The sequence below is a fragment of the Hyperoodon ampullatus genome, assembly GCF_949752795.1.
Source record: "Hyperoodon ampullatus genome assembly, chromosome: 14".
In the NCBI taxonomy this organism is placed as follows: Eukaryota; Metazoa; Chordata; class Mammalia; order Artiodactyla; family Ziphiidae; genus Hyperoodon; species Hyperoodon ampullatus.
In genome coordinates this window covers 35,305,585-35,377,673 of record NC_136927.1, presented here as the reverse complement: position 1 = coordinate 35,377,673, position 72,089 = coordinate 35,305,585, and positions in this window count along the sequence as shown.

Here is a 72,089-nt window from a genome sequence, read left to right as displayed (position 1 = left end):
CATCTCTACTTTTTGATGCATGTAAAGTGACCCATACTTGATTTCCAGTAAAATCAATTCTCACAAAATATTGGTCTGTACAGTACACTCTAATAATGATTTTGGGGGGAAAAACAGGGGAGAAATGCATGGAGGAGGGGCAATGATGTGCAGGACCAGGCTCATACAGGCTCACAAGAGTCAGCTATTAAATTTTCAAGATTTTTGCAATCTGGTTGTTAAACACAGCCATTATTAAAAATTAAATTATATAAACTTATAATTAAATAAACCATGTTATTGATAAAGGTAATAAATATCCAAAACTCATTACTTACTAATCATTTCACTACATTCTATTATTATCTATACCATAGATATAGATATAGAGGTTGTCTACTATAGTCATGTGGCAGAAATATTATAAAATGAGCTGCTATTGCATCTCTTCCCAAGTCTATGTTCAATGATTTCATACTGGTAGAATGAAATTGGCCATGGTGAGAGTTTTTATACCACATAAATTGGCAAATGCTATAAATCAAAGCTTGATTAACTGTTTTGTTGATTGCCTAGACTTAAAAAGTCATGGAGACTATGTTAATAATATCAGTTAAATTTAAGCGTGTCATACCTGTGACTCGCATAAAAGGCTGAAGAAATTTTTGTCAATATTTGAAAACTATTACCCATTTTAGCAAAGGAGTCATTCATGTCATTGACAAATGAGTGAAGTTCTGACAGGTCTGTCTCCCTTGTTTCACTTCCATCTTATTCACCAACATAAATGAAAATATCAACCAACGTTCATGTCAGAATTACACTTGTAATCAAGTATTTATTTTTAGCCCGATTTTGTCAAATCATGGTTGAATTGTGAGCATAGATCAGCTACAGATACAAGAATTCTGCAAAATTCATGAAAGCATTCTGTGAGAATCGAGTGGCTAGATGGTAAAGAATAGCCTATATTTTGTCCTCATTTGTAAATTGTGTGCTACACATCCTTCATGTCAGTAAAGGTTTGGATAAACTTATGTATGTTTCCCGGAGAACTAGTTGTTAAACATTTACCAGCCCAGCCCTCAGAAGGATTTATATCATGATAATATAAACACACTGAATAGTAAACATATATGTGTGTGTATATATACATATACTTTCTCACCTCAAAAATGGGTAATTTTTCTTCTTCCTCCCTCTCAGGTTCTTTACCTTCTGCAAAGCTATTTAATCATCTCTTTCATTGGGGTATTGGATGTTTGCAGGTTACCATCCAAACATCCATGTCCCTTTCCCCATCAACAGCCTATTACACTTTCAATGTGGAATGCACCCCTCCTCCCCTCTCAGTTTCACTGTTTGAGTAGAATGAACCCTTCCCTACCTACAGGAATTAGCTCTGAGAGGCTTAGGCCAATCAGCATGTGCCAGCTTCCTGGCTACAGTGATTGGTTTAGAGTTGAACACATGACCCAATGTAGTCCAATGAGGGAGAAGGAAACCCAGGACTTAAGGAGGAGATAAAGAGATATCTGCCAGAACTTGAGGATGAAGCCAAAGACAATGGAAAGCAAAGAGGAAAGACAAAATCTGGGTCCTTGGTAAAATCATTTGAAGATGAAGCCTGATCTGAAACCAGATCTTCCTGATTTTTAGGTACAAGAAGTAATAAACGCCCTCTGTTTTTAATGCCAATTTGAGTTGAGTTTTCTGTTACTTGAAACCAAAAATATCCTTCACTTTTATATTTGTTTTGGCTCCTTACTTCAGGGGCCTCACTTTCTACCCCAAGGCTAATAAAGCCTTTGAGTAAACATAGGAATTTCTTCCCTAAGAAATTCTATTCAAGCTAATAAGATTTTTAAAAAATAATTTAAGTACATAAAAGTAGTATTTATAATAACTTATTGTCAAGCAAAGCGAACATTCTAGAAAGTTGCACCATATTTATTCCATGGCTTCTGAGTACTTGCTAGCAGAATTGTATACTAAGGGATGTGCTCACTTCAATTTGAGAAGCCTGGCACTAAAGCATTAAGACACCACTTGTGTCTCAGATAGTCAACCCTTGGGTGATTATTCATGTGTTTTATGCCAGTCACAGAGTAGGATACTGAGAGAGCTGGATGTAAAATGGAGTAATCTGAGGGAGATGAAGGATGATGATGATGGTGACTATAATGATAATTAGAGCAAAAACTTGCATTGTGCTTGCTATGTGCCAAGTTCTCTGCTCAGTTCTTTCCATGAGTTAATCCTCACTGCCATCCTAGAAGGTAGGCGTTGCCCTCCCTAATTTATAGGTAAAGACGTGAAAACGGTTGCCCAAGGTCATACACCTTGGCTCCTGAGTCTGCACTCTGTCCACTAGGTTGTACTGCTTCCCCACTGTGTGCTTGGGAGAAAATGGAAATGTATCTAGATCCAACTCACAGGAATAGGTGAGCCCTGGTGGGGATCTGCCTTTGAGGCTTTGAGCGTGGTTGTGGAGTCCCAGCATCCACAAAAGATGCTTAACCAATGCCAGCACAGAGACCAAATGCAATTTATGCTTGAAGGGAGCAGCAGGTAGCCAAGAGCACAATTTCCATGGAGCAGATAAGGCCATCAACAGTCAAGGAACAGAGGTCAGAAAGATGTAGAACATGTCAGCAAGGAGAGGGAGTAGGATGAAGACATCGGTTCAGAATGGAGACCATAAACAATAAAAGGGCACCAAAGGATGATTTTTCTGTATCAAAGTAGGAAAGGTTCAAAGGTTGAAGGCCAGGCACTTGGCCAGAGGGGTCCTGGAGTAGATAATATCACAATAAGAATATGTCACGAGCCATGCCAAAACTCAGTTGCATACAATAACAAGTATTTATTTCTGGTTCACAGATTTGTGGACCAGCTGGCGATACCAGTTATAAACGAGTAAAGATGCAATATTAGTGGTGATAGATAGATGATCTAGGCTACACTCTACTCCAAGCTGGAAGCTGGGTTCAGGTCAATTCCACGTGTCTCTCATTCTCTTTGGACCAGCAGGTGAGCCAGGGCAGGTGTATGTCATGGCAATGACAAAAACACAAGACAGCAAGTCTAATCATACAAACACATTTCAATCTCTGCTGGCATCTTGTCTGATATCACCCCACTGGCCAAGGCAACTCACATGACCAAGTACAAAGGCAGAGGGTAGGGGAACAGTGCCCACCATGAAACCATGGCAAGGAGGTGGGTGTCTAATACTATTCCAAAGGAGGCCATAATTAAGACCAATAACTAAATCTACTACAAGCCCCAAAGATAAACTTTGCCTTATAGTGATATAAAGATCTGCCCCCAAGGTGTGAGACAGTGTCCTTGGCACTGAAGAAGGAAAATGGGGAAGGTCCCATAGAGTGACCATGTATATGAGAGACTAAAGGAGATAAATGGGGGGAGGGGTTGCTTTTCCCAGGCTTTGATGAACAGACAGATTAGCCATGGTTGTTTGTAAGGTAGCCCAGTGGAAAGACCCACTCAAGACTTATCGATCAAAACTGTGCTCAGGCCAGTTATAAACTTACTAGTTTAAGGTACAATGTTAGTGGTGATAGATAGATGGTTAGGTGTCTTTTGTTTCTGAGGATTCTTGGGTCACCTTACTATGGACCAAGCATAGCCAGCACAACAGATGGCTAAGTTTGTGCTCAGGTTTCTCCCTGTCGTGCTGGCTACGTTAGGTCTGTTTCTTAGAGGAAGCATGCAGTGATACAGAGTGATTGTGTTTCCTTGCCAATTTCACCTCTTCCTTCTTGATCAAGCCTCTTTCAGTCTTTTCTTCCCATCAGAGAATGCAGCCATGGCCAAAGGCAGGCTCCCCATTAGAAACCACCACCCAGTCAATCTACATTCGTGACTTCCTGAGCTAAATGAGCTTTACGACTTTTATTTGGCTCTTTGAATCTGAGACCACATCCAGTATTCCTTGGGGGTCAGGGCAACCTAGCTAGATTTACTGGATATTAGAGTCAGAAAGGGTAAGGAGTCTACGCCTACATAAACATCAACATCTGCTCTTTATTTTGCACTGGCAGCCTCAAAAAGCCACAAAAGAAACAATTTTAGATCAGTGGTTTTCAATGCTAACTGCATGTTAAAGTCACGTCACCATGGGAGCTGTGATATCATAGATGCCTGGGTCCCTTCCCAGACCAATTAAGTCAGGATCTCAGGGTAGGGAGAGTGCCCGGACATTGTTTTGGGGTTTGTTCATTTTTAAGCTCTCCAGATGTTTCTAATGTGTAGTCAGGTCTGAAAAATCACTATTTTAGAGTCTCCAGTTTAATCAGCACAGAGCTGTATTGGTCTGGCAATTTCTATTATAAAATTCACTGTGAAAATATAAAATATGCTCATATTCATTCGGTGTTCAGTTTTGAAAAACCTAACTTTCTGAAGATCAGAACATCATTTTTCTTTGTTCTGAAAATTCTGCCCTAATCTTCAGCCAAAAGCAAGGTGGAGGCATGTCTTTTTAACCATAACAGGAATAATAATCAGGAATTATGGTGTTGGTGAGAGTGTTTTATAAAGTGTCAGGACGCCTTGGCCAACCGTGCTCAGACATAGAATGTTATAAGTTTTTCTTTCTTTTCTCCTCAGGAATTTATGTGCATCTATTGATATACATGGAGGCTTTTGTTTTACAATCAGGGAAGAACTGGGAGTTGGTATTTTGTTGGGTCAAAAAGGGAGAAAGAAGACAACCGTGGAGGGGCCTGCATGATATCTCCCTTCCCCTGGCCTCTGGGACTGCTCTTTTCTTATATATGCTTGAAACTGCCTTGTCCTTAGACGTTGTGGACTCTGAGTATTTTCAGAGTTCTTTTAGGGGCAGATGGCAAAGCGTAAGGTAAAGCTGGAGGAAGCCCTCTGAACTGAGCCCTCTAGAGCATCCTCAGTCAGAAATGGTCATTCCCATTTTACAGTTGAGACAACGGAGGCACAGAAAAAGTAAGAAATTTGCTCGGCATCACTCAAGAGAGATGAGCAGAGATCTGAACTCAGATCTTCTACACCCCAAGTTCTTTGCATCAGCAAAGAATTCTCTAAGAGAGAAAACCACAGTATTTGGGGGACCTAGACACAGAACTATACATATATTATCTTTAGTTAATAGCTCCCTGACGGCAGTTGCCCTGGACACTTATGGTGACTTCTTGTTGAGAAATCTCTTCAAGTAATTTCTAAGACATCAGCAAGTCCTATGACTTCATTTTCCACCAATAACCCAGTGATGTGGAAAGAACATGAAACTATTGGCTTCACTTTTGCAACAAGGAATGGAAAGATTTCCTTGCCCAAATGCTTCTGTCTTTTAGTTTCTCCACCAGGGAGTGGAAATGGAAACACAGGAAGCAGAGGCCTGGGGCATCAGTGACTCTTCTCCACCAGGGATGCTGTTCCTTAGGGTCTAGAGGCTGCCTTGGGAACCACCTCTATGGTAAAGAATAGAGATTGCAAACCTTTTCCGACCAGGAAGCTCCTGAATGGTTTGGAATTTGCCCTGAATGGCCAGGTTGGAGAATTTATTTTCAAAGCTGACCTCAACTTGGAAATCTCGCAGCTGAGACACAGGGAAGAGTCTGGTCGTCTGTGTCTGCGTTCTGTGCTGATTTCTTTCTCATGCTCTGAGCTGGCTTGGTCACAGTTTGACTTTTTATTTTTCCTCTGCGTTTCCCAAATGCAGACTTGGCACACTCTCCTCTATTAAAAACCTCATTTTGCTGTAAGCGGGGTTAGTTAGACGTTCTTAGATTCTGCTGCAACACTCTGGTCAGTGAACTTGACCAAGTGCCAGAGAAGCTGGTGGGCATGCTGGTGGTGCAGAAACGTGGCTTTCTGCTACAAACACATTTAGTGTATAACCCTAAATTTCTTATTATTTTTCTGAAGCACGAGAGCAGCATGGGAGATGATACAGACATTCCAGAAAGGAAAGGTGAGGGTGGGGGGAGAACCAGCCTTCCTGTGATGAAGCAAATCATTCCACATTGCTGATTTACCTGGGAGATTATTCTGCATTATCTATTATTGGAATGGAGTGTCAAAAATACTCCTTTTCCTCAAACATGTGAGAGGTTGCGGAAACTCATTTCCATTGAAAATACCTGGCCATGATTTCTCAACTAAGGAAATAACCATCTCTAAAGTTATCTGTGGAAGTCAGAGAGCCAATAATGTTTGGCTACTGTGACGTTTATTTGGCTTAATGGGTTCCTTCCTGAGAATTTAATGTCTTTCCACATGTGGCGGCTACAGTGGAATTGAAACTGACTGACTTCTACCCGCGGGTCCTTTCTTCTCTTTAGATTATGTGAAAAATGAGCCCATTTGCAATTCTCTTGTTATGTTCACTCACCTAACATTGAACAAATGTCTGCTGAGTACCCCATTTTCTCTTTCAGCCACAGAACTGCTTTCTCGTCTTCCCGAGTACCTAGAAGTTTGTCCCGGGCTGCCCAGGTCCACCCTGCTGTACAACCTCCAGGAATTGGCTCTGGGTCCTCCCCGCACTGTCTCTCCATCTGTGCAGGCTCCTTCTTACAACACATATGAGAACAAAAATCATACAGTCGGGATTTTTAAAAAACTGAATTTAATGAATATTTGACTCTGCCTAGGGCCCTGTTTGCAATGGAAAGACCTGTCAGTCATCTTTCCTGACTTCCCAGGTGGATGATCTCAAGAGGGAGATGTACTCATATGCAGGGTGATATTCAAAGTCCTTGATAACAGGTATGTAGGAGCGCCCACAAATCAGAAGGGCAATGGCTTCAGCACTGGAGCAGACCCCTGAAAACCCCGAGTGAGCTGGGCAACAGCCCTCTATTAGCTGGATTGTGAGAAGTTCTAGTTGAGTGGCTGGGATGGTGCAGGAGGAGGCTGGAGCACCAGAGATTGGGGTCAGCATGTTATCTGTTTCTACCAATCAGAATGGAGGTATGCTGATGTTTAATCGACTTAGGTAAGTGTGCCAGGGCACACCAGCAAAACACCAGCCCTGCTTGGACAGAAATAGAGGGTGTATGTGGGTCTGCACATCAGAAACCTTCTGGGGCATTTATTAAAAATTCAGAATCTGGGTCCCTAATTCTGGTTCTGATTCAGTGATTCTAGGGTGGGTCTGGGAATATGTATTTTTAACAAAAGTCTTAGTGACCATGATGGGACCAGCTGATAGAGCTGGATCTGGAAATGGCTGTTAACATGCTGGACAAGAGGGCAGGGCCTGGGGTCTGGTGGGTCTGGGTAAAACTCTCTGAGTCCCAGTTTACTCGGCTGTAAAATGATGCTAACGATGGTGGTCATGAGGATTAAATGAGAAAGTGTTTCTGAAATGCTTAGTCCAGACCTGGCCCAGAGAAAGCACCCCATGACCCTACCCAATTCCCATCCAAAGCAAAGTGGAAGGAAAGCTCTCAACTGAACCTTCTAAGGTGTCTGTGGGGATGGAGACTCCTGGAACTGCCCTCACTCGACTAAGGCAGTATTTCTTAGTATGAGAATCTACATTTTTAACACATACCTCCACATCATTCTTATGTTCACTACACTAAAAACAAACATTGCTCTAGTTGGAGAAAGAATAAACAGTAGTTTCAGATCACAAGAGCGGGTGGCTACCTGCTCTGCCTGCATACGAGGGGGATCTGAACACGGCCAGCATGAATGAATGATTTAGGCCCTGGAGGACTGGGGCTCCAGCATCCAGGCTGCCTGTCACTACACTCCCTGTATCCACTTCCCTCTGGGATGTTTAAGCTCCCCCTCCCACATATCGTGAAGACAAAATGAGCTAATGGGGATGCAAGTATCTGTGCCTAAGAAAGCATTTTAATTAATGACACAAATCCATAGTCCCTTTGGTCGAGTGGGAAGCAACAATTTATCTTCTCCTTTAAATTTAACTAGCATTTTCTTTTATTTCTCACTATTTGCCCAATTATAAAAATACTAGGACAAATGTGGGAAATTGGAAAATAGAGAAAAGCATAAAGTGGTTAAAAGAATTTACTTATCGGGGCACAATGACTACATTGCTAAAAGGGTTTACCTGCTAAATCAAAGAATATGGGTGTTTCCCTACACAGTGCCTTGAGCAGAATGGAAGGACAGAAACAATCTAGCGGAGGGGTCAAGGGCATGAGTTCTGGCGTGAGTTCCAATGCCTGCAGTGTGACTTTGGCCTACTTGCTTAACTTTTCCTTGCCTCAGTTTCCTCATCTGTAACGTGGGGATAATGCTATTTCCTGCTACATGAGGCTCTCACAAGAATTAAATAAAATAAAACATGTAACATTCTTAGCCTACTCAAAAAACACTGGGCTATTATTTGAATAATACATTTTGATCAAGTGAGGAAAATCAGGTCAGATAATGACTATATATGATTGTCCATAGGTGTCATCCGTTCTGATTAGTCCATTTACAAATATTTTGGCCATCACCTCTGGACAATCGTAACACACATCATTGAATACTTACTATAGCCAGGCACTATTCTAAATGCATTACCACATTTAACCCTCAAAATAGCCCTCTGAGATTGGAGTATAAAGGATTTGGTGATTTATTCTATTTTATGTCATTTTATTTTATTACTTTATTTCATTTTATTTTTCCTTTCTTACCTGAAAATGTCACCTGCCATAGAAACTGATCCAGGCTCAAATCACACCACCCCCATCCAGATGAGCACGCCTAGAGGTATATAGCACACCTAGAGCACACCTGATGTTGCTTTGAAGGAGTGACGTCTGTGATGCCAGCTTCTGATTGTCTGCTGCATGGCTAATTTTAAATATTTGTTCAATATGCAAATGATACCTCCCAGAGACAGCCTGGGGAGAACTGCAGATGTCTTTCCTTCAAAACGACACAGCCCCGCTGCTGTTCCCAATCAGTTACTGACGCTGTTACTTCAATCTGGGGCTCTGATTTACCCAACTTGATAGCAAACGCCCTGACTTCAAGCAAGGCTACTGCTAACACATACCTTTGTGAGAATGAGAAAATGGGGCTCCCTCTGGACAGATGAGTTAAAAGAACACACCACCAACAACCTCCACCCTCCCATCCCCCCCACCCTGGAAGAAAATTAGAAAAGCTATTTCTACCTCATTGGTTGACCTAGGAAAAAGTACCTCTCTGAGGGTACCCAACATCAAGGGGCACACAGCTTGGAGAGTGGAGAACTAGCTACATTTTGGTCCCTATCTACCTCTTGGCCACACACCTTTGTGCAGTGCACAACTGGCAAAATCTTATATGGTGGCCTTGACCCAGAGTCCGAAAGACATTTGTACTTCTGAGTTTCCCCATGTTGTGGAATAAAAATGTTATCTCAACAGCTGGAACCAGAGATCCTTGGGTGAGAACCATGTTTGATTAGGAAAATACTTGATGGGCTGCTTTTGTATGGAAAGATCCTCCATGTGAAAGGAGACAGATAAGAGAGAGGAAAGGTGGGAGAGGCAAAAGGGACTGAGTAACAGGGTGGGAAGATGGAGCCTGTTGAGAAATGTATCAGTGATAAGTTCCCAGTGGCGAGGTCAGAGAACGTTATCTAGGAGCAGGGATGTCTAATACTCCAGCTTGGATTTGGGGGAATCGCCACATGAACCTCCTCTGTTGCCCTAAAGCTTCACCAACAATCTGATGAATATAACCTTGCCTCAGGGATTGGTGGAAGTGAAAAAACTGAGGTTTTACTCTTGGTGGACAGAGCTTGGAAGACAGTGAGGTGCCCCCTAAACAGATCTAATTCAATGAAAGGAGAAACACAGGACAGTGACCAGAGAAGATAGAGCTTATCCAAATCAGGCCTCTGAGAATCCTAGAGAGACAGGAAGGGGCAGTGGCCTTCCCACCATATGTGGAGTGAAGACGAAGCCAGTGTCATTGGAATTTCAAAGGACAAAGTAACGCCAGTGGACATCAAGCTCACACGTGTCAGCAATGATCATAGAGTTTTGGCTCTCCGTCATCCCTCTCTTTCTCTCTGAATTATGATGAATAATTACAGTTCATGGCTACTGAGTGTCTAACAGTTACCAGGAGCTGAATATACATGATCTCAAACTTCAAAACAAACTTAGCCAAGTATCTAGTAGTTAGGTCTGCATTTTAGAGTTCAAGGAGCTTGAGAATCAGATCCAGGCGAGGATCGGGAAGGGAAGGGAAACGCTTTCCTCCAGTGAGAATGGAGGTCTTGCTGAGTCAGGATCCCTTCCTAGTGCCCACACTGCCTTAAGTCTAGGAGCACGTAGTCTGGTGCTCCTTTTGAAGAGAGGAATCGGAATCACTTTCATTTATGAGCAGAGCATGTGATATGTGCCTAATTGCCCTGCAGCATGGCAACAGTGATGCTTATCCTTAGATAGGTGTGGGATCAGCTTGGTTAGGAGTTGATATCAACACAAAGTTCCATCCACGTGTGCTCAGAGTTCATGGTTTTTTAATCATGTTGCTGTGTGGTTACAATTAAGATAAAAGCTAGAGGGAAACAGGCTGTGCAGTAACGCCAACTAATGGAAGAAGGAAAGTACTGTTTTCTATGTGCCCAGCATCCTGTGGCAGAGGAGCTGGCTCTTCATTTGGACAACCAAAAATATGGCACCATTTTCAAATACCCCACTCTCCAGAAGATGGTGTCCCCCCTCCCTGAGGACCACTTGCCCACATACAAGCATTACTGAGGCATGAGGGCCTTCAGGGAGAGGGCCAAAGGGAATCTGAGAATATCCTAATGAGATTCCAGAGAGCAGACCAAGGAGATGCTGGGAACATGGGTCATAATGACATTCCAGAGAGAGAGAAAGTTGAGGGAGGTTCTGAGAATGTGACATTCCTAAGAAAGAGAGGTTAGAGAGGTTTTCTCTAGGTACCTCCACAGGGGCTGGCCCACTTAACCACTTCCTCATCTTCATCCTACACAGGTAGAGATTATTTCACTTCCTATCATCCATGGGATTGGAACCCAACAGAGCTGAAAATTTAACATACTATCACTACTAATAATAGCAAATGCTTAAATAGCTCTGGCTTTGTGCCAATCGCTGTTCTGAATACTTAATTTATATTAGCATTTTTACAAAATTAAACTTTTTATTTTTAGATAATTGTAGATTCACATGCAGTTGTAAGAAATAATAGAGAAATCCCATGTGCCCTTTACCCAGCTTCCCCCAGTGGCAATGCATTGCAAAACTATCGCACGATACCACAACCAGGAAATTGATATTCATACAGTCAATATACAGAACATTTCCATCACCAAAAGGATTCTTCATATCGCCCTTTTATAGTCATGCCCACTTCCCTCCTGCCCTATCCCCTCTTTAGCTCCTGGGCATCACTAACCTGTTTCCCATTTCTATAATTTTGCCATTTCAAGAATGTTATATAAAGGGAATCATACAGGATGTAACCTTTTGAGACTGAATTTTTTTCTGTCAGCATATTTCTCTGGAGATTCATTCTGATTGTTGCATGAATCAATTTTTTGTTCCTTTTCATTGCTGAGTAATATTCCATGATATGGATGTATCACTGTTTAGCCATTTGTCCCTGAAGGACATCTGGGTTGTTCCAGTTTATGTGATTAGGAATAAAAGTGCTGTAAACACTTATGTGTAAATATATGTTTTCATTTCTCTGGGATCAATGGCCAGGAGCAGAATTGCTGGGTCATAATGTAGTTACATGTTTAGTTTTTTTGGAAACTGCCACTGTTTTCCACAGTGACTGTACCATTTTATATTCTCACCAGCCCTAGATTGAAGTTGGCATGTATGACAGAATCAATATGCCATCCTTGGGCTGAAGCAACCAGTTTTCCAGAAACCCCTCATTAGAATGTTCCTAGAATGGAGAATTAGTTAGTACACATTTTAGAATGGATGTGTTTGTCAAGTTAGCAAGGCAGAGAAAATTTGGAAAGAATAGATCACAGGAGAGGTGAGTTTTGATGGGGATACAGGGCAAGGAGGAAAGCTTGTGTGGTTGTCCAGGACTGTCACAGCACAATTACCAAAAGAGCTCTGGGTCTCTTGATGGGAAAAACTAAGGTGTGAAGTAAAAAAGAATAGAGAGCAGCCAAAATCAACCTTCAGGAACTCTGAAAACCCAGATCAAACTCAGGGGTCAGTTCCCCATAGTCCACTCAATCCTACTGTTTGCAGAATTCTTGCAGTCGATAGTGCAGTAAATATGAGACTTCATTACCCAAATATGCCACTGTTAATCAGTTAGTGACCCAGTCTCTCTAATGCACAGGACTTTCCCATACCTGCCTCGCTCTTCCACCCCTCACTTCAGCCACACCTTGCTCCTCTCTCTTGAACACCATCATTCTCACGGATGCAGCAGGACCTGGTCTCTGCAGCGTGGCATCTTTTCCCCCATCAGTCACCTTCCCCATTCACTCAGAAAATCCTTTGCCCTTGTATTTCCAAATTGTTTTCCCATCTCATCCCCTAAAACTTTAGTTTAGCATTTCTGTTATGACAAAGAGTAAGGGTGGTAAAAAACAGAGATCAGGATGAAATTATGAAGGGATGGATAAAGTATGGCTCAACAAGGAGAAAAAAAATGAAGGGAAAAAATGCCATAAAACTTTTCACTCTGGGGATATTAAGATTACAATTAATTTTTACTCAGGGCTCATAAATGTGCCAAACATTGTGTTAAATACTATATCACATGCAATTCTCAGAACATCCCAATAAAGCATGTTCTCTTTCTATTTGCTTTGAAAGTGAGCAAAGTAGATTTGAGAGATTAGATTACATGCTCAAGGTCATAGTACCGACAGTAGTGGAACCAGGATTCAAACTCAGGCAGTCTTATTCCAGAACCGATCTGCGGTCCATGATAGATCAACTAAGAAAAACGCATTTATGCCAGCTCAGAAATTGAGGTGAGCCTTCTGAAGCCAGAGAGTATATTGTAAGAGAAAAAGGCAAGACAGGGCTGTTCCAACATGACTTGCTTATGTGAAGATCTGACCTAGATTCTAGGATTGGATCTGGCCTTCTTGAACTTGTTAGATGCTCTTGGGTGCCAGTACTTGGTCTGGACAACCTAACCTCACCAGGCATGGTTCCTGATATCCAACTGAAAGAAGAGCAATTATTATGACTGCAAAAAGTGACAATATTTCTACAAAAGCCTACACAGAAGAAGATCATGTTGAACTTCCATTTCTGATCAAATGGAAGGCCAGTATTCCCACTGAAAAAAACTAAAAATGCTGATAGTGAAGAATTGTCAAATCAAAATCTAAGGGAAGGCAGAAATTCAGAATGGTAAGCACAGTATTGAACCATCTTTGTGCTGAAAGCATTTCCCTAAACTGATCAACTTAGGCTTCAGTTTTTACATCCTCATGGGGCACAAGGGACTAAATACCAAGCCTAGGACCTTCCCAAAGTGAGAAGTTAAATGCAAGACTCCACAAAAATATGGAACCCAAAGAGCTATAATATCAGTGTAAAGATGAACCAGAAGTAAAACCACTGTACATATATGGCCCCAATCCCTGCAGTCTGCAAGAAAAATTCTTCAGGATTTAGTACAGCAGGGGGAAAAAAAATACCTTCTAAAAAAGCTATAATCACAGTTACAGCCCAAACTGAACCACCCACAGGTCTAAAAGCCTCCAAGCCATGAACTGGTTTAACACAATCGCATACTGTGGCCCCAGGTGTCCAGCAGAGGAAAATGAAAATGCTCTCTGGAGGAATGCAACTTTTTCCCAGTCCTCAAGGGATTGCCAGAAATAAATCTCCAAGAAAAATGAGCAGAACATAGTAATAAATGTCTAAGCATGTAGGAAGTAAGACATAATGAGTAGAAAGTAAGAGAAAGAAACAGCTGTGGGATTCTCAGAAGACAGTAGCAGTGGAAGCTTAGTTTTTCAATCTCTTTCAATCCCCATACGAAAACAGAGCAACTAGATAGCAAAGCTATAAACACATTTCAAAACAAATCTAGGGGAAAAGATACCGCCCACAAACTCCAAAAGACAGGAGGGTGGGGACAGATCACTAACAGATATCAAGACTTGCCTGGTGCTGAAGTCTATAGGGGAGGATGAGGAGAGAAGCAATAGATGCAGAATCTGAAGAACTTGAGAAAAAGAGAATCCCATAGTAGTCAACTAGAAAGAACAAAAGAAATGATGCTTTAAAGAAACAGAAGGTGAAAAGGAAGAAAAATTCAAAAGTCAATAAGAAATGAAGAACACAAACCAATATCTGTACAGCCATGCTCATAGCAGCATAATTCACAATAGTCAAAAGGTAGAAACCATTCAAAATTCCATCTACAGATGAATGGATAAATAAAATGTGGTCTATCCATACAATGGAATACTATTCAACCTTAAAAGGGAAGCATTCTGACACATGCTATAAGGTGAATGAAACCTGAAGACAGTGAAATAAGCCAGTGAAAAAAGGACAAATACTGTATGATTCTACTCATACGAGGTGCTTAGAGTAGTTAAATTCATAGGGACAGAAAGTAGAATGGTGGTTGCCAGGGGATGGGGGAAGTAGGAAAGAGAAGTTATTCTTTAATAAATACAGAGTTTCAGTTTTGCACAATGAAAAACGTTCTAGAGATGGAAGGAGGTGATGGTGGCATAACAATGTGAATGTACTTAATGACACTGAACTATACAGTTAAAAATGGTTAAAATGTTAACATTTATGTTATATATATTTTATCACAATTAAAAATAAATAAAAATAAATTTCAAAAGAAGAAATGAAGAAAGAATTGAAGTACTGAAAATAGGCAAAGAAGATTGAACACATGGAGAATAGGAATTTCTGAAGATGAAAACCAAACAAGGGAACAGAAGAAATACTAAAAACTAAATGTTTTCAGGAAGAAAACATTCCTGAAATTAAAAAATAATAATTTTAAATTACATTGCGAAAGAGCACCACATACATGAGAACTTTGATCCAAAATGATCACTATCAAGACATATTCTAATCTGATCTGGGATTTAAAAAATCCTTTTGGCATCTAGCAAAAAGAGCATGTGACTTTTAAGGGAAAGAAGATTAGATTATTATTAGGCATTGAAAGCCATGCTTTATGTCATAAGAAAATTGAGTAATATATTTAATATACTCAAGATACAGAGCACCAAGGATTTTATATGCACCACAACTGATTTTTTAAGTACAAAGGGCATAGACAAACTTATCAAAGCACGAGAACTCAAGAAATATTGTTCCCACAAGCCTTTTCTGAGTAATCTAGCATGGAATGAGTTTTAGACAACCGAAAATAACGAAGGAGCTGGTGACATAATGACTGCTCATGAGCATTAAACGAACAGCAGTTGAGACAGAGAAAACCAAGACAAATGAGGACCCATAGGAGGAGTGTATTATGAAATGCCTATATGCTCTAGCCATGTATATATAGTACAATTATTAAGAATGGGGGGGGTCTTTATAAGTTTGTCAAAATTTATAGAGCTGTGCACCTAAAACAGGTAACCTTTGCTGTATGTAGGTTTTATCTCAATAAACTTGAAAAAAAGGAAGGGGATGAGAAGAACATATACCAAAATTTCTTAATGTTTTCAACAATCATAATTCTTAATGGTATGAGTAGTATTATTCCAAGAGTGTTGTGTGTTTAAAATTGTATAAAACAGGTGAGAAATTATGGTATATTCTAATTCTATCACCCCTTGTGCTCTTGAAAACCAGTATTCTTGGGATGGAAGACAAGACACATTGATGTAATTTGAAGAAGTTAAATGAAAGAAGTCTTCACTTAAAGCTGGAAATATCAGTATGAATGCATGAGATATTATATTATATTATATTATATTATATTATATTATATTATATTCTCTGAAAGCTCCTAAAAACAATAGCCAACTCAGTAACAATGAGCACCCTTAGTGCCTAGCACTACTGCATGTTTTCAAATAGAAAGCCAATAACCCTTATGGAGCCATGGTCTACAGATTACAGAAGTTGTCCAAGCACTCTTAAGTCCCAAGCACACAAACGCAACTTTCCTTACCTTGCTTGTCTTAGAAAGTGGGATAGAAAGGAGTGATCATTATCATGAAAAGTCCCACTTCATGCAGGAATATGCTGCCTTGGATTGAGACTAGTTCCACTTGGGTAGCCTCTTGGTCTATCAGCACCAGAAATTAGAAATGTAGAGAACATCAGTGGGCACCCAAGAGCTGCTTGGTTCAGAGTACACAGCTGCTTACTAGCTGTAACACTGGTGAAGAACAGGATGCAGGGAGATGGCCCTATCTGCATCTCTAAAACATTCTCATCAATGGGAAAAGCATCAATAGTTGCTTTGGCCCTTAGCACCAGCTAACGCACAGGCACTTCCTGATTCTGAGCTAACACCAGAAACGCTAAATCAGAATCCTTTCTAAGATTTATTCATCTTGGATCCCCAGAACCACCTTTTGCTATTCTTTCCTGAGTTAGTTCCAGAAAGAGATCATTGGTCTTGCATCTCTCTATGCTTATGATGACTTTAATTAATGGCCCCATTACTCTTCTCTTTCACTGAATCTTGTCCAGGTCCACTCCAGTCCTTTCCAGTAGAGCTTCATAAGTAAAATAATCAGGGGCAAGTATGTTAGCATCTTCCTCCCAGAAAACCCCTGGTTTCCATATGCAAAGTAGCCTTCTTCTCTTTGCAAAAAGGAATGTATAGGTAGCTTCTCTAAGTCAAACCAAAGGCCTCATCATAATAGTTCTCAAATCTGAGTCTCTTTGGAATATATCTGCATATTAAAGAGAGTCCATAAACATCTGCTCTATATTGACCTTCTATCCCCACCAGAACGAAGAGCAGCTGGCACCTTCTTTAGCTAAACAAGGAAAAAATCTGGTTTGGCTATTCCACTCCACAAGGACATAGCATAAACCTATTGTCAGAATCAGAGAGAAGCTTCCACTAATAAGGCTTATGGATAAAAACCGAAAATGTGTTTGCAAATGTCTCACTAGATATTATAGGACGTCCTTTCTTCCTATAACTCCTGTCCCTCCCTGCACACATCCTTTCTAAATCCTGATCCCCATAATCACCAACATCTATGGGACCAGACATACACAACCTCAACTCTAAAGAAAAAAGATGACTTTTCCTGCCACTTTTTCATACACAAATTTTAGGTTAGGTTTCTGATTGGTCCAACTAGGATCCAATCACTATGACCAGGAGGAATAGAAATATTTATTGTCCAAACTTGTATTATCATATGTCTTATCGGCAAGATGCTATGCTTCATTCTTTAAATACTTGTATTATACAAAATATAGGGTTGTAGTGAGGGAGGAATAAATTCTCTAAAGACTGTGATTAGGGAGGGTATTTTTTCCACAAGGAGATCATTGGTTTTGAGCAGTCACGAATTACAGAAAGTCCTCCAATACAATCCCAAGTCCAAGAGAGGCTGGGCTACTCAGCACCACCCTTCCTATATATCTTCATAAAATGCACCACCAAGACTGGATATATTCTATAAGCAGCATCTGTGGGACTGGTGCCTCAATTTGATACTCTGGCTAGACACTCTGGCTAATTTTGAAAGCATACAGAGTCAAAAATACTATTATCTCAGGTTCCAGTCTCCATTGATTTTTCACAATCAATGATTGGAACAGGGTCAGTGCTTGGCAACCAGGAAGGCTTCAATTTATCAAAGGACTTATCACTCCAGACAGCTGCTGCTTTTGCTGATTTGGAATTTGCAATAGATGATGACAGAACAATGAACAATGGCTTTGCTACTGTCATCCTTCACTATTGCCCTTTGAACATCACTCCAGAAAAAAACAAACAAAAAAAGTTCAAGTTCTCCTTCCTGGTTGTTTCTGCCCCTGAAGTACTGATAGGATGACTAGGTTTAGTAACAGTTGTTTCCTTTAGTGGAGGAATGAACGTGTTTCAATAATTGTACAGTGTGGACTTACTGGACCAGGAGGAAGGAGACTTGACTTGGCCGCTCAGCACACATTCATCCTTTTTCTATTTAGAATAACCAGATCTTCCTCCGGGAACATTCCCCTGACTCTTAGCCCATGTGCTTTGGGTGGAGTTGAATCCACTTCCTGTTCTAGGGATGGGCATGTGGCTCAGACCAGACCCATCAGAGCACATATTACTGTGGTTATAGTGATTAGTTCAGAGATGGTCACATGATTCAAGTTGAGCCAATGAGATATAAAAGATACTTTTGATGGTAAAGATCACAGGCCCAGGCTCTTTATAGCCAGACTTGAGTTTGGAGTTGGGGGTGCTGGTAGCCATTTTGCTACCCCATGGCATCTGACATGAGGCCAATATGGAAGGAAGCATTCTGACGGAGACTTCATTATGATGACATGATCTGAACACCTGGCTCGGGCCTCACCCGAACCTAATTCTGATCCTCAACTTGTCATTTATAGAAATCAAAGCCAGTTTCAGTTGGGTTTCCTATCACCTTAAACAAACAAAAAGAAGAGCTCTATACTTAGAGTCTACTCCTAACTCTGCCACAAACTAGTAGTGTGACCTTGGGCAAGCCTCTTTATCCCTCTGAATCTAGATTTCCTCAGCTATAAAATGTGGTTATTAGTTGAAGGAGATATTTTTGCTTTGGCATTCTAGGGCATTTTACTGAATTATTGTTTTTGTTTGTCTGTTTGTTTGTTTTTACATTTTGGTGGTGCCACGGGGCATGTAGGATCTTAGTTCCTCAACCAGGGGTCGAACCCGCACCCCCTGTAGTGGAAGCTTGAAGTCTTAACCACTGGACTGCCAGGGAAGTCCCTGAATTATTGTTTTAAACATGGATTTTTGTAGGAGACAGGCAGAACCTTCTCAATTCAGACCCTTAGGACAATTAGATGGATTAGAGCAGATGCGTCGGGAATGCTTTCTAGAAAGGGAAATGAGTATCTGAAGTGTTCAGGAGGAACTGGTTCTCCACACTATTTCAATAATTAAAGACCTAATTGGGGGACTTCCCTGGTGGGGCAGTGGTTAAGAATCCGCCTGCCAATGCAGGGGGCCACGTGTTCAATCCCTGGTCCGGGAAGATCCCACATGCTACGGAGCAACTAAACCCGTGTGCCACAGCTACTGAGCCTGCGTGCCACAACTACTGAAGCCCATGTGCCTAGAGCCCGTGCTCTGCAACAAGAGAAGCCGCCACAATGAGAAGCCCGCGCACCACAACGAAGAGTAGCTCCCGCTCACCGCAACTAGAGAAAGCGTAGCAATGAAAACCAAATGCAGCCAAAAATAAATTAATTAATTTAAAAAAATAAAAAAATAAAATAAAATGTGCACATTCTATTTTAAAAAAAAGAGCTAGGGCCTCCCTGGTGGCGCAGTGGTTGAGAGTCCGCCTGCCGATGCAGGGGATACGGGTTCGTGCCCCGGTCTGGGAGGATCCCATATGCCGCGGAGCGGCTGGGCCCGTGAGCCATGGCTGCTGAGCCTGCGCATCCGGAGCCTGTGCTCCGCAACGGGAGAGGCCACAACAGTGAGAGGCCCGCATACCACAAAAAAAAAAAAAAAAAAAAAAAAAAAAAAAAAAAAAAAAAAAAAAAAGAGCTAATTGGTAGCAGTGTATGTATGTGTGTATTAGGAGTCAATGTGTTTTACATACCTTTCAACCATTTGAATTTCTTCTTCCAACTACCAAGTTTGACTTTTGTAATACAAAATAATAATAATAATAATATTATGAGAAGAAGGGTTAAAAGTAATTGTGGCCCTGGAACATAATCTGAAACTAGTAGGTTTTATTATTTTTTTAATGACTGACATGATTTTGATTTCTTATCACTATAACTAGATGAGGCCAGACTTTGAGATTTTTTATTTTACACGAGTGAAATTTTCAAAATGATTTAGCAGCTAACCGAAGGTTGATATATCATAAAATAAGAGTATTTTAGTATAGCAAGAATAAAAAATAGTGGGACATAATCTTTAAACAAGGAAAATCTTTTCTTAGAAAAGATAGTTGGAACAATTCATTATTTATAGCTTTCTCCAACACTTTATTGCTAATATTTTTTATGGTTTATTTAAGTTTTCTTAAGCAACATATAGTTAGATTTCCCTTTGAAAAATCCTAATAGTGTCTGCCTTTCAATAGGAGGAATTGTTATTTATCTTTACTGCAATCACTGTATGTTTGGTTTTATTTCTGCCATCTTAATTTATGTCATCTACTTTTCCTCTTGTCTTGAGTTTTCCCTTTCCACATTCTACTTAATTGAGCAAATACTCTTTCTTATTTTTATTTGTCCAGTGAAATAGAGGTCTGCCTTCTTTTTAAAAAAACTTGTATTTTAATTTACATATATTTTTACAAAAACAAATACATTTCAAATCCTATTTTCTTAGCAATGTCAAAAAGTAACCAGTAGGGCTTCCCTGGTGGCGCAGTGGTTGAGAGTCCGCCTGCCAATGCAGGGGACACGGTTTCGTGCCCCAGTCCGGGAAGATCCCACATGCCGCGGAGCGGCTGGGCCCGAGAGCCATGGCCACTGAGCCTGTGCGTCCGGAGCCTGTGCTCCGCAACGGGAGAGGCCACAACAGTGAGAGGCCACAACATTGAAAGGCCCGCGTAACGCAAAAAAAAAAAAAAAAAAAGTAACCAGTAGTCTAAAGCCTCCTCTCTGAAAAGACAATCCTTGAAGTATCCCTTCATTTCTTCCACCCTCCATTTGCCACCTCTTAGGTCTTATTACGTAGAATTTTGGTCTAAGATGAATAGTTTGATGTAGATATGCACGGATTTTACATACTTACCTTTGTGGCATGTCTCTTTTATTTTACTAACTGCTATCTCACAGTTGCTTTGAAATTTTACACCTGTATTTTCAGCAATTATTTGGATTTTGTCCTCATTATTTCCTTTTCTTAGTTCCATTATACCTTTACTGTGTTTCTAGAAACATCCTTTGATGAATACTAGGGCTCTTGGATCCATCCTTCATGTGTCAAGTTTTCTGTTGTAATTTTGTCATTACTTCATGTGTTGGGAGACTATTTTGGTTACATATTCCAAATCCCTAAGCCAATCCTTTTATTTAATTTTTAATTCTGCCATTCAGACCTTCTATTTAGCTTTTAATGTTACCAATCATATTCTATTTTCCAAGATTTAGTTTGCATTATTAAAGTACTCTTATGAACAACCCCAGGTGGTCGTATGGATGGTACATCCTCTCAGATCTGAGGGTACTAATCAGCATTCTTTGAAGTCATCTTCTGTTTCCTATATTAACTTTGGTCAAGATTTAGGATCTTAGTATGTTCGGTTTTATGTCTCTGTTTGATGTCATTTAGTTCCCTCAAATGTTGGGTGATGCAGCTGTTTATAGTTATGGAGGAGAATGTGCCGTCCCATATGGCAACAATTTCAATAGCCAATGTGGTAGCCACTAACAACATGTGGCTATTTCAATTTCAGTTTAGACGAATTAAAATGAAATGAAATGCAAATGCAGTTCCTTGGTGCCATTAACCACATTTCAGGTGCTCAGTAGCTTAATGTGGCTAGTGGCTGTGGGAGTGGGCAGCACAGATTCATAAAGTATTCCTTTATTTTCTTTTTCTTTTTTCAGTTATTTAGTTTTTAGTTTTAATTGTGGTAAATAACACATAACACAAAATTGACCATCTTAACCACTTTTAAGTGTGCAATTCAGTAGTGTTAAGTATATTCATGCTGTTGTGCCATGGATCTCCAGAACTTTTTCATGTTGCCAAACTGAAACTCTATACCCATTAAACAGCTTCTCATACCCCATCCCCCACCCAGTTCCTGGCAACCACCATTCTTCTTTCTGTTTCTGAGATTCATAAAGTATTTCTTTTTTTTAGAATACTAAAAACATTTTTTATTGAAGTATAGTTGCTGTACAGTATTATATAAGTTACAGGTATACGACATAGTGATTCACAATTTGTAAAGGCTCTACTCCATTTATAGTTAATATAAAATATTGGGTATATTCCCCATGTTGTACAATATATCCTTGTAGCTTATTTTATTTTATTTATTTTAAAAATTTTTATTGGAGTAGAGTTGATTTACAACGTTGTGTTAGTTTCAGGTGTACCGCAAAGTGAATCAGTTATACATATACCTATATCCACTCTTTTTTAGATTCTTTTCCCCTGTAGGCCATTACAGAGTATTGAGTAGAGTTCCCTGTGCTCAACAGTAGGTCCTTATTAGTGAGCTATTTTATAGAGTAGTGTGTATATGTCCATCCCAAGCTCCCAATTCATCTCTCGCACATAAAGTATTTCTATCAGCACAGACTTCCACTGTACAGTGCTGCTTTAGCCTGACCAGTGTTGGCAGCTAAAATAGCTTTCCTCCAAACATGTGACAGTCACTGTCTCCTGCATTAAGTGGAGAAAAGTTACATCCAGTGGGCTTCTCTTCATGATGTGAGGTAGGGAAGCATGCTTCTAGTTGCGGGTGCTCCGTCTCACTTGTGCTCAGCAACGGTTACTCAGGGCAGTGACCCACGTCTCTCTCTAGCCACCTAAGCTCCAGTTGTCACTTTACATAGAAAATTGACTCCACAGTGTGATAGCCAGCCTCTCTTCTGAATGAAGAATTGTGGAACTGTTCTGCTGTTCTCTAATATATTACCCATAGACCACTGTTTCTCCCACACTGCTCTCTCTCTGATCTTGATTTCTTCTCCAGAGTTTTGTTGGGAAAACTCAGTTTTACAATTGTCTCCTCTTCTATCTACTTGGGGTTATAGTTTCCTGAAGGCTGTTAAGGAATGGCCATTAATCTGATGCCATATATTTTATCTCTTCCACACATTTCTCAGCATTTTTGGCCTGCTGATTGCAATGTTCCCCATTTTCCAGCACTGCCATTGATTTATTCTTGCTCTTATATTTCTTCTGTCAAGATGTGCTCAATCAGCCATCTTGAACTGAAAGTAGTAGACTGATTTCTTATGCCTTTTGTGTCTACAGAATGAGTTTTGTAAGTAATCATAGGATGTCAGGGCTAGAGAGAAAATCCGAGAGCCAGTCCAATCCATCATTTTATTGATGAACAGAGTGAGACTAACATAAGGGAACTCACTCGCCCGAGCCTCCACAGCACAGTGGTGGCAGAGCTGGGACAAAGAAGGAAGTCACTCACCCTCTACACTGGCCACTGGCCATTGTCTTCTGCCCCAAGAACTCTGAGAAATTATAAGAGAAAGTCAGTGTCTCCACCCACCTGTATCTTAGGCTCAGCACAGTATTTGCCTTATTAATCACCTCTTTTCTAGGCTCCTCTTTTTTTTTTTTTTTTTTGCGGTACACGGGCCTCTCACTGCTGTGGCCTCTCCCATTGTGGAGCACAGGCTCCGGACGCACAGGCCCAGCGGCCATGGCTCACGGGCCCAGCCGCTCCGCGGCATGTGGGATCTTCCCGGACCGGGGCACGAACCCGTGTCCCCTGCATCGGCAGGCGGACTCTCAACCACTGCGCCACCAGGGAAGCCCTCTAGGCTCCTCTTAATACAAAATAATGGAGGACTTTCTAGAAGAAATTTTCAACAAAACTGAATGAATTTAAGAGGATCTTCCTCTTAACCTATAAATTCATTTACTCAGAGCTGTCCTTTCCCCAAGCACAGTGAAAAAAATCAAGGTTATACTTCAAACCCATAAGAAGGGGCTTGGAAAATGCAAACAGATCTTGCTTAGAAATGATGATATTGCCAAGGTGGGAGGGGGGAATATATGAGAAATAAGCTTCTCCCTCCCCCAAAAAAGTTCTGGGGGGGCAGCTTATGGTCCATCTTAGTGAAATGTTTCACCTCGAGCATCTGCCTAATTGCACTGATCTACAATCTGCTTCCAGTGAAGCAAAGTAATTAATTGTTTGGAAATGGTTTTTGAGATTTTGGAAAACTGACCTAAGGTTAATGGTTCATAAACCTCATTTGTGCTTCTATTAGAGAATTTAAAATGTGAGCTGATCTGTTTCAGGACTGGAGAGGAGGAGAGGGCCTCAGAGACCTGCATGAGACCCGTAGCAGTGGCTGCAGCTGCGGACTTATTCCTCTTCTAACACATTTAAGGAAGAGAGAAAGCAGTGCACATTCCCCGACATTGTCCTTTAGAGGGTTTGATTTATTGATGATGTTGTGTTATACTTGGAGAGAAATAGTACACTTGTCTGTCCTGAAAGCTTCATCTCCTACCCTCATACATCTTAGAATGGGGTTCTGAGCCAGAGTTTCCAGTCCTAGCTGGGTTCCTGTTCCTGTGTACTTCCAGACAAAATACCTTAATCCCTGTACTTGGCCTCATAGACTGTGATTTTTCTAGGAACACCAAGAAAGCCTATCAATATCTCTTCTGCTATGAGTGATTCATTCCTGTGGCTCACAGAGGCTTAGTTTGGGGATCATAAACTTGGGTGCATCCAGACACCAGACAGGTAACATAAATAAGTCAGGAAGAAGGGTAGAGACTGGGGGAATGAGCGGAGGCACATCCCTTTTAAGGAGGGCAGCTGCTTTTCAGTTCCAACTGGGAGTTGCCACGCAGAAATGTGTGCACAGGCATTGCAGGGGAATCAAAAATCCACACGACAAATGAAGTCTGACTTCTACTTGGTGCTGATAACTAATTAAAAAACAGGGACACTTCTTGGTGCAAACCACACACACCTGTGAGTGATGTGCTCTCTGGTTTGGTTCTCCCAGAAATCACTATCAAAATGTAAAGATGAAAGGATTAAAGGAATGACCACCTCAGGCTACCAAACGGTCCGTGGGTCTGCAAAATCTAAACACATGCAGCCAGTCTGAAGATCCAGCCCTCCCATTACACCCCATCATGGTTACAAGGGTTTTCTTTGTAACATGCACACTCCTGTTTATTTGAATTCTGGATCAGGCTAGAATGGTAGTCACTTCAAGAAAGGGGGCGTCTACAAGAAGGTGAGTATTCCTAGGGTATTCCCTAGGGTACAGGCCCTAAGGGAGTCAAAAAGATTGAACTTCAGAAGTATACACACTCCAATCAATTGTAATATAACCACAGCAATTATAATAAATAGCTTTGATCCACAGATTGCCTACTGCATGTCAGGGTAAGTGATTTACAGACACCATCTTATCTCATTTACACAAAAAACCCAATAGGTAGTACAATGATTCCCTTTCTATAGATGAGAAAGCAGACTCAGAGAGGTTGTCATTTTCCCTGGATCTCACAGGTGGTAACACTCAAATATGTTAGAAAATGAGCTCCCAAGGTCTGTGTGTTATTCTTTGCCTCCCTTGAGGATACCAAATAGGAAGTCCAACATAATGTTGAAGAGATTTCCCCTCTCAATTTCCAATGATTCCCAGAGTAGGTTTAAAAGTATGAGAACAGATGGTTGTTGGGTGGTGGTATATCAATTTCCTTAAAGCCTACAAATGTATATCTGAAATACACAAAAACAAATTGGGGTGATCAGAAAAATCAGCATGCTCTAAAAAGGAAAGAAATGACTCTCTAGCTTCCAAGATACATATTGTTATGGGTACTCTGAGACCATATGGGTAATATCAATTTGTTAAGCTTGGTAGGATAAGGAAGGCAGAACCACAAAGGCTTTGAGAAAGCAATGGGTGGGCACTGAGAGCAAGGGCATGGCCAGAGGCAATAGATCGCCTGTGTTGGTTGTTGAGATTTTTAAAAACAGCTTTACTGAGATATAATTCACATACCATACAATTCACATTTAAAGTGTATAATTCAGTGGTTTTTAGTATTTTCACAGGCATGTGCGGCCATCAGCACAGTCAATTTTAGAACATTTTCATCACCTCAAAAAGCAGCCCGGTACTCTCCAGTTATCACCCTCCTACTCCCCCATCTCCCCCAGCCCCAAGCAACCACTAATCTACGTCTATATGAATTTCTCTGTTCTGAACTTTCATATGAATAGAATCATATAATATGTGGTCTCTTGTGAGCTGCTTCTTTCATTTAGCATAATGTTTTCACTGTTGTTGAGATTTGAACGGCTTTTAAAATGACGTTCTCTCCCTCAGTGGGTTACTTTGGCAGATTTCTTCTTCCAATCAAGTCTTTGAGACTTCTTCTGGCATTGTGAACCACACTGGGAGCGCTCCTGTCTGGAGTCCTTACCAGAAACAGTTGAATGTTATATGCTTTCCCTTCCCTGGGATCTCCGGGCAAAGCTCTGGACTGGACTACTCCTGGAATTTCCAGGAGCATGAGCCAGAAGTCCTCTGCTGATTCATTATACAGAATCAACAGCACGAGTCAAATACTAAAGTCTTTGCCTCTTTCCCTCACTCCTACCTTTGCAAGAACTTAGCGTTTCCAGTTCTGGATGGATTTGGGGAAAGGGTTAGATTTATAAACAGTTACCTCAGATATTACCCAAGAGGTCTCTATGGTTAGAGTGAGGTCTACATGTAGAAACTAGTGTACTGGATCTTTCTCCAAACAACATCAAAGACACTACTGCTTGACGTACCTTCACAGTGTTTTGTCTTATTTTCTGCACTATCTTGAAGAGATAAAATACAGGAACAGAGCAATTTTTTGTTCAAAGCAATGGTGAGACTGGTTATTCTCAAACGATGTCTATTAAGGACCTACAAGCGAACTGGAAGCACTAGGCATTGTAAGGTGTGTAGAGATTTCAGTCTAGTTGAGGGGAGATGGAATATGTATTGTAAGTGCAAGGAACATTATATGTGAACAGAACATATTCTTTAGAATCAAACCAATCTGGTTCAAATCTTAATCTCACCACTTACAAATTGTGTGACATTGGACAAGCAAGTAAGATTCTCTAAGCCTCAGTCTCCTTATCAATAAAATAGAAATAATGTTATCTACTCCATAAGATGTTTTGAGATTAAAGTATGCAAGGATTAAACAATAACCACAACAACTACTGCTAGTACTATGACCACCATCACTACCATTTATTGAGCATTTATATGTCAAGACACTGTTAGGCACTTAAATTGTTGCAAACTTTACTTAGGGGTTACTTTTCTAACCCCTTCAACAACCTGGCAAGGTATGCAAGATATTATAATCTTTATTTCATAGATTAAAAAAAACTGGCTCAGACAAGTTTACTGATTTGCCCCAAATCACACAGTTAGTGAGGGGTGGAACTGAGTGTCAAAACCAGATTTGTTGGTCACAAAGATGGCATCACACCCATTATTGTGGCTACTGTGGTTAACAGAACAGTGAAAGAATCAAGGACATGAAAAGAGACATTTTTCATCCAGAAGTTAGAAACTCATCTTTTAAAAGTCACGCAAACACTGTAAAATTTAAAATAGGCAATTTCACATTTTGATGACTGTGTTTCAAACTAGGCAATTTCAAGTACATGGTTTAAATACCAGTGTAAGGATGAGAGACTATGTCTAGACATCTGGTATACCATCCCCAGTACATCCACCTGTGGTTCACCCCTCCCCACCACAAGATGAGCTGAATTTTTAGAAGGAGATGCTATTCAATTTCACTTGAAAGGGGCTCCCAGAACATAACCTCCCATTCCTGGGACAATCTTTTGACATCCCAGGCAGAGAAACTCTGTTTATTGCCAGCAACAAACTCGGATTTGCCCAGTTTCTTGTCCTTGGGTTCTTGCAAAGTCACTGTAATTTGAATGTTTATAAATCAAATCCCATTTCACATGCGATTGAGGAACTTGCACTTTAAAAGAATTCTGTCTTGAATCCTCAAGAACATGGAAGGCTGCCTTTAGAACTGAATAGCTAATTTTGAAATAATCCATTTTTTAAATTCAGAATTTGGTTCACAGCTTTCTGAAAACAACCTTTAAACTTTGAAACCAATTTGAAATTCAAGTTTGTGGCTGTGTCTCGGGGGCAATCCTTATCACCTTAGCTGATAAGCATTTAAATATATTCATTAACAAAAATAATTGTTGTCACAGTTAACTACATTAGCACCTTTTAATTGAATTAGAAATTAGATGGGGGTCATGAATATTTCACTAAGGCTCACTGCTAGCCTTCCCAATTTCCATCTTTTTTTAAAAAAAAACAAACCCTCACATAGCCATAAACAGGTGGATTTGTAATGTTCATGTTCCTGGCCTTTCTCATACTTTTGCCACAGAAGTCATCCCATAGTCAAAAATAAATCAAAAAAGAATTTGTAACTTTCTTGCTGCTCTTCTGTGCTTCCAGGCACAATGCAAGGAGTTTTCTGTCCTTAGGAAACGTTAAATGAACATTTACTCAACACAAACCAGAAGCCATCAATCCCACTGCCTGCTGAAGACATAAAGCACTTAGAGCACAGTAGGGGCTTTTGAGGTAGAGTCCAAAGTTCCCAACTATGGCACAACTGAAATTTGGAGTCAGAAAATTCTGTGTCGTAGGCAACTGTCCTGTCATTGTAGGATGTTTAGCGGCAGACTCAGTGCACCCCCTACACACACACACACACACACACACACACACACACACCAGTTGTAACCATCAAAACTGTCTCCAGATAATATTTGGATATTCAGATAATATCCTGCCCCGGGGGCAGATTTTCCCCAGTTGGGAACCATTGATAGAACAATATGGGTTCAATTACCAGCCCTCCCTCTTATGTTTGACCTTTCTCTGGCCTGCAGTTTTGTATATGTGAAATATAAGCAATCATACTTATTTCACTGGGTTGCTAGGAGACTACACAATATCAAGTGAATAGAAGGCATAGCTGGATGAGTGTTCATTAAATTATTAGCTGAAGTAGTGGTAGTAATCATAGTAGTAGCAGCAACAGCATTAGCAGAACTTGCATCAAGACCTGAGGGATCAGGAAGCTTGCACAAGCCTCTTAGATAGCCTCATCCACCAGAGGGCAGACAGCAGAAGCAAGAAGAACTATAATTCTGCAGCCTGTGGAACAAAAACCACAATCACAGAAAGTTAGACAAAATGAAAAGGCAGAGGATTATGTCACAGATGAAGGAACAAGATAAAACCCCAGAAAAACAACTAAATGAAGTGGAGATAGGCAACCTTCCAGAAAAAGAATTCAGAATAATGATAGTGAAGATGATCCAGGATCTCAGAAAAAGAATGGAGGCAAAGATTAAGAAGATGCAAGAAATGTTTAACAAAGACCTAGAAGAACTAAAGAGCAAACAAACAGAAATGGACAATACAATAACTGAAAGTAAAAATACACTAGAAGGAATCAATAGCAGAATAAATGAGGCAGAAGAATGGATAAGTGACCTGGAAGACAGAATGGTAGAAATCACTGCTATGGAACAGAATAAAGAAAAAAGAATGAAAAGAAATGAGGACAGCCTAAGAGAACTCTGGGACAACATTAAATGCACCAACATTCACATTATAGGGATCCCAGAAGGAGGAGAGAGAAAGGACCTGAGAAAATATTTGAAGAGATAATAGCTGAAAACTTCCCTAACATGGGAAAGAAAACAGTCAACCAAGTCCAGGAAGTGCAGAGAGTCCAGGCAGGATAAACCCAAGGAGGAACATGCCGAGACACATAATAATCAAATTGACAAAAATTAAAGACAAAGAAAAAATATTAAAAGCAACAAGGGAAAAATGACAAATAACATACAAAGGAACTCCCATAAGGTTATCAGCTGATTTCTCAGCAGAAACTCTGCAGGCCAGAAGGGAGTGGCACGATATATTTAAAGTGATGAAAGGGAAGAACCTACAACCAAGATTACTCTACCCAGCAAGGCTCTCATTCAAATTTGATGGAGAAATCAAAAGCCTTATAGACAAGCAAAAGCTAAGAGAATTCAGCACCACCAGACCAGCTTTGCAACAAATGCTAAAGGAACTCCTCTAGGCGGGAAAGAGATTAGCAACTTAAAAAAAAAAAAAAAGGCCTGAGGGATGGGGAAGTAAGGACCAGCTACTCCCTTTCTACTTATTCTCTACCCATGGAATTGACATATTACTGGGTTGGGCCAGAGTTGCCCTCCTTGCCTGAAGGAAGACGCCAGGTGGTACCTTTGAAGGCAGCAGTGGTCCCTCTTCTTTAAATCCCTAAGCTACTCAGACCCACCCTACATACCACTCGGCCAGTGGGTGGTCAAAGCAAGCCCCAGATCTTTCCACAATAGACATTTGAGCAGAGCATGGTGAAGGTTGAAAAACGTAGGGTTTGAAGTCAGGCAGACCTGAATTCCAAACTTGACTTCTGATTCCAGGAGGTCTCAGGCAATGTTCTTAATCTCTGTGACCCTCAGATTACTTAGCTTTAAAAGAGAGTCATGAGAATTATCCCACAGACTGGTTTTGAGAATTAAATGCAATGGTGCCTGCAGAAGGCCCTTAGTGCCATATCTGGCACACAGTAGGTACTCAATAATCATCAGTGATTATAATTTTTATGATGAAGAATATTATGCTATTCTACAGCAGGGTTTCTCAGCCTTGGCATAATTGACATTTGGGGCTAGATAATTTTTTGTTGCGGAGGCCTGCTCTGTGCTTTGTAAAATGTTAGTGGCATCTCTGGCCCATTAGGTGCTAGTAGCACCCGTCACAGTTTTAACAACCCAAACTGTCTCCAGGCATTGCCAAGTGTCCCCTGGGGAAAAAGGTGCCCCCAGTTGAGTGCTACTGTTCTACAGGAAATAGATCCCCTCCCCCCAGTGTGCTTGGTCACTCCGCCCTGAGTTAACAGCACCTCTTCTGGGAAGATGCCCAGCTTTCCTCCTGTTGAATTAGCCACTGCCTTCATTGTCTCATAACTGTTTGCTCATCTGTCTGGTCTGCTAGGCTGGGAGACCCTTAAAGGCTGACTTCATTTGTATCTGTATCTGTAGTTGGCACAGAGTGGAGGGTAGCAGAGCAGGATAGGGAAGAAAGTAAACTACTACTTATTGAGCACCTACTATATATCAAGCACAAATCTAAATTGCTTGCATGTATGATTTCCTTCCCCCTTCTAATAGGTTTGTACAGTGTGTTTCATTGTATGCATTTTGCTGATGAAGAAACTGAGGCTTAGAAACAAGGAGCTCATTTAAAGATACACAGCAAGTATGTGAATGTATTTGGGGTTTGAATCCGGTCTGAATGGCCCCGAAATTTCTCCCCTTCTTCACCAAGCTTCTCTCAAGAGCAGGAAATGAGGTGCCTTCTTCCCAAGCTGTGCTGTACCCTAGTGCCTCCCCCTAATCCTCAAGCTGGAGAGAAAGGCATTCTTTCTACTCTCTTGCCCACAGATGAGATCACAAAATTGGGGTGGTGTGCCAAAGGTCAGGAATTGAGTAGAAGTGGCTGACCCGCTTGAAGAAACAATCCATTCTGGACCTAAAGATGAGGCACCGAACATTTTTCACTCTTACTGAAAAGGTCAGATTGGAGGCAGCAGGACCCAGAGTGAGACCTTTCGGCAATTTCAGTAAGTTCAGCCTGCAGCTTGGGGGCAAAGCCGAGGCTAACGCCCACGTCACCCTAGCCTCTCACTCCACCTCCAGCTCGAGACACCAGCTGGCACCAGGCTTACCTCATCAACACCAGCCTGCATGGGGCACAGGTCCTGGGCTCAGGAAGGAGGCACCCCTTTGCCCCAGACTTCACCACTCCCAGGGCAGCTGCTTCTCTGGGTCGGAGAGCCGCATTATCTCAGACATTCCGAGAAACACTGCAAATATGCTAAGGAGGGCATACAAAGTGGGCAGCAGGCTCCAAAAGGTTAATATCTTCCTTTTCAGATGCTTCCTGCAGTTGCTATGGTATCTCCTACAGAAGGCTTTGCTAGTTCCACATGAAGGGCCTGAAATTAATAAACTCCTTTGAACTCAAAGGAAACAAACCATGTTGGGCTGCAAATACTGCAGCCTGTTTATTCCTCAGGTGGACAAGAGGCCTGGGTGTGCAGGTGTATGTGTGCAGGGCGTCCGGAGCTGCAATCACACATGCCATTGTGGGTGTGCTTTTGTTTTGTCTGTGCACAGGTATGAGGGAGGATCAGGAAAGGATCAGACTGTCTGCATATCCATAAAGGCAAAGATATATCTAAAAACCATTCAGCAAGATACTGAGGTCAAGGGCTGTGTCCATTCATCTCTGCAATCCCACTAGCACTTAGTCCAGTCCCTCGTCGATGGTCAGTGACTGCTTATTGAACACTTTCATCTGTTCATTTAACACATACTTTTGAGTGTCTGCTGTGAGCCAGGCGCTGTGTTATGTGCAAAGGTTATTACCGCACAGGTAAACAGGGTGGAGAGTCCCTTTCTCTGGGGAGCTACAGTCAGAGAGGAGATGAATGGACTGATGGGTGAAGAAGATCCCAATTGGAAGATCATTTAACTACCTTTTCCTTTGGTTGATGTGTGTGTATGTATATATGTGCACGTGTTTATTAATAGTCAAAAGAATCCTTTGAAAAATCAGTGTCAGAGAGGGGAAGGGTCCCAGGATAGACGATAAGGAACATGGGCTCTGGAGTCAGAAACTGGGCATTTGGGTCCTGCCTCTGTTGCTTACTAGCTACGTGTCCATAGTCAACCAGAGCATCAGTTTCCCCAGACTATTCATTCTTTGAATAATATATTTGCACACCTACCAGGTGTACTTCCTAGGCTCTGGGGACAAAGCATGGAGCAGAGCAGACAGAAATCCCTGCCCTTATGGAATAATTGTAATAAAGCACAGTGAGTGTCACCAAAGAGGCGGGTACACATACAACAGGAGTGATGGCAAGAAGCCCCAAGGAGGGGCTTCCCTGGTGGCGCAGTGGTTGAGAGCCCGCCTGCCGATGCAGGGGTCACGGGTTTGTGCCCCGGTCCGGGAAGATCCCACATGCCGCGGAGCGGCTGGGCCCGTGAACCATGGACGCTGAGCCTGTGCGTCCAGAGCCTGTGCTCCGCAACGGGAGAGGCCACAACCGTGAGAGGCCCGCGTACTGCAAAAAAAAAAAAAAAAAAGCCCCAAGGTGACCCAGGGAACTAGGGAAGGCAGTGACCATGAGTCCAGGACATGAAGAAAGAGGGTCCCAGGCAGAAAAAAATAATGTGCACAGAGTACTCAAGGAGAGAGTGGGTGTGGCACGCACAAAGAGGTGGAAGAAATTGAATATGGCGGCAGCATTGAGTGTGAAGGGGAGCAAAGGCTGTGAGTGTTCATGTGTGTCCTTGTATGTGTATGTCTGTATGAGTGTGTCTATGTGTGTCCAGGCATATGAGTGTGGGTGAGTGTGTCTGAATGAATGTGTACATGTGTGTGCATGTGTGTCCATGTTTGCATATGTGTATGAGTCTGTATGTGTACAGGGGTATGAGTGTGAATGTGTGCATCTGAACATGTGTGTGCTTGTGTGTGCATGTGTGTCCAGGCATGTGAGCGTGGGTGAGTATGCAATTCTCACAAAGAAGCTTGCAGATACCATGGCTAGAAAGCTGCAGAGCATGGAAAAAGACTTCCCATGGGAACTCTGTAACCACACAGCAAAATCGATAACCTAACCGAATTGCGTTTACAGATAATGTGTGATGTAAGAAAGGTTGTAATTAAAGTGTGGTCTCTAAAGAGGTGCCTCTAAGACTCGCAGACCTTGGTGCTCTGCTCAGGCAGAGTCAGGGCAGGTGGGGGGCAAACCGGGGCCACTTGACAAAGCAGTCCCCCCATTCCCTGTCCTCCCCTGCTTGGGGCCCCTCTCCCCTGCCTTTTTGGAAATTCACAAAAGAAGAAGATATGTAGGAAAGGCTATTAATCAATAAATGAATGTTCCTTAAAACCATTCAAGCATACTGGCAGTCAAAGACACACAGATGAAAACAAAATACTTTTTGCATAAAAGATTAAAAAATACATTTAAAAATCATACTTAGTTATGGCGAAGGTACAGTATGCCAGGCACATTGGTGATGGAAGTGTACATAGGTCCATCTTTTCTAAAGGGCAATTGAACCATATGTATCTGAAACTTTAAACTTAGACATACCTTTAGATTTAGCATTTCCATTTCCAGGAACTTAGCCAAAGAAAATTATCTCTCAAATGGACAGGTTAAATGTAAAAAAATTGCTCATCATAGCATCGTTTATAATATGAAATGCTTGTTATGATGGTGTGATCTTTGCTGAGTTCTGATAATTGGCCTCTAAAAGCTGAGAATGAAAAAGTAGTAAGCATCCCGTATTTTACGTACAGTGACCACCAACTGTTGGGTGGGTGAGAGGCAATGGTGAGCTGGTAAATGTTTAACAACCAGCTCTGGGCGGGGGTGGGGGTTGGGGACGGTTTCTCAGATACTGCCCATTTCCATGGTGTAAATATTCCCACCAGGGCTGATTTCCAGCTACCAGTGTGCCCTTGCCCTCCCTGACATAGACTTTGGAAATGGGTGGGCTTCAGCACACCCTGGGCTAGAGGGACTGCTTCAGCAGTCCAGCAACATCCTTCCTGCCCATGCCCCAGGGAAAATATAAAAGGACAGGGAGGGAGAGCCAGGTCGCCTTTTGGAGAGTCTCCCTACCTCTTCCCACTCCCCCGGAGGCTCTACTTCTCATCAGCAAATGAAGCAGGCACGAGGCAAAGCATTCATTAGGTTTGGAGCTATTTGAGGAGGGTCCCTCCCTGCTTGCGGACCAAATCTATTGTATCTTGAACTGAACACGAAGGCACTGGGATGCCATAGTCGTGCAGACTGACCAGCATGCAGAGGAGATAAGAACCACCTTGTTCTCTCAAGTCCCAGCATCCCAGGGTGGAAGGGGTGAGGGAGGGGCTTTACATAGCATACGAGATTGAGATTGTGGAATGACCAAGACATAATCGTAAAAGTCAAGGCAAGACTTTTAATACTGGAATGTGTCTGTCTGATCTAGGTCAGGGATCTCCTGGAGGAAGCCCACCAGGTAACAGGAAAGGGGAAACTTGAAGGGCAGAGTTAGTCGCAGCTACTGGAAAAATAAAATTCCTCCCTGTTTTTCCATCAATGACGGGACTTGTGAATCAAATGGGTCACTTTTTTGAAATAACCTAAGTATCCATCATATAGGAATTAAACACAATTTGGTACATCATTTAATGGAACAGCACATAGTTATCCAAAGGTCTTTGTAACAATTTGTGTGTGTGTGCGGGTGTGTGCACACATAGGCTGTCAATAATGTAGTTCAAATAACATACAATGATCACCAGTATGTGCTTATTCAGGGTTTTTTAAAGTCTATGTTCTCATTTTAACTAGATAGTTAATAACTGTAAGTCTAAGAAAACCTCTTTCCCACTGGTCTACTCTGATGTGCCCAGCACTGGAGAAACCCCAGGATATTCTTCCTACCATAGTGACCAGCATGGAAATATGACCACAATAAATTAGTAAGTGGGAATAAAAAGTGATTCACAAATCATTATGTACATTATAATCACACTTTTGTAAAATGATCTAAAAAGTCTATAACCATATGTATAGAAAAACGTCTGGAAATGCACACATTAAAATATTGAGTGGTTGTGCTGGATAGTGTATACAGAGATGCATTTAATCACCCCTCAGCCTTGCTACTATTTCGCTAATGTTTGTTAAGTTCTGAACATGAATCAGAGACACTCTGCTAGGTACTCATACTTATCAGTTTTATCTAGTAATCTGCTGGATATGTATATCTTTCCCTACAATTAGCATTATTATTGTATCCAGGGCAGGGAAATAGGGAGCTATTCCTCTGTTGAAAAATGAAGTACTTAGCACATAATATTTAGAACCTAGTGGGTGCTTGGTTATGGTGGCCATTATTTTATCAGTATGGAATCTTGGGTCTTATCTACCACTCTTGAGCAATCATCATGACAACAACAATAATGATAGCAAGTTTTTATATAGTATTGATTACTATATACAGTAATACACATACACTATATATATCTTATACTATAACAGTGTGGGCATTGTCCTGATACTCATCTTTCTTGATCCTTATGACAACTATGAAGTAGCTATTATTCCCATTTTACATGTCAGCAAACTAAGGCAGAAGTACAGTCCCTGAAACACTGGCCTCTTCCCTTTACATCCCCAACCCAGCCTTGGTTGTAGGGCAATTTTGTTCACCCTCTCTGTCCCAGAACCTGCTCTGATGGGAACAGTGGAAGCATGTGCACAGGCCCGCACACACACAAGCACACACACACACACACACCCAGAATTGGATGGGGCTGGGGCTGGCCGGGGTTACTGAGGGTGCCTCAGACGGTCAGAGGAAAAGGCAGTGTAATGAAGACAAATGAGAGATATAAGTCTGGAGCCAATGAACTGGAAGAGAGGGAGAGCACATATTAACTAAAAAGTCATGAGTCCCTCCAGCCTGGAAAGGGATTTAGAGGTTACTGGAAAAAAAAAAATCTTCAAGTCGCCAGCACCTTGTGCTCCTGGAGTCAACTTGGGAACCCAGGGTCCCTGTATCTATCCCTATGCTCTCCTCCTCCAAGGACAGAAGCCAGGAGTGGTGGGTATGGTCCTTCCATCCTGTTGGGGCCAGGCCAGGGGCAGGAGGGCCCTTTCTGAGCTGTGGGCAAATGCTGTTACCGTGTCCAAAGCGAGATCTTAAGTTTGAATGGACAGGAGTGTGTACCTGGCCACAGTCAAGCAAGAGATGAGGCGGGGTAGGGGAAGAAGATTAGTTTTAGAATCTCAGAGTAAGGAGTCTAATGGTGGCTGGAGAATCTAGGGAGGAAGGTGAGGGGATATGAATTGAGGATTGTCAGGGTGAACTGGATGCATCTAAAAAAGCTCATATTGGAAGAACTCAGCTAAACACAACAGATGACAGCCAGAGGGAAGTCTGCTGAGGCAGCAGTGCAAGTTTCCATGCCTCAATCCCAAGACTCACAATGCTTTTAAGTCTCAAGTTGAGATAACCTGAGGTCTAGGGGGAAGAGGACTCTGGTGCCAAACACAGCAGCCCTGGGCTGTATCCTTTCCACTGAACACCTGTGTTAGCTTGAGCAAGCTGCCTCGCCACTCTGAGCCTCATCCCCTTCACCTCTCAAAGGTGGAGTGGATATGTGGCTGAGAGGAGACGGTGTGTCCACTTGAGCTGAGCCTTCTGTCACCTTCACTGGACGTCAGACACGTGTGGGGAGGGTTGGATGGAAGATTGATTACTCAAGGGCAGGAATGGTGTAGAAAAGCCTCCCAAGAGACAAGGCAAAAAGGGGCAGCTGCAGCCAACAATCCAGGGAGAAAGCCCTCCATGTTTGGGGGAGTAGAGACCTGAGCACAGGGTGATGGGTGTGGCTGAAACCATACCAGGAGGCATTCCTGCGCCCAAAGAACAGAGTGAGATCATATCAACAACAACAGTGAATTCAGTCTTCACACTTGGGAGGTTGGAATTATTATCCCCATTTTACAGGTGAGGAAACTGAGGCACAGGGAGGTTATGTAACTTATGTCAGGTTACCTAACCAGTAGCCAGCAGAGCTGGGACTCAAACCAAGGTCACCTGGCTCCACCACACATGCTCATAACCATTATGCATACGTCTCCACTGTTAGACAGAAATAAAACCTGTCTCTAAGAAGTGCTCCAGGATACACTAACATTTGGGGCCAAACAACATTGGCTTGGGCCACTTCTGAGTACCAAAATTAGGCCGAGAGGAGAGAATAATTCTCTCACAGACCACAAGCTAGCCTTGGTTTGATGCTAGACCACATATTTGCATCTAAAGTCTTAGGATGGCAACCACGTGAGCTAGAGGGATCCTCTGGTACCTAAATGGGAGGCTGAGACACCAGGGGAGGAGAACCCTACAGCAGGAGTGACTAGTGCCCACAGATCAGCACAGGGGTGCATGGGAGCTGTAGGACAGAATGCATTCTGGAACACTCATGAGAGGCCACTGCGGGGTCAGAGTCGCCTGGGGAGAAATTTGTATGAGGCCACGCCTTCCAATGTAAGCGAGTGGGGCTGGAGGATGCTGGGGTCTTCAGATTGCCCAGACTGGTGAGCTTGCAGGAAACTGTAAACATTTCCTTCTTTTTAGTGACTTGTTCCAGAGAGGTGAGATATAATTTTCTTGGAGAGGGAACAAGGCTGGGCAAGTCCATTTTACTCAGATTTCAAGAATGTTTCTATTAGGGAAAGGAAGAGTTGGGATGCTTTGATCAGGCAAGACATTTCAAGGTGACCTTGTGGAAGGAGCCGGCATCATGAAATGTTTTTGATCGCGTGGAACAAGACTGGCTGTTTATGTCAGGGTTCAAAGCCCTGGACACCAGCTGAAATAAGAAAATTCAATTTCTGGCATAAGATTGTGCTTTTTCTGCCTTCTAGAAGAATATACACATCCACCCCTCCCATCCCCTTAATGAAAGCAGAGTGTTCCTCAGTGGTGATCCTGACATCAACAGGGCTGTAAAGGCAGGTTTGTGTGGCACAGGTGACGTTGCCTGCAGGTATTTGGAAACAGGATTGCTGTTTCGGCCCAAGTTCTTGCATGGAAACTCATGTGGCCCAGGGTTATTTCAATATCCTGTTCTCTTTTGTTCTCCCAGAAAATGGACACAGAAAACTCCTCCATGTTTATCTAAAACAGCACTTTCCAGCAGAACTTTCTGCATGGATGGAAGTGTCCTATATCTGTGCTGTCCAATATGGCAGCCACTAGCCACATGTGGCCACTGAGCATTTGAAATGCGGCAAGTGTGATGGAGAAACTCAGTTTTAAATTTTCTTTCATTTTAATGAATTTAAATAGCCACACGTGGTTAGTGGTCACCTCATTGGACAGCACAGCACTGAAAGATTCAGTGGAAAAAGCATGACCCTTGGGCCTACCCAGAGTGGGCTTGAATTCTGCCTCAACCATTTATTAGCTGTGTGACCTTGGACAGGTATCTTAACCTCTCTGACCCCCAGTCTCCTCACTTGAAAAATGGGGATGATGATAATCTACATTGCAGGATTGTTGTGGAAATGAGTTACATATATAGGCTACATGTCAGGCCACACGTATTTAATAAATCATAGCTGCAGTTATCAAGCAATAAGCACGATTCACAACTGGCTTGGAATTTCTCAGCTGTGAACCTGGGCTCTTGCTGAGAGTGATGGGACAAAGTGAAGTTGAGGAGTGAGGGGTCTTAGCTGTATTTTTCTGTGGAATAGGCACTAGAGAGTAGGAAGTGACGAGGATCCTGGAGGGGGCCAATCAGCGGGACAAGTTCAGATTCAGGGACCCCACCCTTCTGTAGTGCAGCAAGCAGGTCCAGGGTGCTGGTGGGCGAGTGGGAGTGGGGTGGGCTGCCTTCCCCAGCCCAGCCCTGCCCACCACTGATTAGGTCCACAGTGAGAAGAGGCTCTGCTCCTAGAGATTGTCAGTGCCCCGGGAAAGGGCAAGGAGGAGGAGGAGCTGGCTGAGACGCTGAGAGGTGGGGAAGGGAGAGGAGAGGCTGTGAGAGAAACACAAACAACGGGAGACACCCAGAGGGGGCAGGGAGACAGGTATGAGACGGAAATGGATAGAAGCGGGCACATCAAAGAGGCAGAGAGGCAGAAAGGATGACATATACACAGACAAATGCTAGAGAGCCAGAGAGGGGCAGAGAGAGGCACAGAGAGGGAGACAGAGACTCAGAGACAGAGAGGCAAAAAGAATAGGCTCCAAGCGAGACAGTGGAGAGCGAGACTGAGAGATGGCGGAAAGCACGAGTAACACGCGATCCCTGAGGGAGAGCTGGAAAGACAGGCCGGTAAAGATGAAGCAAAACAAAGGAAGAGAGAAATGAGAAGAGTGAAGAAAGGGGAAGTGGAAGAGGAGAAACTAGGAAAGACATAGCCAGACAGGCACAGAAGACGCCCATGGACCACAGCTCAGAGAAGAGTGGACAGCAGGACAGAAACACAGTGCAAAAGAGAAAACCAAGAAGAAGGGAGCCTAGGTTATGCTGGAGTGCCAGGGAGGGGGACAAGACAGGGTGGGCACCCGGGCGGGGGCCACAGGGCAGGGAAAGAAGTCCAGATGGGCTTCCCAGCAGAAGGGCAGATTACAAGTAAACTCCCCAAGCTAGTGATGTTTTCTGTCCAGCAGCTTCCTTTGTTCTGGTCTCCTCACTCTCCACGGGAGGCTGGGGACAGCAAAGGTTTCCAGAGCCCCTGCTCGCCTGTTCCCCCTCCCTCTGTCTTTCTCCTGAGTCGTTAATCTTGGAGGACAGGTTGGTCTTTTATTAGCTATCTCCAAGGGTCAGCTTAGAAGTATCTGTGGAGATACTGGTTCAGAATGTCATTTGTCATCAGGGGCCTGACAGGCAGCCACATTGATTCAGCCCCCTCCTGGCTCCCGTTAACTTAGGAGGAAAAGCTGCTCTTAACCTTTTCCTTAAAGGAAGCATTAATTCCTCTCTCCTTCTCTTTGTTTACACATCAGGGCAGGGCTGCAGGGAGAACAGGAGGCAACAGGCAAGGATCGGGGAGCGGGGACGTGCCACTCCTAGGAAGGCCGGAGGTGTGTTCCTGCTCCCTGCAATGCCTTTCCCATCCCCAGACTAGTGGTTCTCAACCATGGCTGCACGCTGGACTCTCCTGGGAGGTTTTAAAAAATGCAAAGGCCCAGGCTCACCCACAGAGGTGCTGCTTGACTTGCCCTGGGGTAGGGCTCAGGCATGTCCTTAGGTGATGCTAACGAGTGGCCAGGACTGAGAACCACTGAGCTAGATGGTCCCTTGCCTGTCTTCCTGTAAGCCTTCAAGCCTTAGACCAGGGACACCACCTCTGAGAAGTCTTCTCCCCCGAACAACTCTCTAAATACCCACATTTGCTTTCTACAAAGCATTGTTGCCATCTGACGTAGTACTTAAGAGCCTAGACTCTCAAGCCAGAGCATGTGGGTTCATATCTCTGAGCCACCCTCAATAGCTAGGAGACCTCTGCACCTCCATTTCCTCTTCTGTAAAATGGGCATTATGACACTTACTCCCAAGAATTCTGGCGAGGACTAAATGAGTTCATCAATGAGGGCTGTGTAGGAGAGGCTGGCACACAGTGAACGCTGGATTGATGTTCACTACTATTATACGTAATAATAGTTTGTTTTTGTTGATCTCCTACTTGAGTGTAAGCTCCATTACAGACCCAGCTACAATTTTACAGATCCTCGTCATCATCCCCATTTTACAGATGTGGAGACTGAGGCACAGAGAGAGTAAGGGACTTATCCAAGGGACTAGGTTTATCTGGGACGGTTTAATCTGGTGATCTGGAGCTAGCGAGGGTATGGAGTCTGTGCAGGAAGCTAGCTAGTCAGGGGCGAGGCAGTAGGTCCATTTGATGCTGTGCAGTAGTTCCAGAAGATGCCAAGGAGAGCAGGGGCAGGAAGGAGGTGGGGCTTCTGGGAAAGGTGTGAGGTTCAGAGTGGTGCGGGTGGCATGTGAGGGAGTGGGGAGAGGTGAGGAGGAAGGGTAAGCAGGGCCAGGACCCAAGGGCTCTGGAAGAAATGTAAAAGGCTGAGTCTTTATTCAGAATTTTATTTTCTGTCCACGTGGAGATGAGAAGTGATTAGAACGCAGATCCCCTGACATCCAGTCCTTGGTCCTGATGCCCAGGCTGCAGACCTTTAGAACCAGGTCGTTCAATGACTAAACCTCTTTAAAAGGTGCCCGAAGTAGGTTACCTTTCACCCATCTCTCTCCAGAGTGACAGGGTAACTGGCCCTATACTGACTCCAATATACATATTGTGAGGAGGTTGGGTGATATTCAAGTGGGCAAGGGGGTCATTTTCTAGCCATAATGACATTAAAGTCATGTGATGTTGCTGAAAACATTCTGAAGAAGAATTCTTTGGAAATTTTCCTATTTTCAAATCTTTGGGTCCTGCTATTTGAAACCACAGGCAATTGTGACCTTGTGTCTGGAGCTGGTTAGGTGAGAAGGGTCTGAGCTCAAACCCCTCTGATCTGGGTTAGAAACCCAACTCCCGCCACTCCAGCTGCATGACCTTGAGCAAGTTCCCAGTCTGTGTCTGCCTTTGCTTTCTCAAGTGTAAATGGAGGTAACAGAACCTTCTCAGAGGGCCAGTGAGGACTGACTGAAATAAGCATGAAAAGCATCAAGCACCTTGCGTGCCTCCGTGAAATAAATACTTGTATTGTTGTTAACACTGACAATCACCTCCTGGGTAGTGTTGGTGAGGAGAAGAAAGAGAACGAAGAGAAGCAATTCCTCTTGGGATGAAGAAGGAAGGAGGGAGGGAGAAAGGAAGGAAGGAAGGGAGGGAGGGAGGGAGGAAGGGAGGGAGGAAGGGAGAAAGGGAGGGAGGGAAAGATGATCAAAAATCCTGGTTTCCCCCAGACTAAGGAGTCTCCTAATATATGTGACTTTCAGTGGTAAAACAGGAAAATTCCAGGCAAATCGGGATGAGTTATTCATCCTAAAGGAAGGTCTAAAGGAGTATAATTTAATTCTTAAGAAAAACCAGTCAAAAAGAAAACAACGAAATAGATTCAAGCTACAGCAGAACTGAGGTTAGATCTCATGCAGGACTTCCTGGTTGCTGAAAACAAAAGACAAGGTTGGTCCTGCCCTTTAGCAACCCAGGAGGAAGCTCCAAGCCCTGGAGGGAGCCAGGAGAAATGCGAGAGCATCCCTCTCTGGATGAACTGTCTGTGTTGGCTGCTGGTTGCTCCCTGTGATAGATTCAGCTCAGTCTCTACTCACCTGTGACCATCATCCTAGACAGAGCCAGCAGCACATTTCCAAATTCTAGACATCAGTGGCTTATGGAGGATGCTCAGCCCAATTCTGACTGAGTAGTGAGGGGAAGGCATATGCTTGGTGGCACACGGCCTATTCTCAGAGAACATGTTCTGATAGAAAGATTCATGATAGCCATCCAGGCTGCAGACACAAGGTCTTAACTTCCAATTCCGAGAGCCCTGTGGCACACGCCTCTTACCTGCCGAATGGCATTACATTGGGTCTTAGATGGGGCAGATTTACAGCATGTTATCTGCAAATGAATGTCACAGCAGATCTTGGTGCTTCAGAGGGAAAGAGGGCAGTCCAGGAAAGGAGGCCGCAGGATCCAGGTGATTCTGAGCTCCTTTCTAATGTGCTGTGCAGACTGGACATACAGGGTGGGGTGGGGGCAAGGATGACCCTGCAGCTGTGTCTACGGACGGTGCTGACCCTTGCAGGGATGGGAAAATGGGATGCAGCGAGCGAGGGCCTTTCAACAAAACAGGGGAGCATTCTTGGCTCTCTGCATAAGCAGAGAGAGCCAGGAATTGTCACTGCTAAAGAAAGGGATAATGCCACGACCCCGAGCCTGTACACTGGTCCTCATTGTGCACACATGTCCTCATGTCCACTGTGGTCCATGATCTGCAACCTGAGGGCCCTGCATTGGCACATGAGGCGACAGCAGGGGACAGACTCGGAGTACTGCAGCCTTTCCATCTAACTTCAGGCAGCAGGCAGGGCTGGGAAGATCACAAATTCTGTTTTATTTTCCTCAACTTGATACTATGAAAATTTCCAAATATTCAGAAAAGTTGTAAAAGTAATGTAATAAAGATCGCCTAGGTTCAACACCTAATATTTTGTTATGATTGTTCTATCATTGATCTGCCCAGCTGTGTATCTATCATCTATTTATATGCATTTGTATCTTTTCTCAACTATTTAAAGTTGCAGGGCTTCCCTGGTGGCGCAGTGGTTGACAGTCCGCCTGCCGATGCAGGGGATGCGGGTTCTTGCCCCGGTCTGGGAAGATCCCATATGCCGCGGAGCGGCTGGGCCCGTGAGCCATGGCCGCTGAGCCTGTGCGTCCGGAGCCTGTGCTCCGCAACAGGAGAGGCCACAACGGTGAGAGGCCCGCGTACCTCAAAATAAATAAATAAAAATAAAGTTGCAGACATCATGATGCTTTGCCACTAAATAGTTCAGTCTCCTAAGAGCAAGGCATTCCTTACGCAACCAAAACCATTATTACACCTAAGAAAATGAACAAAGGCTCCATAACATACAATATCTAAATTCAAATTTCCTTGTTTGTCTCAAGAGTGCATTTTAAAACTGTTTTAAACCACTATCCAATCAAGATCCATGCACTGTATTTGTTTACTGTCTTTTAACCTAGACACACCTCCTGAAACACACACACACATATTTGTATGACATTGACTTTTTTTTTTTTTTTTTTTTTTTGCGGTATGCAGGCCTCTCACTGCTGCGGCCCCTCCCTTCGCGGAGCACAGGCTCCGGACGCGCAGGCTCAGCGGCCATGGCTCACGGGCCCAGCCGCTCCGCGGCATGTGGGATCTTCCCAGACCGGGGCACGAACCCGTGTCCCCTGCATGGGCAGGCGGACTCTCAACCACTGCGCCACCAGGGAAGCCCGACATTGACTTTTTGTAGTCTGGGTGAGTTGTCTTATAGAATGTTCCACATCCTGGTTTTGTCTGATTGCTTTCCTAAGTTGTCATTTGACTTGTGTCTCTGTCCCTTATATTTTTGGTAAATTGGAATTTGGGTCTAAATTAGATTCAGTTAAATTAGATTCTAGTTAATTTGAATTAGATTCAATTTTTACCTTTGTGGCAAAGATTGTTTACAGGTGATGCTCTGTCCTTCACAGTTTACCAGGTCAGGAGGCATATAACATTAAGGTGTCCCACCATCAGTGAAGAGAAGCTTATCACTCGGTTAAGGTGGTGACGCCAGATCGCCCATTGTGAAGGCACCCACTTAAAAAGGCATCCATGGGTGAGGCATTGGCATTGGGCAAAATTTCTGTTGTCCAATAACCTTCCTCCTGGAGGTGACAGCATCCATTGCTAGTCCCTGCCTGCAATGATTATTAAATGGCAAGTTTTAAAATGGTACTTTGTCTAAGTCATTCCGTCACTCTGTCTATATTAGCTGGTCTTAAAGAAGCTTTTTCTTTCTGTTTCTTTCACTCTCTCCTTTCCCTCTCTCTCGCTTTCTCCCTCTCTCCGTCCCCTTCAAGAGTCCTTATGAGCTCATGAGATTTTAGTCATTCAATGTATAACAATCAACTCCTGTCATTTCTCATGCTAAAATTGTCCCAAATTTGGCCATTACAAGTCCCATAAAGCTGGATTTGGGGCTCTTTTGACACATCTCCATTATTTTTGATGACTCCTTGATTCCTGGGACAAGCAGATGACCCAGGCTCACCTCATACTTCCCTGCTCCAGACCTGGAATCGGCTATTTCTCCAAGGAACATGGCTCCTCTCAGCCGGGAGTTGAATTTTTCAACCAAGATCCAGGCTTAAATCCTAGCTCTGCCACCTACTAGCTGTGTGGCCTCTGCCAAGTTACCTCACCGTTCTGTGACTCAGTTTTCTCACCTGTAGAATGGACACAATAACTATATACCCCACCTTGTATGATGATTAAAAGAATTAACAATATTCATATTGTTAGTATTGAGGTACTGTTCAAATAGTACTTGACATATAGTGAGTGCTATACAGATGTTTGCTAAATATATGATTGCTCACGATTTATGCAGACAGAAGCAGAGGGTGGAAAAGACCCTCGGGCATCCAGAGGCAGGGACAGAAACTGTTCCTGAAAGAATTATTCTATTCAATTAGGACAGGCATAAGTAAAAATACCATTACGTTTATATTATACTCTTGCCTTCTATTAATGACAGTTGATACTGATTTGACATTCAGAGTTGAAATAAAGTTACCTTTTTAAAAAAGTAAGTAAATTTTTATTGAAGTAAAACACAGACACAATACAAAATTTCCTTTTAAAATCAATGTGTTTTAAAAAAATCAAATAAGCCAATTTTTTTAAATGACTAATTTGTAATCACTATGGAATGCAGAAATGTCAAAAATTAATGATGATGGCATGAAAGTGACCAAGGTTTGGGCAACATTGTAAAAGTTCCCTGGGGAGAATCCATACCCCCACTGTTTGGAATGATTTTAAATTTAAAATTGAAATAATTTTAATATTCTCTGGATGCTTGTGCTATGTTGTCCTCTAACATCGGGTCCCTCAGGGCTGATGAACCAACTAGAGAATGTAAGTGATCTCCATGTGATGATGGAGACGGAGCTTAGGAGTTACAAATTCGTGACTCTGCTTATCCACATTAATCATATTCTCTCCACCCACTTTTCTGTGATGATATGTGGGTGGAGGGAGGGCTTCAGTTTTGAGAAGGGCTGCTCCTGGGACCAGACTGTATATACTATGCTGGGACTTCTTGTGATCCATAAATGCTCATCTTAAACACAGTAGTGGAGGCCATAGACTGTCTGCTGGTGGGTTCTCTGTGCATGGAATGGAAACTCTCTTTCCAGCCACAGCGGTCACTGACTTCTTTTTATTGCTCCCAGGACCCCAAAGAGCCATGATTACTAAAACAGGGTTCATTGACCAGTAAGCTCACAGAGATCTAAAAATGAACTTAGTGAAGAGCCCAGGATACAAAGGAGCAGGAATCAAGGATGACCACACTCAAACAAGAAAGGTAAAAGAAAGATAGAGCCGAGTCTGTATGTGGGGTCTGCCTCTTCAACTCAAAGATCCAGTTTAATGATTTGACATCGGGCTCATCAATCCTTTAATGAGCATCTATTATGTGCCAAGCACTGAGATCTAATGACACATGGTGTCACATTTCCTGGTAATTGCAGCTTCTGTGAACACCACTGCAGGTCTTTTGACTGATGGCCCTGTCTAGAAACAAAGTTTTCAACAGGTGGCCATTTCAAGATTTTTAGGAAACCATCCCATAGGGCAGGAGTTTGAAATTTGGAGATCATTAAAATTGTAGGGGTCTTCTAGCCTAATCCTTCAGCTCGCCCTTCCTTCCTTCCTCCTTCCCTCCCTCCCTCCCTCTCTCCCTCTCTCTTTCTCTCTCTCTCTCTTTCTCTCTTTCTTTCAGTTATTTAACCTATTCTCCTGCCATCTCAGAAGACAGAAAATCTCTTATTGTGAAAGTGATCTAGCCCAGCCGGGTAGGGACCCCCCCCAGAGTACATTTCAGTGTACAGTACAAGTAAAGTGATAGTGTTTCCTAAACCAAAAACTGGGGTGCACAATCTGCCAAAAATAAGTACCTGTGGGGACAGTAAGACAGTCTATTTTCAGTTTGAACTCCCCCCGAAAATCTGGGGTGTAAGCTTATGACAACTGCCATAGAGGTTCACTCTAGTGTATTCTGCACAAGCGATTTTAGCGTGTGTCTTTGTGCATTTCTCACATGTCCACAGCATCTGCCAGCAGTTGTGTTCACATGTGCTTTGTGATAGATGGGGAGGGGGAATGTGAACCCAGGAAATCCTTGGTGTGTGTGGAATACAGAACCTCTGGGCATAAACAACAAAGGCAGAGTTCTAGAGAGAAGATGAGGGATTGAGTGGGATGTCCTGATTTTCCCTCCTCTGACCCCTCTACTGAAATAATTAGAAAACAGCCTCTCAAACCAAATGTCTTTATAGAATGGTACCTACCTGGAGAATTGTTTTAACTTAAAAATTTTAGTTTTATTAAAATGGCAAAGTAATTAAGAAAAATAGAGTATGACTACAGCATGAGAATCATCAAATTGGGTGAAGTAGATGCCTATCAGTCTCATGAACAACCAGGGACAACTTAAGGACAGCCAGGCCCAATGAGAATGGAAACTGTGAAGTCAGGATTTGGGGGCCCTGTATCTCCAAGTGGGCATTCAATAAAAATCAGCTGAATGAATGAATGAACTCTACATAAGTTACAGATTAAGTGACCTATACATTTTCTCTATGTATTTTACTTTCGAATCTTGAAAAACAAATCTGATTGGCTCAGCCCAGACTATGTGTGGACTGATTCATCTTGAATCCAATGGACTCACCCTGGTCTAATCAGCTGTGGCCACCAGGGTAGATCATGCTGCACAAATAGTGCTATTAGATAGGGTCTGTGGCAGGTGGACACTTCCAAAGGCCATCTGTATCAAGCAGGCACTCCAACCTGATTTTAGCCTCCAGTGCTTCTTTGCTAAGGAAGCGATAAGGATATGTCATCAGTGTGGCTAAGGGAATGATCCTGACCTGGTTTAAATGATCTCTAGGGATCCCACATCATTATATTCTATGTTGGGATAGTCATGTCTTGCTTTTAGTCTAAAGCCCTGTGTTTACTCTAAAGCCCCAAACTTTGCATCTGAATTTACTCATAGTTGTGTATTTCTATGGCAAATGCTGTTTTTTCCTCCCAAAACAGTCTGCTGCAGTATTACAGCTCATTCATTCATTCTCTCTCCCTCCATCCCTCTCTTTCTCACTCTCTGTCTCTCTCTCCTTCACCCAAGTGCCCTGTTGCTATACTTCTGTCCTGTCCTCATTAGCATTAGAGTCTTTCCGGCAGAATTAATATTCATTTTGTGGAACTCAGTGAGGCTTACTTATTGTGTTTGGGTGAGAAGTTAGTTATTCCTCTTTCAAATCTGAGCTGTAAATAGGCTCCCCACTGCATAAGAAATGTAGCCTTTCTGGATAATGATACTTTCTGTACAATGCCGTTACATATTCCCCTAGCCCCGGAAAGAGCAGTTAATTGGCATTATGGCTTAATCACTCTCTTTGCAATGTTATGTCGCCTGTACTTATAAATGAGGGACTTAATATATGGTTAGTTATCTGCATAACATTTAGTCATGACAATGAGAAATGGGTCTGAGGTCTCACGGGTACAAGAGTGTACCAGGTTCATCAGATAGTGCTTTCCATCAAATGCTGCCAGCTCTTCCCCAGGGCACACAGAGAACTGCACTTCCTCACTCTCCTGAGGTTATATGTGGGCCTGCGACTTGTTTTGTCAAATGATGTGAGCAGGAATAGAACATGTTACTTCTGAGTGGAAACTTTAAGAGCCAGAGTCTGATTTTCTACACCTTTTCCCTCTACCATGGTGCTGGCAACACTCCTGAGCGGCAGCTCCTTCTATCTGGGTCCTAGAGACAGGAGGAGGACCCCTGGCTGAGGCATGATAGATTTCTTTTCAAGCTATGGAGATGTGGGGATGTTTGTTACTACAGTGTAACTTAGCTCAGCCTGAATGATACATAGTATATTTGTGCCACATAAAACAATTTCTTTCATGAGTTTGTTCATCTATCCATCCATCTGTTCAAACATATACTGTTCACTTATTATGCAAAAGGTATTTAAGTTAGAGAGAAACAAAATTGATTGAAAGACATGATATCAAATAAGACATGTGATTACACACACACACACACACACACACACAGGCTTGCAAAATAATAGAACTGAGTTTTGACTATGGTTAAGGCATAGTGCTAAGTACTTTGCATGACTTAGCTTATGAAGTTTTTTTTTAAATTAGAACCATTCTACAATGTAAGGGGAAAATTCAAGGCTCACAGAGGTTCTGGCACTTACCCAACATTGCATAGCTAGTAAGTAGCAGATCTGGTTTCAAACCGAGGTGCATCTGCCTCCAAACTACTTACCCAACACGTTATATTGCCTCTTTCCAAACACTAAGATAGTTCTGTGTTTCTTCCAAGAATTGCAAGGAAGCAAAGAAAAATAAAAACTCTGCCCTTTCAAATCCCTGCAAACAGCCAGGCTCTCAGGTTGGCTTTGACAGGTTGTCTTCCCTTCAAAATGAAAAGAGAAGCAGCCTGGACAGAAAGAAAGGCCAGCTGTTCAATAGAGCAAGATACCTGCACGGCCACCAGCAGAGCCCGGCCTGTTAATTCAGCCCCTGGAGTCGCAGTTCTGCTCAGGGCTTGACTTGACTCACCCTGGGTGTAAGCGCTTAGGGTGCGTCTGACCCGAATAAGGAATAATCTCCACAAATGGCATGTTGTCATACAGGCTTAGGAAAATATGAGGGATTATGGTTAAGAATGTACTGATACCATCATTAATCAACAACCAGGGAGAGAAAATGAAGGGATGAAAAGGCAGGTTCTTGTATTAGGAAAAGATTTGTGGGAAGAGATTAGAAATACTGAGGAGGGGCCGGAGGAAGATGGCGGAAGAGTAAGACGCGGAGATCACCTTCCTCCCCACAGATACATCAGAAATTCATCTACACGTGGAACAACTCCAACAGAACACCTACTGAACGCTGATAGAAGACCTCAGACCCCCCAAAAGGCAAGAAACTCCCCACATACCTGGGTAGGTCAAAAGAAAAAAAGAATAAACAGAGACAATAGGATATGGACGGGACCTGCACCAGTGGGAGGGAGCCGTGAAGGAGGGAAGGTTTCTACACACCACAAGCCCCTTCGCGGGCGGAGACTGCAGGTGGCGGAGGGGGGAAGCTTCGGAGTAGCGGAGGAGAGCACAGCGACAGGGGTGCGGAGGGCAAGGCGGAGAGATTTTGGCACAGAGGATCGGTGCCCTCAGGCACACACCAGCCCGAGAGGCTTGTCTGCTCGGCCACCGGGGCGGGCGGGGCTGGGAGCTGAGGCTCGGGTATCGGCCTTCAGTCAGAGCGCAGGGAGATGACTGGGACTGGTGGCAGGAAGAGAGCCTGAAGGGGTTAGTGCTAGACCGGAGGGAGTCCGGGGAAAGGGTCTGGAGCTACCGGAGAGGCAAGAGACTTTTTTCCCTTTTGTTGCCTGGTGCGCGAGGAGAGGGCATTCCCCTCCCTCCCCTCTGCCTGAGTGAGCCAGAGCCCCCGAATCAGCGGCTCCACGCCCTCCGTCGACCTACGCGCAGAGGCGGGGCCAGGTCCAAGGCTGAGACCCGGGAGTTGTGAGAGCAGAGACAGGGAAATCTCTCTGTGAAGCCTCGGAGGCAGTGGATTAAAGCTCCACGGTCCATTTGATGTGCCCTGCGTCTGTGGAGTGTATGAATGGACAGCGAATCATCCCAAATTGAGGAAGTGGACTTTGAGGACAAGATTTAAGACTTTCCCCCCTTTTTACAACGAATTATCCCAAATTAAGGAGGTGGACTTAGCAAGATTTCAGACTTCTCGCCCTTTTCCTCTTTTTACAACGAATTATCCCAAATCGAGGAGGTGGACTTGGAGAGCAAGATTTTTGATTTTTCCCCCTGCTCTCTTTTTGTGAATGTGTATGTGTAATCTTCTGTGTAAGATTCTCTCTGTATAGCTTTGCTTCCACCATATGTCCCAGGGTTCTATCGGTCCGTGTTTTTTTTTTTCAATAATTACTTTTTAATTTTAATAACGCTACTATATTTCATACTTTATTCTATTTTACTTTACCTGCTCTTTCTTTTTTTCCTACCTTCCCTTCCTCCCTCCCTCCCTCCGCTCCTCCTTTCCTTCTTTCTTTTTCTTTCCTCCCTCCCTCCCTCCCACCCTTCTTCTTTCCACTTTCTTTTTCTTTCCTTCCTCCCTCCCTCCCTCCTGTCTTTCTTTCTTTCTTTCCTTCCTCCCTCCCTCCCTCCCTTCTTCCATTCACTCTTCCTTTTGCTTTCATTCCTCCCTCCCTCCCTCCTTTCTTTCTTTCTTCCTTCCTTCCTTCCTTTCTTCCCTTCTTCCTTTCTTTCCCTCTCTCTTTCTTTCTTCTACTAATTCTTTCTTTCTACTTTTTCTCACTGTTATTCTGAGCCGGGTGGATGAAAGGCTCTTGGTGCTGCAGCCAGGAGTCAGTGCTGTGCCTCTGAAGTGGGAGAGCCAACCTCAGGACACGGGTCCACAAGAGACCTCCCAGCTCCACATAATATCAAGCAGCGAAAATCTCCCAGGGATCTCCATCTCAACACCAGCACCCAGCTTCAGTCAACGACAAGCAAGCTAGAGTGCTGGTCACCCTATGCCAAGCAACTAGCAAGGCAGGAACACAACCCCACCCATTAGCAGAGAGGCTACCTAAAAACATAATAAGGCCACAGGCACCCCAAAACACACCACCAGACGTGGACCTGTCCACCAGAAAGACAAGATCGAGCCTCAACCACCAGAACACAGGCATTAGTCCCCCCCACCAGGAAGCCTACACAACCTACTGAAACAACCTTAGCCACGGGGGACAGATACCAAAAACAACGGGAACTACGAATCTGCAGCCTGCAAAAAGGAGACCCCAAACACAGTAACATAAGCAAAATGAGAAAGCAGAAAAACACACAGCAGGTGAAGGAGCAAGATAAAATCCTACCAGACCTAACAAATGAAGAGGTAATAGGCAGTCTACCTGAAAAAGAATTCAGAATAATGATAGTAAAGATGATCCAAAATCTTGGAAATAGGATAGACAAAATGCAAGAAACAGTTAACAAGGACCTAGAAGAACTAAAGATGAATCAAGCATCGATTAAAAACACAATAAATGAAATGAAAAATACTCTAGATGGGATCAATAGCAGAATAATTGAGGCAGAAGAACGGATAAGTGAGGTGGAAGATAAAATAGTGGAAATAACTGATGCAGAGCAAAATAAAGAAAAAAGAATGAAAAGAATAGAGGACAGTCTCAGAGACCTCTGGGACAACATTAAACGCACCAACATTCGAATTATAGGGGTTCCAGAAGAAGAAGAGAAAAAGAAAGGGACTGAGAAAATATTTGAAGAGATTATAGTTGAAAACTTCCCTAATATGGGAAAGGAAATAGTTAATCAAGTCCAGGAGGCACAGAGAGTCCCATACAGAATAAATCCAAGGAGAAATACGCCAAGACACATATTAATCAAACTGTCAAAAATTAAACACAAAGAAATCATATTAAAAGCAGCAAGGGAAAAACAACAAATAACACACAAGGGAATCCCCATCAGGTTAACAGCTGATCTCTCAGCAGAAACTCTACAAGCCAGAAGGGAGTGGCAGGACATAATTAAAGTGATGAAGGAGAGAAACCTGCAACCAAGATTACTCTACCCAGCAAGGATCTCATTCAGATTTGATGGAGAAATTAAAACGTTTACAGACAAGCAAAAGCTGAGAGAGTTCAGCACCACCAAACCAGCTTTACAACAAATGCTAAAGGAACTTCTCTAGGCAAGAAACACAACAGAAGGAATATACCTACAATAACGAACCCAAAGCAATTAAGGAAATGGGAATAGAAACATACATATCAATAATTACCTTAAATGTAAATGGACTAAATGCTCCCACCAAAAGACACAGAGTGGCTGAATGGATACAAAAACAAGACCCATATATATGCTGTCTACAAGAGACCCACTTCAGACCTAGAGACACATACAGATTGAAAGTAAGGGGATGGAAAAAGATATTCCATGCAAATGGAAATCAAAAGAAAGCTGGAGTAGCAATTCTTATATCAGACAAAATAGACTTTAAAATAAAGACTATTAGAAGAGACAAAGAAGGACACTACATAACGATAAAGGGATCGATCCAAGAAGAAGATATAACAATTGTAAATATTTATGCACCCAACATAGGAGCACCTCAATACATAAGGCAAATACTAACAGCCATAAAAGGGGAAATCGACAGTAACACAATCATAGTAGGGGACTTTAACACCCCACTTTCACCAATGGACAGATCATCCAAAATGAAAATAAATAAGGAAACACAAGCTTTAAATGATACATTAAACAAGATGGACTTAGTTGATATTTATAGGACATTCCATCCAAAAACAACAGAATACACATTTTTCTCAAGTGCTCATGGAACATTCTCCAGGATAGATCATATCTTGGGTCACAAATCAAGCCTTGGTAAATTTAAGAAAATTGAAATTGTATCAAGTATCTTTTCCGACCACAATGCTATGAGACTAGACATCAATTACAGGAAAAGATCTGTAAAAAATACAAACACATGGAGGCTAAACAATACACTACTCAATAACGAAGTGATCACTGAAGAAATCAAAGAGGAAATTAAAAAATAGCTAGAAACAAATGACAATGGAGACACGACGACCCAAAACCTATGGGACTCAGCAAAAGCAGTTCTAAGGGGGAAGTTTATAGCAATACAATCCCACCTTAAGAAACAGGAAACATTTCGAGTAAACAACCTGACCCTGCACCTAAAGCAATTAGAGAAAGAAGAACAAAAAACCCCCAAAGTTAGCAGAAGGAAAGAAATCATAAAGATCAGATCAGAAATAAATGAAAAAGAAATGAAGGAAACAATAGCAAAGATCAATAAAACTAAAAGCTGGTTCTTTGAGAAGATAAACAAAATTGACAAACCATTAGCCAGACTCATCAAGAAAAGAAGGGAGAAGACTCAAATCAATAGAATTAGAAATGAAAAAGGAGAAGTAACAACTGACACTGCAGAAATACAAAAGATCATGAGAGATTACTATAAGCAACTCTATGCCAATAAAATGGACAACCTGGAAGAAATGGACAAATTCTTAGAAATGCACAACCTACCAAGACTGACTCAGGAAGAAATAGAAAATATGAATAGACCAATCACAAGCACTGAAATTGAAACTGTGATTAAAAACCTTCCATCAAACAAAAGCCCAGGACCAGATGGCTTCACAGGCGAATTCTATCAAACATTTAGAGAAGAGCTAACACCCATCCTTCTCAAACTCTTCCAAACAATATCAGAGGAAGGAACACTCCCAAACTCATTCTACGAGGCCACCATCACCTTGATACCAAAACCAGGCAAGGATGTCACAAAGAAAGAAAACTACAGGCCAATATCACTGATGAACATAGATGCAAAAATCCTCCACAAAATACTAGCAAACAGAATCCAACAGCACATTAAAAGGATCATACACCATGATCAAGTGGGGTTTATTCCAGGAATGCAAGGATTCTTCAATATACGCAAATCAATCAATGTGATACACCATATTAACAAGTTGAAGGAGAAAAACCATATGATCATCTCAATAGATGCAGAGAAAGCTTTCGACAAAATTCAACACCCATTTATGATAAAAACCCTGCAGAAAGTAGGCATAGAGGGAACTTTCCTCAACATAATAAAGGCCATATATGACAAACCCACAGCCAACATTGTCCTCAATGGTGAAAAACTGAAACCATTTCCACTAAGATCAGGAACAAGACAAGGCTGCCCACTCTCACCACTCTTATTCAACATAGTTTTGGAAGTTTTAGCCACAGCAATCAGAGAAGAAAAGGAAATAAAAGGAATCCAAATTGGAAAAGAAGAAGTAAAGCTGTCACTGTTTGCAGATGACATGATACTATACATAGAGAATCCTAAAGATGCTACCGAAAAACTACTAGAGCTAATCAATGAATTTGGTAAAGTAGCGGGATACAAAATTAATGCACAGAAATCTCTGGCATTCCTGTACACTAATGATGAAAAATCTGAAAATGAAATCAAGAAAACACTCCCATTTACCATTGCAACAAAAAGAATAAAATATCTAGGAATAAACCTACCTAAGGAGACAAAAGACCTGTATGCAGAAAATTATAAGACACTGATGAAAGAAATTAAAGAGGATACAAATAGATGGAGAGATATACCATGCTCCTGGATTGGAAGAATCAATATTGTGAAAATGACTCTACTACCCAAAGCAATCTACAGATTCAATGCAATCCCTATCAAACTACCACTGGCATTTTTCACAGAACTAGAACAAAAAATTTCAAAATTTGTTTGGAAAAACAAAAGACCCCGAATAGCCAAAGCAATCTTGAGAACGAAAAACGGAGCTGGAGGAATCAGGCTCCCTGACTTCAGACTATACTACAAAGCTACAGTAATTAAGACAGTGTGGTACTGGCATAAAAACAGAAAGATAGATCAGTGGATCAGGATAGAAAGCCCAGAGATAAACCCACGCACATATGGCCAACTTATCTTTGATAAAGGAGGCAGGAATGTACAGTGGAGAAAGGACAGCCTCTTCAATAAGTGGTGCTGGGAAAACTGGACAGGGACATGTAAAAGTATGAGATTAGATCATTCCCTAACACCATACACAAAAATAAGCTCAAAATGGATTAAAGACCTAAATGTAAGGCCAGAAACTATCAAACTCTTAGAGGAAAACATAGGTAGAACACTCTACGACATAAATCACAGCAAGATCCTTTTGGACCCACCTCCTAGAGAAATGGAACTAAAAACAAAGATAAACAAATGGGACCTAATGAAACTTCAAAGCTTTTGCACAGCAAAGGAAACCATAAACAAGACCAAAAGAGAACCCTCAGAGTGGGAGAAAATATTTGCAAATGAAGCAACTGACAAAGGATTAATCTCCAAAATTTATAAACAGCTCATGCAGCTCAATAGCAAAAAAACAAACAACCCAATCCAAAAATGGGCAGAAGACTTAAATAGGCATTTCTCCAAAGAAGATATACAGACTGCCAACAAACACATGAAAGAATGCTCAACATCATTAATCATTAGAGAAATGCAAATCAAAACTACAATGAGATATCATCTCACACCAGTCAGAATGGCCATCATCAAGAAATCTAGAAACAATAAATGCTGGAGAGGGTGTGGAGAAAAGGGAACACTCTTGCACTGCTGGTGGGAATGTGAATTGGTACAGCCACTATGGAGAACAGTATGGAGGTTCCTTAAAAAACTACAAATAGAACTACCATATGACCCAGCAATCCCACTACTAGGCATATACCCTGAGAAAACCATAATTCAAAAAGAGTCATGTACCAAAATGTTCAATGCAGCTCTATTCACAATAGCCCGGAGCTGGAAACAACCTAAGTGTCCATCATCGGATGAATGGATAAAGAAGATGTGGCACATATATACAATGGAATATTACTCAGCCATAAAAAGGAACGAAACTGAGCTATTTGTAATGAGGTGGATAGACCTAGAGTCTGTCATACAGAGTGAAGTAAGTCAGAAAGAGAAAGACAAATACCGTATGCTAACACATATATATGGAATTAAAAAAAAAATGTCATGAAGAACCTAGGAGTAAAACGGGAATAAAGACACAGACCTACTTGAGAACGGACTTGAGGATATGGGGAGGGTGAAGGGTAAGCTGTGACAAAGCGAAAGAGAGGCATGGACATATATACACTACCAAACGTAAGGTAGATAGATAGTGGGAAGCAGCCGCAGAGCACAGGGAGATCAGCTCGGTGCTTTGTGACCGCCTGGAGGGGTGGGATAGGGAGGGTGGGAGGGAGGGAGACGCAATAGGGAAGGGATGTGGGAACAGATGTGTATGTATGACTGATTCACTTTGTTATAAAGCAGAAACTAATAAAAAATAAAAAAAATAAAAAAAAAATAAGAAATACTGAGGAGCCGGAGATGTTTTTTGCAAATACTTTTCCATTCTTATAGTTTTAAAAGTTCTGTAGGATTTTCCTGGCCACGGAGAGAGCCAATAAAGGTAGCCCCCAAGGCATTCATTCATTCATTTGAAAATCATTTTTTGAAATGCTCACTGTGTGGGTGACTGGGATGTGAAGATGAAAAGTTTTTCTGTAACAAACACTCATACAGAAACTTCTATGTGTCAGACACTGTTCAAAGCACTTTGCTTGTATTAACTCATTTAATGCTTACAAAGCCCCAAAGAGGTAGATACTCTTATTAACTCCATTTGCAGAAGGGGAAGCTGAGGCACAGAGAGGTTTAATTTTCTTGCAGCCTTTGGGATTTGAACCCTGGCAGGTCTGGCTCCAACAATGCACTCTTTACTGCACTGCATCTCACCCGGTCTTGCTCCTTAAGCTCACAGGTCAGCAGAGAAAAGGAATTTAGAAACAAAAGTCTTTTTTATAGCATGAAACCTCTTTTGATGGAGAGATTCAGGGAGAAAGAATTGAGTTCTACTTGGGGACATCAGGGAGAGCATCACTGGGAAAGAGACCCTGAAATGCCTTCATGCATTTGTAAGCCAGATGGGTGAACAGAGAGACCTCCCTAGGTGGAGGCACTGGCTTGAGCAAATGCACAGAGGCATGAGACAGCCGGGCTCATCAGGGGAGTGCCAGGCATGGAGTGCACCAGGGAGGGCGGGAGCAGGCAAAGCAAATAGGGTAGACCAGCAAGACAAAGGCGGCTCCTGTATTCCAGCCAAGGCATTTCTGTGATAGGGTGTCTGCTTTCTGCAATGCTGATACACAATGAATAAAAGCAACGGGCTGCTTGGCAGATGTCTCCCCAGCTGTACTTTAAGAAGGTGCCTGGCATCAGCATGGAGGGCTGGTTGGGAGGGAGGGTAGCAGATCTGTTAAGAGAGAGGCCTTTAGAATCAGACAGCTCTGAGCTTGACTCTCAGCTCTCAGTTTCTACCTGTGTGACCTTAGGCAACTGACTGGACCTCCCAGAGCTTCAGCTGCCAAATGGGTTGCTGCAAGGTCCATATAGAAAGTGGCTGTTAGTTCTGTTGCTGGCATGCTTTTTATTGGATCTGGATTTGGATATATCACCTAGGAGGATATTACCATACACTAGATGAAGGGGGAAATATGACACTATTGACCTGTCATGAACAGGGTTGTCTCCCCCACCCCTTGGTGGGAAGGATTTGTTTGCACTGATTCATCCCGCACTGGGATTCCTTCAAGACCAAATGCAAGTTTAAGTTGGTCTGTTGTCAGCAGAGCTGACATGGGAAATGAACTCACACTCTTGACTTCATTATCAAGGGCTCTAAGCTAGCATCACTGAAACTTTAACATGCACACATATCACCTGAGAACTTGTTAAAAGGCATCACAAGAAATAAAAATGTACCTATGTTTGGTGATGGATGTTAACTAGACTTAGGGTGGTGATCATTCTGCAATATATATAAATAGAGAATCATTAGGTTGTACATCTGAAACTAATTTAATGTTATATGTCAATTATACTGGAATTTTTTAAAGAGTTAAAAATACATTAAAAAATAAAAATAATTTTTTTAAAAGGCAGATTCCCAGTAGGACTATGGTGGACCTGAGATTCTTCATCTGTAGCCATCTCTCCATGGGTGATGCCCAAGCCTCTGTGCCAGGGATCACACTGGAGTAGTAAGGCCTCAATCCACTGAGATTACCATCATCCTGAGACCTACATTACCCAAACCAAAAGTAAGAACGCAACCCCATACCCCTCTTTAATTGGCTTATTCTCTCATCCTTCCATTAAATATTCTGTAACCACCTACTATATTCCAGGTCTTGGGAAAACAATGATATATACACCATAGGCCCTGTACTCAATCATTTTGCCCCCTACACAAAGAGAGAAGGAAAAGAGAAGAGGACTGATCATTTTTGAGTAACCCACTTCATAGCCTTCATTTCATTTAATTCTCCCAAAGGTTCTATGAAATTGCAATCATCCACCCATTTGGGGGAGTAGGAAACTATAGTTTAAGGAGTAAGGATAACCTCCCCCCAAGCTGATCAGCCAGTCAGTTGGGATGTCTTTGGGATTTGGAACCAGGTCTTTCAGATTCCACTGCTTTGTTTATACTTTACAACCATAGTTGATTGCATTCTGTTTTTATTTACTTTGAGCTTGACTGTCTTTAGGTTGAGAGAGTGAACTTTTTTTCCTCATAAATCTAATTGATGACATAAAGGAAAAAAAATCCTGATGTAATTGAACAAGAAGATGTTTACAACCCTCTTCAAGCCATAGAGCTGCTGGCACACAAAATTTATAACAGCTAGAAGAGGGGAAATGAAAAGGAGAAGACCAAGACAGAGGCAGCTATGGAAATATCGTGCTAATATACTGACGTCCCAACACTGGCACACTTAGTTGAGTAACTTTTTGGAGACCATTTAACTACCTCATGAAGATTTACTTAACAAACTCTCAAACTTGCCAGAGTTAGACTTCTAAAAACAACTCTATAAATTACAAAGAATGTGGCGTGTTAAAGAGCCATTGCAGTTATTTAAGGATGGAATGGAATTGCAGGAGTTATAAAGGCCATTGTCTGGGAGTCTTGCAGCAGTCACTGGAGGGCTTGGAAACTTTCAGAGGAGCAGCATCCATGTTTGTACCCAATCCAGATAAATGCATACAGATGTTCCTTGAACTTGATCAACTCACTTCTCAGCATGAATACAAAATTGATTGGGCCAAATCAGAGCTCGTGCCAGTGAAGTCTGGCTGCATACAGAAATAAAATCAGCCACCTCCCATTTACTTAGAAGTCTCTGGCTTAAAATACACTGGAGGAAAATGTGCGCTTCACTTTAGAGCAAGAGCCAAATTGCACAGCGACAAAATTATTCCCATCATAATGACAGCCTCAGCCATTCCTTCTCTTTTTTAATATGCTGAAAGGAGGCAAGTTGGCATCATTAAAAGTATTTTTTTTCCCAAAAATACATCATGAAATATGGAGAAACTAGAAACAGAAGAAGGGGGGCCCACGCTTAAATCTAATTCTGAGACTGGACTCTTGAGTAACATGTGCTCTGGATATGCTCCAAAGGTCCTAAGGAAAGAGGCTGTATTTACTGCCTCCCCCTTCTCTTGATGGCCCTAGGTTGGCATGGATATGGATGTTTTTTCTCCAATTCAGCTCCTATTTTTCAAGGAGGGTCCCTTTCACTGAATGATTGTCCCCAGTAACCTTTCATCTTTACTCTTGCTTGATGAACTTCAACTGCATCATATCTTTTGATGTGGTCTTTCTTAAGTACTTAGTCTAGGAGATAACAGATGTTGCATGCTTTCATTTCCTCTTCCCAAATTACCCTGATGTTCCCTTCTTCCTTCCCCCAGCCTTTATTACCTGATGAAGTTCCAAAAGCCAATCCAAACCTTTCCATTTAGGTGATTTCTATATCAGAACCTCCTGGATTGGCTAGTGCCCATCCAGTCACATCAAGGCACCCCAGTTCTTGAACTATGATGTGATGCCTCTTTACACCCATCACTGTCCTTAATCTTCTCCCTTTGGAGAAGGATTTTTATTTTGCCTTCTTTTTTTTTTTTTTTTTCCTGCGGTACATGGGCCTCTCACTGTTGTGGCCTCTCCCGTTGCAGAGCACAGGCTCCAGACGCGCAGGCTCAGCGGCCATAGCTCACAGGCCCAGCCGCTCCGCGGCATGTGGGATCCTCCCGGACCGGGGCACGAATCCGCGTCCCCTGCATCGGCAGGCAGACTCTCAACCGCTGCGTCACCAGGGAAGCCCTGGAGAAGGACTTTTACTCAGCCCCAGTGAGTCAGCATGCTCCTCACTCAGTTTCAGCAATTCTGATGTCCAGATGTCTTATGCCCTTTTAATATCTGTTTCAGATTATCACCCTCACCACTAAGAAGTGACAGCATGCATTATTTTTCTGTGCTGAATCTCATTTTTTTTTTTGAACTTCATCCTTGGAAATTAGATTTTGCTATCTTCAGTTGTTTCTAGTACATGACTAAGATTTTCTTTCCAGCACATTCACTTAATACCCCTTTCCAGAATATTACTTAAGGAGAAAGGGAGTAAATTCTTCATACATACCTGTAAGAATATGTCCGCATTTTGAAAACTTTAGAGGAAAGTGATCACCATTGATTTTAAGGATGAGAGTTGCCTGCCGATGCAGGGGACACGGGTTCGTGCCCTGGTCCGGGAAGATCCCACATGCCGCGGAGCGGCTGGGCCCGTGAGCCATGGCCGCTGAGCCTGCCTGTCTGGAGCCTGTGCTCCGCAGGGGGAGAGGCCACAACAGTGAGAGGCCCGCGTAACGCAAAAAAAAAAAACAAAAAAACAAAAAAAAAGGGAAAAGAATCTGAAAAATATATATAAATATAAGGATGAGAGTTGTACAAATACACAAATGAAGGGAAGCTTATTATTCAAATCAAAGCCCAGTAATTCAAAGAAAATCAAAGTTTTCACCTTACATGTCAAGTCAAATCAATTGCTAGTGTTGCCTGGCATGCTGTGGTGAGAAAGATTCTGAGGCTGAGTTCAGACTGGATGAGAAAATATGGAAGGATGGATCAGTAATGTCTTCCACGGGCTTGATATGGAGATATAACAGAACATCTACCCACTTTTAAAAATGCTAACTCTGGCACAAGACAATCCACCTTTTTTTTCTGATATACCTACCAGATAAATTTACAAAGGAATTTCAAGAAAAAGTAAAAAGTCTAGGGCAAGATGTCAAGTGATCTTCCCCTGAAGCTGTCACTTCTGTCAAAAAGTTTTATTACATGTGCCAACTCTGATTAACTAATGATTGCCAGGACTACTGGGTTAAGCTCCAGGATTGATCAGTAATGTCTGCCATGGATGAAGGAATGGACACAGTGCCACATGTACCCTATATTTTGTTCTCCTGGTTTAGTTCAATATGCCATTTACTCTTTCTTGGGATGCCAATAAAGTAGTTAAGTCTTTGAAAGCATCCCACAGTGTCAGGGCATAAGTTAATCTCATATCCTTTAAAGGAGAAGCAGAAATTAGTTGAATACAGCAAAATGTTAACAATCCTATACCCCAGAATTAGAGAATATAGTCTCTCCCAGCCCATATGGAATATTTACAAAAATTGACTATATATTGGTCATAAAACAAATATTGATAGCATTTAGAACACATTCCAAAACCACATAAGAAAACAAAAGTAAAACTGCCAAGCAATTTGACAGCCACATGAAAAACTCACCATACATTTGCAAATTTAAAAACATTCTTGTTAATAATTCAAATGCTACCTGATATAATTTATTTCTGTATATATATTTCTCTTTCCTCATAAGAATGCAAGTTCCATGGGGCCAAAGAGCTATGTATACTACTCCTAGCACACACATAGAACATTTGTTCGAGTCCTAGTAGGGGCATGTTGAATGAATGGATGAACAAATATTAACACTTATGGGATTCTATTCATAAAATCCTTTAAGGGAAATGAATAGCCTAATACATTTGTTAAAAAAGAAGAAAGAATGTGAGCTAAACATTTAGCTTGAATATTAGAAAATAAGCAGTAAATTCAAAGAAATTAGGGAAAAATAGGGTTTTAAATAACCACAATGTAATGAAACAGAAAAAAGGGAATGAGAAGAAGAGAATAAACCAAGTATCTGACCCATATGGTTTATTTTAGGCAAAATCTACAATTCCAGGGAATATATAATCCTTTTCATATAGAACATTTTTTTAAAAATAGAAGAAGAGGAGGATGGCACAGTTAATTTATAAGACTAATACAACCCTTAATACCCAAACCAGGCAAGGAAAATTATGTCCATCTCATTCACAGGTTTAGGTATAAAAATCTTTAAAAAATTAGTAACAAAACTTAGTAGCACAAAAAGAAATGAACAGACAGCCATAAACAAGTAGAGTTTGTTCCAGATATGTAAGGATGATGTAACATTAGAAAATCTATTAATATACATTACTGCATACCAGATCAAAGGAGAAAAATAATGACCATCTCATGGAGGCAAAAGAAACATTCAATAAAATTCCACATCCATTCATGTATTTAAAAAAATGTTAGCAAACTAGAATAGAGAAATTCCTTGAAGAAACATTTGCATTTGATATGATTATCTACATAAGAAAATTAAGAGACTATCTAGGCAAGCTATTTTCTTTTTAAATTATGGACACAAAGTCAAATAAAATTAGTGTATTTGAACACCACCAACAATAAGTTAGGAAATGTAATTTTAATATCTTACTCCAGGTAGCTAACAAAAAATAACATTCCATAGAATAAATCCAACAAAAGATCTGCAAATGCTTTATGAGGACAAATTTAATACTTTATTGAAGGATATAAAGTAAGACCAGTTGGAGAGGTATACCAGGCTCATGGATGGGAAAATGCACTATAATGAAGATGGAAATGTTCAAGGTTAATCTATACAATCAATATAATTTCAAAGATTTTTGTTCATAAAACTTGACAAACAGACCCTAATATTCACAAAGAAATGTTGAAGCCCAGAATAGGCCAGACAATTTTGAATAAGAAGAACAGGGATGAAGCACCTGTAAGATGTGAAGACTGGTTATAAAACTTAAGTAAATAAAAGAGTGGATTTGGTGAAGAAAGAGATAATTAGAAAAATGTAAAAAATAATTACAAAACCAATGCAGAATATGAGACAATATTCACAATGAATAAAGCTAGAATATATAAAAAGCTCTTAATATTAATAGGAAAAAGACAAAACTGAGTAGAAAAATGGCAACAGCAATTTACACTAGAGGGAACACAAATTAACCATAAATATTTTGAAAATGTGCTTAGGGAACTGCAGGGTTATTTTTTTTAAGCCATATAATCAAACTCTCTAAGTTTTTGTAGGGATGCGGAAATTTTGAATTTTTATATTGCTGGTGGGAGGGAAAGGTTTCACAATCACTTGGCAAAGGAATTTGGAGGTATCTACTGCATTGCATTGATTCTAAGATGCTTCTCCCTGATCTCCATCCCCTACCACCCCCACACACACATTTTAGCATTTCTGAAATGCAGATCCATCTTACAATTGTTGGTGTCTTAAGATTTTGAATGATAGCATTTTGGGTACAACTTACATTAAATCACCTCTCGGTTTTAATAAAATATGTAATAAAGTTGAAGATGATCCTGCTCTTTGATCCAGCAATTTGATTCCTAGACATAGCTCTGTAGAAACTCACACCTATCAAAGATATATTTAATGTTGCTCATTGCAACATTTTTTACTTTAAAGAGTTTTATTCTAAGAAGCTAGTGAAGTTGATTTCTTTAATTCTTGTATCAATAAGATATTTAAGCCACCAGTAAAGTGGCTTAAATAGAGAAAAATGTAGTACTTCCCATAAGAAGTCTAGGAGAGCTGCTTAATTTTGTGTCTCAGTGATGACCTCAAGAACCAAGATTCTCTCCATTTCTCTGTTGTGCCATAGTTGGCTTTCTTACCTCTTCTCCTATACTTGGTTCGCTTCTTGATTGCAACATCTCTGCCTTAACAATAACGCCTAGGGGATTCCAATTTTCTCTTTCTTCCTGCTATTTCTTTTTGTCTCAACTTTTTATTTTGAAATAGTTACAGATGCACATGAGGTTGCATAGACTGTACAAACAGGTGCTGTGTATCCCATCACCCAGTTTCTCCCAAAGTTACATCTTATGCCACTTTGATACAATATTAAAATCAAGAAATTGACACTGGTACAATGTGCCTGTGCATTATTCTATATCATTTTATCATATGTGTAGATATGTGAAACCACCACCACAATCAAGATAGAAAACTATTCCATCACCACAAAGATCTCCCTCATGACACTCTTTCTAGTCACACTCACCTTACTCTTTCCACCCATCTCTAACCCCTGGGAACCACTATTTTGTTCTCTATTCTTAACATTATCTTGAATAGTAAAATACAGCAACTTTTTTTGCAAAGCATCAAAAAATGAGTGAATGAATGGATGGATGGAGTGATAAAGCAAGGATAATAAAATATTAATTATAGAATCCATGTGGTGGTATATAGTTGTTCCCTGTAAAACTCTTTAAATTTGTCTGTATGTTTGAACATTTTCATCAATACAATGTTGGAACAAAATCAACCTAAATGTTCACCAATAGGGGAATAGATAAGTAAATTATACTATATTTCTAAAATGGATTATTCTGTAGCATTTTAAATGAAAGAACTAAATTTATATGTAAAAATATGGCTAAATCTCAAAGCAATATACTGAGTAATAAAAAGGCAAGTTGCAGAGTAAAGCATATGATGCAATTTAAGCTAGTACTCACACAATATCACAAGGATAACCACCATTTTGAAGTTGTTTTTTCCTACTTGTTTTCATAATTGGTTATGTGGTGACATCTGCATATCACTGAATATATGGGTGCATCTTACATTCTTTTTTTATTTTTCATCTTTATAATACCTTATTATTAAAGAAAATTTGAATTTAAAAAATGGCACATAGGTCTGCATACAATGGAAGATACTGACTTAAAATTATACCTCAGAGAAGCATGAGTCACCTTATACACATGTCAGTTTCAGTTTCTCAAATTATAGGACCCATTCGCCAAATACTACTTTGAAGAACAAGGTATTTCTGGGAGAAAATCCATTATTCTGAAATGACCTCAATCAATGCTAGCTTTGGATGTTTATAGAGGTCCCATGACAGCATCAGTAACCAAGGAAGCAGGTAAATTTAACACACATCTAGCAACTATTCCTGGGAGGATGGCCTTACCATTGCAAGTGTTGATTATCATTATAAATAAAACTTGTAAAACCTCTTTAAAATGAAACAGACTAAGAGCTTGGATTGTGCAGTCAACAGACATACAAGAACAACAAAAAAAAATTTTTTTTTTAAACTGCCCTTGCTTTTCTTATCACAAAACCTATGACAGTGTTACCTCCCATGAGGAGAAATGAGTTTTGATCTTTTGAGTACCTGGAAATATTCTATTTCTCCATCTGGGTAGCTTTGACAAAGGTGTTTGGTTTATAATTATTCACTGAACCATTCACAAATTTTATGCATATCTCTGGATTTTGCTATGTTTCACAATAAAAGAAGAGGTGTCCTAAATTTATATAAATTAGGACTGATGGCTTGGATTAAAATTTTTAGCTGCAACATCATATATGAACTCAAAAACTGATGACTCTCAAATACTTTGAATGAAGGTGAAACTGGCCTGCTCAGGGAAGCTGTGAAATGACTCAACAGCGATGCCAATCATGCCAGAGGGAATCACGTAGGAAATGCACATGAAAAGTTTGAATGAAATTGTTTCCTGAAATGTAAGAAAAAGGAAGGCTTGTTTCTAAATTATAATTCTATATATAATTTAAAATATATGTGTAATCAAATATGAGACAATTTTATCTCTGTCCCACAACTGTAAATTGTAAATATTAAGTTGGCTAAAAATTTTGGAGAGTTGAGAATCTTCTCATAGAGAAAATGGGATTACCATGTATTGGCCACATTATTTATGGGCGTATAACATTTTTCATAATTAAAAAAGCTTCCTCTCTTAGATGGTATACTCATCTGCATGAGACTTGTAAGAAATTCTATCTGAAAATATCTCTACAAATCATCCATCCAGTCTTCTCACAGACTTGTAAGAAGTTATATCTGGAAAGATCTTTACAAATCATCCAGTTTTTTCCCATTCTCTCATGTAGAGCATGGGAAAGAGAGAGAATTTGATCTCTCTGAGGAAAGATTACTCTCACAAAGACTTGGAGATAAAGAAAAATAATAGAGTTGTCAAAAAGATTTCACTCTCCCCACGGTCTTGATAGGTATTTGTCAACTATTGGCAGAATGTCTTGTCATTCTAATGCCTTGCTCTTCCCTGAAAAACAAGAAGCTGCTGGTACTACACCACAAAAGCAATGATTAGATAGAAGCTGCACATTCTTAAACCATTAGGCAAGAGGGAGATATGGCGGGATAAATCAGGGTTGATCAGGAAAGATCTACTGTTTGATGAGGAAATATTTATTGTGGGTCACTGTTGAATCGTTTCAGGATCCTGATGTGGGGATGAAGAGAGCTGATAAGCAAATTCACTTCACCGAAAAATAAAAGTTTACAAAATACTTATAACTCATGCAGGGACTATAGCAAAAGAATTTAAGTCTTGGTACAGTTACAAACCACCTGTTTTCACACAATGCCTTTAAAGACCAGTAAGAACCAAAAAAAGCGCTGTTGAGTTTACGAAACAATTTTAAAGAGGTGTTGTTTATTTGATAGTACAAAACAAATATAAATTGGGCACACGGATGGTATATTTACATAACCTATTCTTAGACTGCCCTTCAGTGAGAACCAGAGAAAATTTCCTTCAGGTATTGCTTATATGGCATTGGCACCTTCCTATAGGACAATGAGTCACAAGGTATGAAAGTGAGATGAGGTCTACTTCAGGCACCTGGGAGGTTCACTATGGGTGTTGTGAAAGCACATTGTCAAAACTCTGCTTTACATGTTATCAGTATGCTTAGAACTTTCTGAAGACCTTAGTCACACAAGAGATATAAAGAACCGTGTGTGGGTCCAGAGGTTAGGAAGATTGCTAGACAGTAAGTCGTTTGGTGGTTCAAGAAATTAAGACTAGATGTATAGGGAGCAGTGCCTAATATGTTATATATATATATATATATATATATATATATAGAGAGAGAGAGAGAGAGAGAGAGAGAGAGTAGGTGGTCAAAAAATATTTGTTGAATGAAGGAGGTGGATTAGATGGAGATCCGAGAGTAAACCACCCAAGTTCAGAAATACACACATGAATCCCAGTTTGCAAGGATTCAGTTGGCTTCTGGGAAATGAGAGAATTCAAGGGGTCTGTCCACTCATTCCCGACAAGGGAAGGCAGAGGCCTAGTTCAGTCAAGAAGAATGATGCTAGTACAAAGAGGTGTAGTTTTCAAATCTGAGAATTTCATTCTTGGATTAAACACAGTCAGTGGATTCCCACTTTTCTTAGGAGAAGGTCCCAATCCTTGCTCCTCCCTGACTTTCTTATTTCTCCCTTACTCCTCCTTTTTTGTTCTCTTCAGGCCTCAACAGATTGGATGAGGTCCACCCACATTAGGGAGGACAATCTGCCCTCTTCAGTCTACAGTTTCAAATGTTAATCTCACCCAGAAACATGCTTACAGACACACCTAGAATAATGGTTAGCCAAATATCTGAGCATCCCATAGCTCAGTCAGGTTGACACATAATATTAACTATCACACTCCCCTGGTCACCACACTCAATATAAATGCATAGATGAAGCTGACCCAAGAGTGAAGAAGGTGATGCTGGCCAGGAGAGGTAAGGTGCTGAGCTCTGAAAGTTGTGCCATAGAAAGGCTACAATTACCTCATTCCAAAAAGGAGTTTGTTTATTTTTTTGGTTTTTGGGTTATGTTTTTCCCCGCAATGAATGTTGTCTTTTAAAAGCACCAACTAGCCTTTTCTTTTACTGAACTCCAGAAGTCAAAGGAAATGATTGAGGCCTATACTCCACAACATGCTATCTCAAAAAACACTATATCATCTCCAAGGGGGTGAAAATTGGTTCTTTGGGGGAAGGTGCAAAATGATCTTAATGCTTTTTATGTATAAAGAACAGATATACATACAGTACGTAAACAGATATACAGTATATCAATGGTGTTAAAATTTCCTGGGAGAATAATTAAGAAAGAAGTGTCTGGGCTTCCCTGGTGGCGCAGTGGTTGAGAATCTGCCTGCCAATACAGGGGACGCAGGTTCGAGCCTTGGTCTGGGAAGATCCCACATGCCGCAGAGCAACTAGCCCCGTGAGCCACAATTACTGAGCCTGCGCGTCTGGAGCCTGTGCTCCGCAACAAGAGAGGCCGCGATAGTGAGAGGCCCGCGCACCGCGATGAGGAGTGGCCCCCGCTTGCCGCAACTACAGAAAGCCCTGGCACAGAAACGAAGAGCCAACACAGCCATAAATAAATAAATAAATAAATAAATAAATAAAAATTTAAAAAAAAAAAAAAAAAAAAGAAAGAAGTGTCTAAAAATCTTGACTGGGGTGGAAGCAAGAAGAAGAGGACAAAGGGGGAGGGGAAGGGGGAGTTGTGAAACACTGCTTTAAAACCATAGATAGCTAAAGTTGCCAGGACACACCCCTCCACCTAACATCTTACAACAGCACCTGAAGGACCCAGATGTTCAGAACTGCCCAAAGATTACACAGGGGGTTAGTGAAGGAGACTCACATGGGCCACACTCTTTTGGATCCTAGACCAATGTATGTTCCACTTTATCATACAAAAATAAATATACCTGTGAGCAGAGCCCAACTCTCCATATCTCCTTAACCCACATTCTCCACTGAGGTGACACTTTGGAAAGAAAATAAATGGCCTATGTGACAAAATTATGCAAACGTGGGATCCTTAGGAGGATGTTGTCTGTGTGATGTGAGCAGGGACAGGCAGAGGAGATAGAAAACCCCCAGAGAGGCTGTAATGTCAGGGCAAATGTGTCAGGGAACAGGAGGAGTACAGTGCTCAGAGGAGTGGGGAGAAGAAATATGGTGTAGGAAACAGTCATCCTTTCTGACTCTTGCCTATCCTTCATGTCTAAAGTTGGACTCCGTAGCTACTTAAAATCTGTCCAGAAAGCTGAGATTTTAAGGAGACAACATGGAAAAAAAAAATCGAGTGAATGATACTACAGTTTTATTTATCCTCTGATAATTCAGTGACTTTAGATTCACCTACGTGACTGTCAGCTCCACAATTTTCCCTAGGATGTGTTTCATTCATTCATTCATTCACTCACTCAGTCAATGGTTTATTGAGCACCTACTATGTGGCAGGCATTTCCCTATGCATTGAAACTGGCAGACAAAGAGCAATAAAAATCAGATTTTGCCCTTAATCCAGGCAAATTTTAAATTTCACAGCGCAGCTAAGTACCTAAGACAGGTGCACAAACCTACTGTTTAATAAAGTTGCCCTCCACTCCATGGCTCACATGATGAGCATATTTTCTGACTATGTAGGAGAGAGAAGTGCTGTGTCAGACCCACCAGTCCCACTCTCCTCTGGCAGGATTCCTCATCCATGTTTAAGGGCAGTCGGGACAAAAGGAAATTATGGAAACAATAAAAAAAGGAAAATGCAAAAAATAAATAAATAAAAGTTTTAATTGGCTGACTCTGATTGTATCACTGAGTTGGCAGCTTGTCACTTGCCGTTGCTAGGCAACCCTGTGCGGTAGGGTGGACGTGTCAGCCATGCTTTCCATCTTGTGGTCTGAGTCTCCTGGTGGCTGGGGCTGAAGTCTGGCTCTCCTTCAACCACGACAGGGCTCGGGATGCCCCATGCAGCCCCCAAATAAGCCTCTGACCCACTGCTCAAAACTGTCTTGTGGGCATGTTCTGGATAAAATTTCAGCCCTTATTCAATGACTTAGCACCCTGGCTGTGACTTTGCTGAAAGGATCCCGCAACCCTGGCCAGGTCTTCCGAGCCCCTCAGGTACATCAGCAGAGCAGGTGTGAGAGCAGAGACAGGAGAAGCAGAACGCTGGGATTGTCCTTCCCGGGTGTGCTACGTACTATGGGAGCCTCACTCTGATGCCATCTTCGATATTCTGGTTCATGGAGTCCACAGCGTATGGGCTTCGCAAACAGACAGAGCTGGGTCTGACTGTCACAATTAAGCTGTGCAACTTTAGCCATCTTGCTCAGCCCCTTTGTGCCTCTATTTCCTCATCACTAAAGTGGAGATAACACTGCTTCTACCCCAGGGTCTTGTTGAACATTTCCTCAGCCACTACCTGTAGAATGTTTGGTGTACAGTTAGTGTTTCACAGGTTCAGCAATTGTCTACAAGCTTCCATGAAGAATTTTGAGGCATTCATAGTCCCGGAGCTGGAACGGAAGTTAGTGATCACTGAATGTCCCTCATTCCTCGAGTAAGGAATATGAGACTCAAAGAGTCAGAGTGACATGCCCGAAGCCACATAACTGGGACTGAAACTAGGGGCTCAGTTGCCACCATGAAACTTTATAGAAGGAGATACAAAAAGGGTCCTCCTGTGTTGAAAACATCTTGCAGGCAAATAAGTACCAGTTATGTGCTTCAGGCAGGGTCAATGTCTTATAGAAGATATCTGCGTATTTCCTCAGTGGCTGATAAAATAACCTTCAGAAGAAAATCCATTCTCCTTACTATGGCATCCAAGACTTTCCTTGGCCTGGCAACTGCTTCCACTTTAGTCCAATTCTTCCCCTCACTCCACTGATCTTCCTGCTGATCCTCAAACACTCCAGGAAGGCACCTGCCACAGGGCCTTTGCACAAGCCACTACCAATACTTGGAACACAGATATACATGTGGCTCCCTCCTTCACTTTCTTCAGGTCATTGCTTGAAGAAGGTCACATCCTCATTGAGGCCCTTCCTAATTCACATACTTAATATTGCAACCCCCCTCCCCCAAGCACTCTCTATCCCTCTTCCTTGCTTACAGGACTTGTCACCACCTGACACATTACCTATGTGTTTGTTTGTTTGTTGTCTGTGTCCAGCCCCCAACACTACATGGAAAGAAGCTCCATGAGGGCATGGACTTTTGTCTTTGGTTCACTGCTGTATTCCCAGAGCCTAGAAC